This window comes from Urocitellus parryii, chromosome 11 (assembly GCF_045843805.1).
Source record: "Urocitellus parryii isolate mUroPar1 chromosome 11, mUroPar1.hap1, whole genome shotgun sequence".
NCBI lineage: Eukaryota > Metazoa > Chordata > Mammalia > Rodentia > Sciuridae > Urocitellus > Urocitellus parryii.
The window spans coordinates 80,753,687-80,825,506 of NC_135541.1; the positions used below are offsets into that span (position 1 = coordinate 80,753,687).

Consider the following 71,820-nt stretch of genomic DNA (forward strand, 5'->3'; position numbering starts at 1 on the left):
CCCTGTTACACACTGAACCACATCCCAAACTCCCCCTTTTGTGGAGGAACTGGGGATTGAACCCAGGGGTACTTTAACACTGAGCCACATCCCTAGTAAATTTTATTTATTTATTTTTTTTTATTTTGAGAGGGGTTATTACTAACTTGCTCAGGATGTCTGTGAACTTGCAATCTTCTTGCCTCAAATCCTGAGTTGGTGGAATTAGAGGTTGTGCCACTGTGTCCATTACAATCCACATTTTTAAAAACTCCTAACCCCCAAATTTTATTCAGCAATAAAACAAGGTACACAAGTCTGTTTTTCTATTTCTCTCTTTTTTTTCTTTTTCCTTTGTACCAGGAGTAGAACCCAAGGACACTAAACCACTGAGCCACAGTTCTAGCATTTTTTTTAATTCAATAAATACAAGTTATAGGAAATGAATAGTTTAATTATACAACATGTTGGGCAATTAGGCCTTTCCTATTAGTTCCATTACCTGATTACTGAAGCTTATTGATTTTGAGCTAAGATGAAACATTGAACTGTTTCATTGAAAAATTAATAGAGACACAGTTCCCTGCATTACTGAAGTCAAGGCACTGAGTGAAATTTACCAGTTGCATTTTGCTAATTTTATTTGTCTCTCAGAAATGCATTTAGTGACCCCACTGGTGTAGGTCTCTTTGTGCTGACACTAAGCAGATGTCAGAGCTGCAGTGTTTCTAATTCTCAAGGCTGCTCTTCCTGGTTCTTTGGTCATCTTCTGTAACTGATGTCTCTGTTTGCTTCTGCCTCTGCTCACACTTCTGTACTACTGCATCTTGTCTGGGCTCTGAGGCTGTAGGGTCTGCCTCCTTGGACTCAATCAACCTTGGATTGAACATGGTTGAAAATAAGTATATCTTGGCTGAATGTGTAGAGACTTTTTTCTTGTCATTATTCTCTAAACAGCACAGTGTAAACTGCTATGTAATGTTCCCATTGTATGCTGTGGTATAAGGAACCCCTAAATGGTTTAAAGCACACAGGAGGATGTGCATAGGTTATATGCAAACACTGCATCATTTATACCTGACCTTGAACATGTGCACAATTTGATATACAAAGGGAGGGTCCTGGAATCAATTCACTGTGGATACTGAGTGATGGCTGTACTTGGCCTTTGGCTAGGGAGTATAATTTTCACATATGTGTTTACTCTCTAGATCATTTGAACCCTACATATTTTCACACATTAAAAATCATTGGTTTTGTAGTGGGTACCAGGGATTGAACTCAGGAGCACTTAACCACGGTGGAACATCCCCAGGACTATTGTGGATATATTTTAGAGACAAGGTCTCCCTGATGAGCTTAGTGCCTTTCCATTGCTGAGGCTGGAATTGAACCTGTGATCCTCCTGTCTCAGCCTCCTGAGCCACTGGGATCACAGGCATGTGACACTGTGACTGGCAACCATCATTTTTAGTATCAAAAACTAACCCAGGTACATTTAAAGAGAGAGAACAACTGTAAGCATGTTGTAAAGCACACATGATTACTGGGAAAGTTGGAATAATGCTGTGGAAGTGGGCAGGGACCAAGGGAACCTGGCTAGTGTTGGGATGGGCAAAGGTATGACATTTGCAGTGGAGGGGAGAAATAAATCCTTTTAACACACTAATGTTTTTTAATGCTTTATTCACTCAAATCACTCAATACAATTTCACTGTATAGGTTGTTAACCAAGAAAATGATAATCCTTAATGCTGGGCACTGCAATACACATAATCAATTGAAAACTAAAAATTCTATGTTAACTCTGAGCCCAGCAAACACTTAATCATGCCAGACTCATTACAGATATTTCCTCTGCATGCTTGGCTCAAGAGCCAGGTTTAGAGTATCAAGTCTAATTGTTGAAGTCCAGCGGATGTTCACTCACTCAGACCACAGTGATCAGGTCAGGAACTGATGGAGGCTTCTCCTGGGCTGGATGTGCCTGCTTGTTGAGGACACAGTCATAAGAGGAAGGTGCCATTTTTTCCAGGTTCGAGATGTGGCTGTAGAGTTTGAGAGTGGTGAGGATGATGCAGAGGATCAGGCAGATGATGAGAAGAGGTGGGATTTCAGAGCAAGACCTCATCAGGCTCTCCAGCATCTGGCCATGAGTGCAGCTGTCTAAATGTCTGTTTTCTTGCTCCATAATTTCTACTAAATGTTGGGGCTCTGCTCACCCTTTCAGTCCCTATCAGCTCTTACCATGTTTCTTAGTGACATCTTACATTCTAGGGTCACAACATCTGGTTTGAAAATTTATACCCAAAACTCTCACCTCTGACTCCCATGAGGGTTAAAAACAAAACTGTGAGTGTTAAGCATGGCCAAAGTAAGAGGTTAAGGAATGCATGAAACCAAGAGAAGGAAAGCAAGGCAACCAAAGCGCAAATTACAAGGAAAAGGACAGAATCCAGAGTACTGGTAGCAGAGCAGAGGAAGGGTCTGTTCAGCTTAAAACGCTCTTTGGTAATTATAAAAATTTTCCAAAATCCCAGAGGAATTCCAAAGGAAAAAACAAAATGGCAGCATGTTCACAAAGACAAAGAAGGAAATCCAAACTTATCCCAGTAGAAAACACCAACCCACAGAAACAGACTAGAGAGGAAGGGAAGAAAACAGATAAAAAGAACTAAAGAGAAATCAGAAAAAGAAACTAAAAACAAATAAGACCAGTCAGAAATAATTCTGTATCTTTCAATAAAAAACCTTGAATTTAAATGGATTAAACTCCCCAATTATAAGATGTAAAGTGACTGAATGGATTTTCTTTTTTAATGGACTCAGTTCTCGCTGTCTACAAGAAAGTCACTTCACCTCAGGACACACACAGAGTGACAGTGAAAGGATGGAAAAGACATTCCACAAGAAGGAAACCAACCTAGAGCAGGAATGGCTAGACTCCAATCAGATAAAATAGACTACAGATTAAAACACAATAAAAAGAGACAAGGGGATCACACCATGATAAAGGGTCTATTCAACAAAACGAGACAGCAATTGTACACATACATGTACCCGACACCCGAGCACCCACATGTGAAAACAGATATTACAGGAATGTAAAAGAAGAAGTTGACTACAACACAGTAAAAACAGTGGGGGTTTCAACTCCCCTTTTCAGCACTGGACAGATCATCTCTGCACACAGTAGACATTTACAGACCATCCCAACCAACTGCTGCAGAGCAAACATCCTTCTCAATAGCACACGACACATTCTCCATTTATTCTCAAAATAAATCTCCATAAATTTAATAAGAATTGAATCCATAGCAGACCAATAGTGTTTCCTCTTTGGAAAGTTCCTTCAGGGAGGAATAAGGCCCTGACATCTATCTATGTTCCCTTAATTCTTTTCACCTTTGATGAGAAGGCCCAAGTCAGGAAGAAGGCCAGGAAGGTTTTTGAAAGTCTATATTTGTTAAATTTATAATTTTGATCTGATATGCCTAGATTAATATGTTTTGCTAATTACATTCTGCTTTGTGCTAAGACCAATTGACAAGGATTAATTCTCAGTCTAATAGTTTTTTTTTTTAAACAAATAACCTACAATGCTTTTGTTTGTCTGTTTTGGGTAGGGGGACCGGGGTACTGTCTGTCTACATGTATTGTCATGTCTACATATATTTGCTACTAAAAATTGACATATAAGCTCATAAATTAAAATTTAGAAAATGGATCCAAATAACTTTGCTTCATATGACTTAAAAGGTTCAATTGAAATTGGGTGAATGAATAAAAGTCAAAATGTCTTTAAAATTACTAATGCACAGTTTTGTTTCTAGGTGGTCAAACAGTTGTTAATAAAATGTTAATGTCTAAAAAGTGTCTAATATCCATTGTCTCTAGGATTTTTCTTCAATGGGAAAATATTACAAACATTATTCAATGCACTTGTCTTATACCTTTTTTAAATAAAATGTAAATTAGATCTGACATATATGAAATTAATCATGGATATGTTTGTTAGATACATCTGATTGGTTTACACATTTTAAATGTAAACTGTTAAATATAATGTCAAGTAACCTTAACTCCTTAAATTCCAAAAGGTAAAATATTTAAGCACTGTTGGTTTTTTCTTATATTGATAAATTTTAAAAATTTAATATTACTTTTTTATCACAAAAACAAAGTTATTAAAAGTTAAAAGTCCCAGTAGGTATAATTCCATATTAAAACTTCAAGAGGTTTTAACTGCATTTCAAGTAGAGCACTGTAAATATATTTTCTCTTATTAAAATGGATTAATTTTTCTAAATTCAGAAAATGATAAGGGTTATTTTAAGGTATAAACAAAAAGAGGGATCCATGGATTAAAAAATATTAAAAGGTTCTAAATATAAAAGTATGTTTAGTAAAAACATGTTTCCAGGTAAGAAAGTCTTTATGTGGTAAAATATAATTATAATATATCGAAGTAAACAATAGGGTCTATGTAAGTAATATAAATATCTTAAATAAAGGATAAATATTAAAATGTTTCTTTATAACTAAGTTGTTGATATATGTAACACAAATAGTTAAAAGTATTCAAGGTTATTCCCTAAGAGAAAATATTAATGTGCTGATATAAACCAAAGTTTGATTCACATATTAAAATGACAAACACTTCTTAAAATATTAAATACTTTGTGTCTGTTAAGGTTTATGCTCTAGAGCAACTAATTGGACAAATGAAGGTTTGTACATCTCTGGTGAAACAGCAACTGTTATTTTAGAGTATTATTCCACATTACAGAGTCTAAACCTTGGTTAATATAAAAATATAAATAGAATTGTACTACACTACACTTCTTTACATATCCAATTTGCTTGGTTACATTGACTACACCCCCAAATCTCCCTTTTGTGGTTTTTTGGCTTCAATATGAGGCATAACTGAAGGAGTTATCTTTGCTTTTAGAGAGGAGAGTGTCTGCTTCTGGCCAGCAATAAAGGGTTAATTGGAATGGCAATGTGTGGTCTGACAGTAATTTGAGGTCTCGGTATTGGTATAATGTTCATACAGAGGAATTTTGCAGTCTGAGGCTATTATTCTCTTTTAATTATGTCACTTGCTCGCCAGTGCAGTGTAAACTCTTGAGGGTTTTAAATGCTCTATGGCCAGGTACTGAGGTGCACACTTAGAATCCTAGTAACTTGGGAGGCTGAGGCACTAGGATCAGATATTCCAAGCCAGCCTGGGAAACAGAGTCAGACCCTGTCTCAAATTAAAATATAAAAAGTGTTGGGGGTGTAGCTCAATAGTAAACTGCCCCAGGCACATAATTCCCAGTACTACACACACATATGCAAACACACACACACACACACACACACACACACACACAAATACACACAAAAACACACAGTCCAGCAGCCTTTTGCATGCCAAGTAATTGCCATCAGATTCAGACAACTCAAGGTAGCCAATACTGACCATGTAATGGCTTAGAATATTCCATGGTCACAGTGTCCCAGCTGATGATGCTACTGTGAAAGAATGCAGAATCAAAATGAAATTTATGTACCAAATCCTCACAAAAGTGGAGGGTAGAGGACCATGCAGGAGAAAGTCCTTGAGCTTGAGAGTTTGATAATAGACTTTCAGGAGGACTCTGCCAAAACCACAACTTTACACCAAAAAAAATTGCTTCTAAACTCCTTACTCTCCAAACAAGATCATAGGATTTTTATCATTGGCTCTCAAGAGATTATCAAAACACAGAATGGGACCTGCGAATTCCAAGAAACTCCAGGAGAGCCTTTCTTCTGCACTGCAGAGGAGTCTATTATGGTTTCTTCTCAAGCACATTTTGAAACTGGTGGGCAAATGATTCCAAAGACATTTAAAAACAGTAATGGCTTCCACGTGGAATGTTCCAGTTGAACATCTCTCAAACAGCTGCTCTTTAAGAAGTACATTTTAAGTCAGGTGAGGTGGGCCATGCCTGTAATTCCAGATTCCCAGGAGCCTGAGGCAGGAGGATGGCAAGATTCAGGCCAGACTTGGCCATTTGGCAAGCCTGTTTCAAAATAAAACAAAGAGAACTGGGCAGGTAGCTTAGTGGTAGAGTGCCCCTGGTTCAATGCTCAGTACTGGAGGAGGGGAGAGTAAGTTTTTCAGCTTCAAGTTGTTTTTAATCAAGTTCTCTGATTACATGGGAAAAGGAAAACTGAATCATTTCTGTTAAAAGTTGAAGTATTATTTCATAGGACATAACTTTCCTATTCACTTTAAATATCTTTCATGACTCTGGTTAAATGACTTATCTTTTATAATGATCTAGGACCCCAAGTTTCATGAAGTGCTTTAAACCTTTTGAGATTATTTACTAACTTCTCTAGGATCAAAGTCTACATTGTCACTTGACCTTGAGCTAACATTGGGATGTTCTAGAGAATTCCATAGTTGCTCAAGGGATTTCTAGAAGAGATACATTAAGGCAATTAGCTTAATTTGGTGTGATGGGAACTCCTGTCAAATATGACATAACTTTTTCAAGTTATATTTACTTGGATATTTTATTAATATTTGCTTTAAAATGGCAAAAATTCATACAATATCTCATATGTTCTCAGATATAATTCTGGACTCTATATTAAAATGTATGCCAATCAAATCACCTTGTTAATAGCTGGTTATAGTAAATTCCCAACAGATTTTTAAACATGTTAAAAATCTAAATTTTTATCATCAAGAGCTATCATTTGGACTTTTTTCCCTGAATATAACTAAAATCAGATTAATTGATTAAGAAGAAAAAAAAACTCTAACAAGTTTACTTGAACACAGGTCTCTATCTATCTATGTATTTATTTATTCAATTCTTTATTTATTGTTGCTAGGGATCAAACCCAGGGCCTCATGCATGCTAGGAAAATTGTCTACCTTTTCAAATTATAATTTAAAAAAGGTGTGGTGGTGAATACTTGTAATCCCATCTGCTATGGTATGAACTGATAAATATAATCAATAAGTGTGTCAGTTATAGGTTCTAGATTAGAAAAAAAATATAGACGATGGATATAAAATTTTGAAAAGTGAGATCAGACAATTATAAGGCAAGAACTGTCATAGGCAGGCCTGAGACTCCATTTTGCTGCCTCCTATGAACAACTGTTACAAGAGCTGCTTCTGAGAAACTGAAATGACTGCTGTTTTCTTATTTAAAAAAAAAATGCCATTCTGTACTTTGTACCCAACAGATTGTACCCTACTCAGGAGGCAGTGGTGGTCGTGGAGAGCTACATCCTGGGCTTGAATGCTATTGTGGGTCTACATGACTTTGAAGTACATTCTCGCCCTGCTGACCCCCATGAAAACTTACGATGTGAGGGACTAGTAACTGCTTGAACCCAGGACCGTTCTCAACTGAACTGCAAAACTAATGTGTTGGCTTGCTGACTGGAAAATTCTGGTCCTGCCTAGAGCCCAGAGGCCCCACTTATTCATGTTTTAATTTCTATGATTGGTAGCTTACATGACGATAAGCAAGTCACTGAGTTGTGGATTTTGTGCTTATATTGTCTTTGGATGGATCAGGAGGCTGCTGTCCTCTCACAGAGCTTGAGTCTCTGTGGTGGGTGACAGTCCCTAGTCAGGTAAGTAAAGCTCTCTTTTGATTTGAAATTCAGACTGAGTGCTTTCTGGAGGGACTCCCCATAACACCATCTACTTAGCAGGCTAAGGCAGAAGGATCTCAAATTCAAGGCCTGTCTCAGTAATTTAGTGAGAACCTGTCTCAAAACAAAATTATTTTTATAAAAATGGGCTGGGAATGTAGGTTCAAACCTTAGTACCCAAACTGAATAAATGAATAATTTAATTAAGTAATGAATTAAAAAAATTTAAAAAGCTGAGGATGTAGCTCAGTGGTACAGCTCTCCTGGGTTCAATCCCCAATGCCAAAATATAAAAAAATAAAAATAAATAAATTCAGGGCCTAAATGTTTTTTAAAAATGAACACCGGTACTCATAAAATTTCTGCAAAAGTCTAACTCTTCCTAGAAATAATAAAGGCTGGAGCTTGCAGATGAGATAGCGAAGGCCTAATGAACAGGCAAAATTGAATTTAACAGTGACTTCCTGGTGGAGGGACACTGAGAGCCACTCCCTCCAAACCCACCTTGTTCAAATGTGGCTCAATGAGTTTCAACATTGATTCCTACTCATCTATTCATTCCCTCCAATGGGAGATGGACCAACCAGGACAAGTCCATCCTGGCACTGAGAGAGAATCAAACCCTAACCATTATGTGATGCATCTAGAGAAAAAATCTTCATCCCAAGGGGGAAATATAGTGGTGCTCAAATCAACAGGCAGGAACTGTGTCAAACCCCGATGAAGGGGAAGCAGGGTGCTGGGAAAGGAGGGTCCCTGGGCAGTCCTGCCTGATGGCAGGAACTATCACAAACCAGTCAGCCACAACCTCAGCTGTGCATAAAACCTACCCCAACCTATACCCCCATGTTTTCTAGGAAGACACCTGGCCAGTCACTGCCTGTTGTCCTTGAACTGAGGCCACCCTTGGTACTGAATCTGTGGAGCCAGTGATAATTGATTCAAAGCTGCCTTTGACACCCTGTCTCCCTTTGCCTCCTGGATGGGGCTCTGACTCATCTTTCTTTGGGTGTCCTGCATTCCTGCCCTATTATGTCTGACTACCCTTGTTCTTTGGAGAGCCACTGTCGGTTGTGACCCAGGTTGACAGTAACATCTACCTGCCTCCTGCACCAAGTCAAGGGTGGTAGGAGAAGGCAGGGCTGTGGCATGAAGTCACCCTTTCAGCTGGCTACACACAGACAAATGGCAGAGAAATTCAGAATTCAATTGAGAGACTAGATTTCAATATTGTGGAGCCTAAAAAGCAATGAGGTCTCTGAAATAGCCTTAGCCCTACTTCACTGCACACATAGGAGATTAAATGTGCATCATTTGTGGTAAGTCATTATGTGAAACAGAAACCAAAGATCATCTCAGCCAACTGTGATGTGAGCAGCGATATTTTCCAACAAGACACCCAAGAAGTCTATCACGGTTTAGATGCTGTGTCTCCCAACAGCTCACCTGTGAGACAATGGTTTTGGAGGAGACATGATTGGTTTATAGCTTTAACCTTGTCAGTAAGTTAATTCCTAATGGGATTAACTGAGTGATAACAGGGGGCAGGTGGAGTGTGGCTGGAGGAAGCTGATTGTTGCGGGTGTGAATATGATGTGTATATTTTGTATCTGGCAAGGGGCCATCTCTCTCCCTCTCTGTTCTCTAGTAATGTGAGCACCTTCCCTCTGCCACAATCTCCCACCATAATGGTCAGCCTCACCTTGAAGGTGAGGGCCCAAGAAATGGAATCTGTTTTGTGTGCATTGAGATCTCTGAAACCATGAGTCCCCAGATAAACTTTTCCTCCTGTGTATTTGTTGGGGTTGGGTGTTGTAGTGACAGCATGAAAAAGCTGACTAACACAAAGACAGAACAACAAAACAGAATTGCAATTCTGTATCTGCCGCCAATCAAACCATTCCTTCTACATCTTCCCTGAAAGTCCTCCCCTCACATGGCTCATCATCCAAGCACTCTCTCTCTTTCCGTCTCTCCTTCCTCAATTCCTGAATCACTTTTTACTCAGGCTCTTCAAGTTTTCCTTTGCCTGTGAACTTCTCACAGCCTAAAGAGCCCTGGAAAATGCCTGGAGCAAAGGCTGCCTGGGAGATGTGCCCTTGGGTCCCTGATTCTGCAGGAAGACTCTCCAGTGGGTGGCCTCCCTGATTTCAGAAACACCTGCTGTCCAACCCTGTGTCTTTCTCTCCCATTCCCAAGTTGCCCACAGTTTCCACCCTTGGTGGATTTCAGACTTTTCCAAGTCCCCATCAGGGGCATGTTGGCCCATGCCTATAATCACAGAAACTCAGGAGACTGAGGCAGGAGGATGGCAAACTTGAGGCCAGCCTCAGCAACTTAGGGAGGACCTAAGCAATCTAGTGAGAAAATATCTCCAAATAAAAGCAAAAAATAAAAAGGGCAGGGGATGTGATTCAGTGGTTGAGAACCAATGGGTTCAATCCACAGTACAGACAGACAAACAAGAGAAGTCTTGCCCTAAGTCTAGAAGACTGATTCCACCCTCCTTGTCTGCTCTTCCTCTCTGAGTGTGCCCAGATTTGCTGCAAGGTAACTTGAAACTTGTGTGATTGTTGCCAAGATGGTTTCCATTCTGTGGTCTTCGTGGATGACACTACTGTCCTCAAAAAGCTGTTTTTACTATGGAATTTTTGGAAAAAATTTCAAATAATTTTGATATGGCCAAAGACCCCTTTGAAAGCTATTTTCAGGTATTGTTTTTTCTTAGGGACTCACTGCTTTTCTGTCTCACGGGAGAAACAGGAGGGTCACATATGGACAAAATTGAGTCCATGGTGTGGAGTGCATGGAAGGACGCATCCCGGACTGTCACACTCTCCCGGATTCTGCACACTTTCATGAGATCGAATTCAAACAATCAATCTGGAGGAAGACAATCCAATCAGGATTAAATGGGTGGAGACTGGAGAACCTGATCAGATATTGCTTTCTGATTGGATGCCAGCCAATCAGATGGAAGTGGGGGCGTGGTCAGAGAGGTCCATAAAAGCTTCTGTGGAGCCAGAAGAGAAACACAAGAGTCCTGGAGCCCAAGGAGAACCAGCCTGGCCTGCTGAGGCTCTGAGAACCCTGCACACCTGGACCGATCCCTCACTGCCCTGAGCACCACCCCGTTCCCGCCTCACCTGTGTGGATTCAGGAACAATTTTTTTCCCTGTCTTTTGTCATGAACCAATTTAGAACTTCGATTTTGCCTCTCAGTGTAGTTTTACCTTGATCCTGAACTTTAGGATTTACACTTTGGTTTATGTCACTTTCAATTTTCTTTCTTTCTTTCTTTGGTATGGGCTATTGAACCAAGGGGCACTCAAACACTGAGCCACATCCGCATCCATGTTTTGTGCTGTATTTTGAGACAGGGTCTCACTGAGTTGCTTAGCGCCTACTCTTGCTGAGGCTGACTTTGATCGCATCAGCCCCCGGAATGAGTTCTCTGGAGACCCTGGGATTACAGGCTTGTGCACCCAGGCCCCGCACTTTTTCTTTTTCTAAATTGTTGTTTTCTAAAGTTTATATGGAAAATATAATTTATTTATCCATTTATTTATTTGGTGGTATGGTGTTTGAACAAGGGCCTTGTGCATGTGAGGCAAGCACTCTATCAACAGAGGTACGTCCCCAGCCCAACTTTAAGAATTTTTAGCTGCTGCTGAGGATCAAGCCCAGTGCCTCACATGTCCTAGGAAAGTGCTCTTCCACTGAGCTCCAGGCAAAGCCAATTTAAAATTACTTAACCAAGGAAGTGAATTGCAATCCTATTTCATCTAATTGATTGGAATTCTATTTCCTGATAATAAAAATGTTTACTTTGTGTGCCCTTAAAATTATACTGTTTTGTTGGGTGTGGTGGCATACACCTGTAATCCCAACACCTCCAGAGTTTGAGGAGGCCAGAGAATTAGAGTTCAAAGCCAGCCACAGCAGCACGAGGTGCTGAGCAAATTAGTGAGACCCTGTCTCAAACTAAAATACAAAATATGGCTTGGGGCAGTGACTTACTGTTTGAGTGTCCTGAATTCAATCGCCAATATTGCCTCATCCCCCAAATTATACTTTAAGGCTTATGTAGTTTTGTAATTTTATAATTTGCTTAAACAAATAAACCAAAAGCTTCAAACTATCTCATGCAACACTTCACAGACTCTGTTCTTCTGATCTGTTTGTTCTCTTGACCTCCCAACTAAGGTGGCAGAATCTCACATGTGTAACAGATATCCATGAGACTCTGTTGTAATTTCCAAGTGTTTTATAATATGGGCACATGCTTTATAATTGCCCATTAAATTTTTTGAATTTAAAAATAACATCACCCATGTGAGGGCAAATCCTTTCTGAGCCTCTGTAGATGTTGAAACTGAGGAGTCTACTGCATTAAGTCACATGACACTCCAATTCCCATTTTATAAGGTCAAAATAATAAGCAAAGCTTTCCCCCATTAAGGTTGGGGTGAGTTTTAGACTCCCCAGTACCCCGTTCCCAGTGGCAAGCAATGGATGGGATAGTGGCCTTTTCCCTGAACTATTTTTCAGGATCCTTCTTCTTTCAGACTCCCCAGGATGAGCATCCAGTCCCCACCCACGCTGCTGGAGCTGGTAGGGCACAGCCTGCTGAGCAACAAGTCCAGGGCCTTCCTGCATCTGGAGGACCTGCCCATAGAGCTCTTCCCACCACTCTTTGGGGAGGCCTTCAGCAGGGGACATACTGAGGTCCTGAAGAAAATGGTGCAGGCCTGGCCTTTCACCTGCCTGCCCCTGGGGGCCCTGATGAGGCAGCCACAGCCTGAGATGCTCCAAGTGGCACTGGATGGGCTGGACATGCTGCTTGCCCAGCAGGATCGCCCCAGGTGAGGGGGACCCAGGTGGCCTGGAAGGGAGCACCCTCGGTGCCAGGGAAGGGATGGGTATAGGCAGGGAGAGTTGGTGCTGAAGTGTGCTCCACAGGCTTCCTGTGCTGCCAGCAAGGAGGGGTGGAGAGGCCTTGGCCATGCTGAGCCCCATCTGGAAAAGGCTTCCAGATGTGGAGGTGCATGTGGCAGCTGTACTGACCCCTGAATGAGGCTGTACCTGTGCCTGCCTCGGTCTCTACAAGTGGGGGCACCAGGCTAGATTGGAGGGAAGTGGGTGGAGAAAAGTGAGACAGAAGGAAGAGGTGGAGCAGGGAGCAGCAGCTGAGAGGGGAAGGAAGGGGCCTCAGGGCTGAGACTCTGCTGTGGTCCCCGCAGGAGGTGGAAACTGCAGGTGCTGGATTTGCGGATGCTTCCACTTAACTTCTGGAGGACGTGGTCTGGAGCCATGATCAATGCCTGCTCACCAGTGGACGTGAAGAAGAATCGAACATTGAAACTTGGTCCAGCAATGGCAGCTAAGCAGCCCTTGAAGATATTCATAGACTTGTGCCTCACAGAAGGGCCCCTGGATGAATTCCTGACTCTCTTGTTCCTATGGGTCACACAGAGAAGGGACAGGCTGCACCTGTGTTGCAGTTGGCTGAAGATCTTATGGAAACCCACCCGCCACACCAGGAAGATCCTGAGACTGCTGCAGCTGGACTTGTCCAGAAGGTGGAAGTGCACTGCACCTGGGCGCCCTCCACCTTGGCTGCTTGTGCTTGTTTCTTGGGCCAGATGAGGAACCTGAGGAAGCTGCTTGTCTCCCAGGTCCGAGTGCCTGCCCACACCTCCCCAGAGGAGCAGGAGAGGCTGCTCTTGAAGCTCACCTCGCAGTTCCGCAGGATGGACTGCCTGAGGAAGTTCTATGTGGATGCTGTCCTCCTCCTCGTGGGCCACCTGGAGCAGGTGCTGAGGTGAGTAAGGGGGATGAGCTTCCTCTGCAGACCAGTATCAGTAAATCTGAAAGGGCACCTACTATGTGCCAGCCACGGACACTCTCATGGTGAACAAGGCACTGGAAGGTAAATAACCCATCATCTCTTCCTGTTGTATCCTGAAGCTCGATCTCCTAACCTGTGTTAGAGCAAAGGGCTAAACCAGGGTTCATGGTCTGGGAAGTGACATCATGCTGGGAAGCCAGCTGATGAGGACAGGAGCTAGTGAGGTGGGTGTGAGGTACCCTCCCTGGGAGCCCTGTCCAGCAACAGGGGAACAACGCAGGGTAGAGGTGAGGACTTTGAAGGAGGGACGACCCCACACCTGTACCCGTTCAACAAGGAAGCCCTGTTGTCCTCCCTCTGGGAGCAGAGGAGCCCACTTCAAATGCCCTCCTGGGGAAGGCAGGTCTGATCTCCAGGTGATGACTCAGGGGTTGTGAGTGAAGAGCAGGAAGTGAGACCTTGCTGAGGGGACAGGGAGTGAGCCCAGCAGGGGTTAACCCCAGTGTGTTTTGACACATCTTTCCTGGATTTGCCTTTGGTACATGACTCTTCCTGACTTCCTGGGGCTAGATTTGTGCTTTTCTGATTGTCATTGAGGGTGACATTCATAGAGATGGAGGACCCACCTGGTCACACAGGTAGTGGTAAAAGTTTCAGGTTGAATTGGAGTGACCTGAATGAGCAGATTCTACAAAATGTCAACCATGTTCAGATGGTCACAGTGACCTTGGGTTTGGGCCAATTTGTCTTCTCCCTCAGAACTAACTGCCTGGTTTCTCCTTAGGCACCTGAAGACCCCCCTGGAGACCCTCTCGATAATCAACTGCCCGCTCTCGGATTCAGACTGGAATTATCTCTCCTGCTGCCCAAACATCAGCCAGCTCAGACACCTGGATCTCAGATACATCAAACTGACCAAATTCAGTCCAGAGCCCCTCAAAATTCTGCTGGAGATTGTTGCCTCCACCCTGAACAGGTTGGACTTGGAAGCCTGTGAGATTTTGGAATCCCAGCTCCAAGCCATCCTGCCTGCCCTGAGCCACTGCTCTCAGCTCAGGATCTTGTGCTTTTTCCGGAATCGCATCTCCATGTCGGTCCTCAGGGACCTGCTCTGTCACACTGCCAGGCTGAGCCAGTTGAGCCTAGAGCTATACCCTGCCCCTCTGGAAAGCTATGATGCCCAGGGTGCCATCCACCAAGAAAGATGTTCCCAACTCTGTGCTGAGCTCACAGCACTATTGAAGGACTTTAGGCAGCCCAAGGTCCTTGTGTTCTGTACTGTCCCATGTCCTCAATGTGGCAGCATGTTCCTCTACAACCAGGGCCTCAATCACTGTTTCTGTCCAACAGCTGTCTAGTTGGGTGTGTATAAAAAGCTGCCCTCTACGCAATTGGATGTATAACCAGGATGTAGAGGGATCATGAAGGAAACTCAGAGCCCAGCATTTTAGACACTGCCTGAAGTGCGGATGGGGAAAGGAATCAGATGCTGGGGGCTACATTGGAAGGAAGCCCCTGAAGATTGGACCTTCTGTATAGAGCCATATGTGTCTGTATAGAGTCATCACAAGGGGCCTGGATTTTTAGAATGGGATTTATGCTTCATGCACATATAAAGAGACTATTTTGTTTCATGGGTGGTCCATAAATAAATTGTCTGAAATGAACGGCATCTCGAGATTAGTCCTCTGACATCTTCCCTTCTTAGGTGACCTCAGTGCCACCAAGACACTCAAGGTTTGCCCATCCTTGTGGGTCTCCTCATAGACCTAGAAACTTGGTGTCTTGGTCTTCGGATGCAATGCGAATAAAATAGGGTCTTTGGGCCTCTCAAAACCTTGCCTATCATCCTGCTACAAAGTCTTTCCTGAAATAATATAGTCATGGCCAATGAAACCATCCAAATTAGCTTTCATCAAAATAGTAGAATTATATAGGTAGATCACACTTGCAAATGTGTCTAAACTAAACTTTATAAATTACCACCTTCTGGTGGGGGAGAAGGCTGCTCATAACTGACATATCTTCTCCTAACACTTCCCATCTCTCCCTACCCAGGGACACAAGGCTTTCAATCAACAGATGATCAGAGGATGAGTAAGGATGAGGTGGCTGTGGGCACAAGGGTGGCCCAGCCTGTGCTGCCTGGTCTTAGACCAAGATCCCCTAAATGACAACTCCTGCTGAGGATTCAGCCTGGTGGTATTATGCAGTGACCTTAGCCTTAGCTTCCCATCCAAGAAGGAGAAGGAGGTCCAGCCAATCTTCTTTTGAGTTATCCTAAAGCTGCTTGTTCTAATTTTGGCCTGAAGGCTTCTCCACACACAGTGAACTAGAACCCAGTTGGATGTGTAAGCAGACTGCAGCTCACTCTTGGAACAGGTAGCAGAGTCCAGGTCCTACACAGCCAGCCCATCTGTCCCCCACACAGGGATCTGTGTGCCTCACACCTCTTTATGACACTTCCTTTCCTCTGGCTCTATGTCTAACTTGCATGTGTGGTGGGTGGGGTGGGGAGTTCTGAAGAGCATTCATTCTGCTCTGCTGCTGGATTCTAGGATCAAATAAAGGCAAGGAAGATCTGCAATATGAGATGTGTCATCACTGGTTGTTTTAAGGGTTTTCATGACCAAAAAGGGACTTGAAGATATTCTGGTGTGTCCAGACTCCTTGAATTGTATAAGGACTGAGAGCTGCATGTGTCCCCACACAGCCCTAGGGATAAAGCACCCAGTCTGCTCTTTGAATTCCTCATCTTTTGACTCTAGGTTCATTTGTGCTGTGAGACAGCCCACAACTGTAGGATGTCATAACAAACAGGACCGGGTGTGTAAGGGTGGCCGGGTCAGAAGGGGACTGGGTTCCACTCTCTGGAGTGCTACTGAAAGGTGCACATTCCTTGGTGCATCTGCATCAAAAGAGTCTAGATCCCCTTCTGGAACACTGGCCAATTTCACCTGTACCATCTAGGGACCCAGAACCCATGCTTTTCTACAGAAATGAATGAACTTCATAAAAAATAACGGAGTGCCTGGGGACATAGCTCAGTGGTAGAGCACTTGCCTAGCATGTGGAAGGGCCTGGGTTCCATCACCACAATCACAAATGTATGTGAACAAACAAATGAATAAGTAAATCCAATATTGATGTGACTCCACGGGGAAGTTTTAATTTGAAGAAAATTATCTAACTGTGAGGAGAACAGAGCCCATATGAACACAATGAAATGTTTTTTTTTTTTTGTTTTTTTTTTTTTGTTTTTTTTTTTTTTTTTAATTTGAATGCTGGTGAGCCTTTCTCAGAAACACCCTTGGTCAGGAAAGTGAAATGTTTTCCTTAAAATGGCAGCTGTCATTTAAGATGTCCATCCAGGTGCTAACCAAGAACTTTATAAGTCCTAAAAAGAAAAGAGAAAGTTGGACACAGCAGAGACTCCTAAAACTTACCCGTGAGAACAGGGAGGGAAAAGCACTCTTTGGTTCCCCTACAAGATAAAGGGTGTTTGGGGGGGATTGGCTCAGCAAGGAGGCTTGAGAAGAATAAGCATGCAGAGGGAATGTCTGTCATTAGCCTGTCATGATTAAGCATGTTTGCAATGCTTAAAATTAATCTAGAATTGTTTGCTGTGAATTGATTATGTCTATTGCAGTGCCTAGCATTAAGGATTGTCATTTTTCTTGATTAAGAACCTATTGAGGGCTGGGATTGTGGCTCAGTGGTAGAGCTCTCACCTAGCATGGGCAGGACACGGGTTCAATCCTCAGCACCACATAAAATAAAGACATGGTGTTGTTTCCATCTACACCTAAAAAATAAATATTAAAAAAAGAACCGATAGAGTGAAATTGCATTGAGTAATTTGAGTGAATAAAGCACCAAAAGGGGCAGAAGCACGTGGACAGTCTTTATTTCTCCCCTGGACTGCATACATTGCAATTTTGTCTCCTTGTGACAGATGCTTTGAGAGGGGGCTTCTAAATCCCAAAGCTGAAGTTCAGGAAGTGACCTTTAAGGTATATAATGAGAGAGGTGAGAAGGCCTGAAAGCAGAGATAGCAGATTCTCACTCAAGCCATCTGTCCCTGGTGTCATGAGTGGTCCCTCAGGACCACTCAGACCCTGTTTTAAATGTGGTCAGATGGGTCACTGGGCTCGTACATGTCCCAAGCCTCATTATTTCTGGATTTTTGTCCTAAACGTCATCAAGAGGAACACTGGACTGTTCACATTCCCTTAGTACATGGGGGCCCCCCAGCCACCTGGCCCTAAGGGTTCCCCTTTCCAACTCTTAGGACTGGCTGCAGAGGACTGAAAAGATCCAGGTCCCCATCACCCAACCACTACCATCACTCCATGGAAACTCAGGGTAACACTGTGTATGTCAGGTAGGCCCCTCTCCGTCCTCCTAGACACCAGGGCTACATATTCAGTCCTCGGGGTGTTCTGGGGGCTGACTATCAACCCTTACAGACACCTAGCCTTGTTTGTGCTTGCGGTTCTCTAATTTTTACGCATTCCTTTTTGGTCATTCCACAGTGTCCTGTTCCCCTTATGGGAAGGGACATCCTCACAAAGTTGGGGACTATGCTCTGCTTCTCCCCTCATAGATACTTCCATTCAGACTCACCTGCTGCTCCTCTGACCCTCACCCTTACCTTAGGACCATCCCATACTCTGTTGGCCAGTACCTTCTCATGACCCACTTCTGAGGTGGATGTTTTCAGTCCTTCTATCACCTCACACCACGATCCCATTCACATCTGTCAAAACCTCCTCCATTTTCTGCCCAATCACAACACTTGCTCTCCCTCCTTGCTGATGCTGTCCCTCTCTTTGCAGAGCAGACTTGATCCTAACAGACTTTCTCTCCCCTCTGAGGATTTGAGCTGGTTAGGACTCTGGTCTGAGAGCCCAGGACAATGACCACACACCTTTTCCCATTCACCTAGGGCTCTTCTTCTTTATCCTCTCACCGGCTCCCATGGGGAAGTGACTCTACCCTTCTCCTCCCCTCCTCCTCACAAGTCTACCCCCTGGAGATGGCAGTGAGAAGTCTCCTCTTGAGACACAAAAGTTAACTTAGATCTTGGCCCAGCACCAAGATTCTCGACCTTCCCATCCCTTCTCCTTCGCCAGTTCACTCTGAGTCTTGGTTCCCAGATGGCTCCTTCTTTCTTCAGGAGGAAATTCATCAGGCAGGATAGGCAATAGTCTCTCTAGCCTCGGTTGTGTAAGAGCCTCCACTCCCAATATCAGCAGGCTGAACTTGTTGCCCTCATCAGAGCCTTCACTTTGGCAAAGAGAGCTTCCCTCAATGTCTACTGCCCCTTGAATTACATTTAGACTGAACAAAACTCCTTCCTTGGCTCTTCCTCTGTTTCAGGCCCTCCCAAAGAAGCCACTCGACACCTCCTCTTTGAGCTTCCATATGAACAGCCCACCTCCCTGCTCAGCTCACCACCCTCTGATTCTCCACTACCCCTTGCTCCTCATCTTTTCTGGCCCCTTCTTGCATACACTAGGATCCCTCTTTGGCAACACAGGGATGTTGTTCTGGCAAAGCCAATTCTACCTCTTCTCTTTCTCCCACTCTGTCTCCTGGTGACCTGGTACTTTTCCCACTCCCAAAAGCCCGCCACCTCCTCTCAATTCTCTGCAAAATGGACTGGACTCTATTGGGTCATTCTTACCACTTGTTTGGTGGTCCACTTTGCGGGCATCCCATATCGTGTTGCTAACCCACATTTAAAACACTCCTCTCTGCCCTCATATCCTGTGAGAGCACAGGGTTTTTTTTTTTTTTAATAGATTGTAGTGGACACAGTGGCACACACCTGTAATTCCACCAACTCAGGAGCTGAGGCAGGAGAATTGTAAATTCAAGAACAACCTAGGCAAGTTAGTGAGACCCTGTCTCAAGATAAAAAAACAAGAGACCTGGGACATGGCTCAGTGGTCAAACAACCTTGTGTTCAAACCCCAGCTTCTCCAAAAAAGAGCAGGTTAGGAATTGGTTCAGTGTGTAATAGGGGCTCACTTGATGCTCTTTTACATATCTCTTGTAGCTTTGAAACTTACATTTTTCTCCCCCAAATCTTCTTCATTACCTCTCCTCCATGATCTTCTCCTTCCTGGTTTCTCCTTTCTAATGTCATTTTCTCTGAAACTTCTCTTTTAAAAAACCTGTTCCTGCTGATGGGCAGAACACAGCCTTTGGAACAGGAGTTCCCTCATTTCCTCTTTTTGCTAGCAATTTAACAAATATCCTTTTTCTTTTTTTCTGAAATCTGTGTACTCCTTATAGGGTTGGCATCAGGGAGTCTGAGCTTTTAGCAACCAGTGGTATAGCTCCCTTGGGCTCAATCTCCAATACTAAAAATAAATAATCAACAAGCAAGCAGGATCAGCATACCTTTCCCTAGGCCATTGGCAATTATTTTTGTTATAGTCACCATGCTTGCCTTCCTGGCTTTAAAGGGTTTTAAACATGTTAGGTTCAGGACAGGCTGAGTAAGCTCTCTGCAGGGCATGCCTAACAAAGTTAGATGCAGGGTGACCTGGCCACTCCAACCCTTCTGTCTTGTTCTTTATCAACTGTTTGCTTCAAGCCCAAATGCCCAAGCCCCTGCTCAAGGCTGAGCACTTTACACCCCTGCTCGAGGCTGAACACACAACCCCCCCTTGTGCCAACAAGGCAGCTTGCAGACCCAGAGAACCCATTAGATTTGGGCTCTAAAATTCCTTCCTGCCAGGCCCCTCTCTCTTGCTCTTGCTCCATTGCTCTTGCTGTCTCTTTCTTCTCTTGCTTTTGCTCTCCATTGCTCTCTTTTTCTTTTCTTTCTCTCTTTTCTCCTCTGTTGCACTGCTGCGATAAACATCTCTTGGTCGCTCCAAGTGTTGTGGTCACTTTCCTTTCAAAACACATTCCTACAACCACACACTCCAAACTACTGCCATCAGTTTCAGACAATTCAAGGAATCCAACACTGGTTGTGTCCTTGCTGAGGATGTTGATCAGCTGTGAACAACTGCATACTTACAGGTGAAGCTAATGGTGAAAGTTTTCCATCAAAATGACACCATTCCAACACAGCAGGGCTGGCAGGGTGCTAGGAAGTGGGCATCCTGGACCACAACTGCCTGCTAACCAGAGCCATACCAAAAGACTCACAGAACCACAGCCCTATGCAAAATCCACCACAAATTGTACATAAAAAAAATATTTTTCTTTCTTTAATTTTTTTTAGGTACCAGGGATTGAACCCTGGGTTCCTATACCACTGAACCACATCCCCAACCCTTTCTTATTTTTTATTTTGCATCAGGGTCTCAGTAAGATTCTTAGGCCCTCAATAAGTTGCTCAGGCTGGCTTTGAACTTGCAATCCTCCTGCCTCCACCTCCTGAGTCTCTGGAATTACACACATGCACCACTGCATCCTGCACAAAGTTATATTTTTATGAAAAGACACCCTTTCAGCAGCTGTTTGTCATCCTGGACCAAGGCCACCCTTGTTACTGTATTGTTGCAGCCAATGATAATAGTTTCAAAGCACCTTATGTGGCCTTTGAAGTCCTGTCTTCCTTTGCCTCCTGGATGGGCCCCCTGACTCTCTTTGCTTGAGTATCATTCATTCCCTATGCCTTCTAAAGTCAGTGTTTGGAGAGCCACTCTCTGTTGTTACCTGTGTGGCAGAAACATCTACCTGTCTCTAGGTCCAAGCACCAAGTCAAGGGTGGCACCTGAGAGTGACACCTTGCCATCTCAACCCTCTTGCTCAGCTGCCTCAAGAGATGCCCAAGAGCAAGAAAGAGGTAAGACAAGTCAAATTTGAAGGCTGGATTTCAAATATTCCTCAACTTAAACCACCATCTAGGTCTTAAAAATAATCCTAAGCCTGTTTCAACTGCAAATGTAAGTGAAACAAATATGGGTGATTTCTTAAAAAAAAGAAAAAGGCACAGCCCAAACCAACAAAAACAAACCAAAAGGACTCTCTGGGGGTAATCACAGCCACTCATGAGGCTGAGGCAGGAGGATGACAAGCTCCAGGCCAGCCTGTGTAAGATAGCAAGTCCTATCTCAAATTTTAAAAAGGGATGCACCATGTGTGACTGCACATATGGTGCGATGCTACATGGTGTACAACAAGAGAAAGGAAAAGTTGTGCTGCAATTGTGTACAGGGAATCAAAATGCCTTCTGCTGTGATATTTGCCTAATTAGAATGATAGATAGATAGATAATGAAAGAAAAAAAGTTCTAGTTACTTGAGATTCATTGTCGAGACTGTCATTTACTGAGATGACTCAAGAGAGTGGAGATATGGGGAACGGGAAAGAATGTTTTGGTGATTTGAGTTTTACAATATGATATGGTTTATCAATTTTCAATGAATTAGAATAAAACTGCACTGAAGCTAAAAGTAATAATAAATAAAAAGGGCTAGGGGTGGTGCTTGGTGGACCGCACCCTGGATTCAATCCCTGGAGCTGCAACACCAACACACACCAACAAAGATCCCTTTTGCATTTTCCCATAGGCACTTGCGTCTGACAGGTTGCATGAAGGTGCACAACTTTTTAACTCTGATGCTCCCCAATTGCTGATTGGCTGTTACTCAAACTCTCTCCTTTCATTATGCTACAGAGAATTCCCTTATGGGCTCAAGAGACATAGAAACTGATTCGGGTTGAAGCAGTCTGGGAAATATCCCACTTTGGGAAGAACTCAAAAGGCTCCAGATGACAGCCACCATGGAGACTGGGACAGGTGCCTTTGGCCCTGTTTCTATCTCTCGTGTCCCTGAGAGCCCACCATTCACACCTGGTGTTCACTCAGGTCTATCTTTCTTTCCTTCCTTCCTGCCTGTCTCAGTACAGGGGATGGAACCCAGGATCCCTAGGTGAGTGCTCTACCATTGAGCTCCATGCCCAGTATTTTTCATTTTTTATGTTGAGACACAGTCTTGCTAAGCTGCCCAGGCTGGCCTCGAGAGCACAATCATTTTGCTTCAGCCTCCTGAGTTGCTGTAGTTACAGGAGTGGGAAACCTGGATCTCTGGTTTTTATCTAGTTAACATATATATGTTGTTTGTTTTTCTTTTGTTTGCATGGACAATGAACCCCCAAGAATGATAAATTCCATTTTTCTTCCCTAATACCAGAAACAGCTTAAGACCCTTATTGGAGACTAAAGGCAGAGGTGTCTCAAGCAGCAGCAAGACAGTGGACTTCCACCGGGGCAGTACCAGGACATTCTCAAATCTATACTGTGTCTGACATGTAAGTGGATATTAAGAAACAGGCCAGGCCAGGACTGGTGGGGGAACGCCTGTAATCCCAGCAGCTGGGTAGGATGAGGCACCAGAATGGCAAGTTCAAGGCCAGCCTGGGAACTTATAAAGACCCTCAGCAACCCAGGGAGATCCTGGCTTAAAATAAAAATTAAAAAGTGATGGGAGGTAAATCCCCAATAAAAGATAGATGTCGAAAGAGAAGTACAAGTCTGGGTATCAGTGACTGAAACAACATGTTTCTTGATTGTTAATAACTTTGTTGGCCTCTAGGGCTTGGGATCAACTGGTGGGCAAACTGGCCACAATGACTGAGGTGGCTGTGATCACGTCTAGCTCTATCCCTATGCTATGGTTTGGTGCAATTTATCCCTAAAAGCTTCAGGTAATGGAAGCTTTGTGTGTTCTTAGAAAGGGATGGTTCTCCTGGGATGCTGAGTCTGTCCTTCTGAGAGTTGTTTACAAGCCTGACCTTGAGCCCCGGGTTGTTCTTTGGCTTCCTCCCACAGGCCAAACCAAGGGGGCTTCCTGATTTTGGCCTTGTATTTTTCAGAACTTTGAGCTAAATAAATCTCTTAAAAAAAAAAAAGTCTGTCTCAGGTATTTCATGACAGTAACAGAAAATGGAGTAGCGTACCAATCATCTGAAGGGATTCTTTTGTAGGAGAAATTTTACCTCAGGTAGGAATCTCTAAATTGGAAAATTCACTTAATAATATTTTAGCAACTGTTACAAACAGTTTGAACCTTTGAATTGCCTACTAGCACTGCAGTCTGAGAGGGATTTGGCCAAAGGCACACTCCAGAGGGGAAGTGATTTCTTTGTCCTGCTGTTCATCAGGAAGGAGTTTGTGCCCTAATTCGTGAAAAGTGATGTTTCTGATAAAAATCTAAAAGTTTTTAAAGAAGAAATGGGTGCTTTTCATGAGATGAGAACAAGCTCCACCATTGACTTATTCAGTTGGATAAATCTTGGTTCCTGGGAATCTTCATCCAGAGGAATTTTGCAGTCCGAGGCTATTATTCTCCTCATAGGTATGGTGCTTCTCCCTGGTGTGATGCAATCTCTCAAGGGTATTAAATGATCTATGGCCAGGCACCATGGTGCACACCTATAATCCCAGCAACATGGAGGCTGAGACAGGAGATTTGAAGGTTTCAAGCCAGTCTGGACAACCTAGAGAGACCCTGCCTCAAAATTAAAAAAAAAAAAAAGGCTGGGGGTATTGCTCAGTAGTAAATTGTCCCAGGTTCAATCCTCAGTACTATACACACACACACACACACACACACAAACACACACACACACACACACACACACACACACACACACACACATACACAGGATCCAGCAGCCACATGCATGCCAAATGATTGCCATCAGATTAAGACAACTCAAGGGAGCCAATGGTGACCGTGTAATTGCTGAGGATATTCCATGACCACAGTGTCCCTGCTGATGATGGTACTGTGAAACTCTGGAGAAACAAAATGAATTTATTTGTACCAAACTTGACAAAAGTGGATGCAGGAGACCATGCAAGAGAAGATCCTTAAGCTTGATATTTTGATCAAAGAAACTTTCAGGAGGACTCTGCCAATACCACATAAACACACACACACACACACACACACACACACACACACACACACTGCTTCTTAATCCCTGACTTTCCAAACAAGATGATAAGATTTTCTCTTGGCTCCCAAGAGATTAGTAAAACACAGAATGGGACCTGCAAACTCCATGGAATGCCAGGAGAGCCTTTCTTCTGCACTCCAACTGAGATTATTTTGGTTCATTCTTAAGCACATTTGGAAATTGGTGGACAAATGATACCAAAGATAATTCAAAATGGTGATAGCTTTCATGTGGAATGTTCCAGATGAACAACCAGCAAATAGCTGCACTCTAACAAGTACATTTCAAGCCAGGTGAGATGAGCCATGCATGTAATTCCACCTTCTCAGAAGGCTGAAGCAGGAGGATGGCAAGATTCATGCCAGACTTGGCAATTTGGCAAGCCTGCTTTAAAATAAAACAAAATGGACTGGGTGGGTTGCTTAGTGGGAGAGTGCCCCTGGTTCAATGCTCAGTCCTAGAGCTGTGGGGAATAACCTTTTATTATATATTGATTGATTGATCCTAGGAAATGAACTCCGGGGCACTTGACCACTGAGCCATGTCCCCAGCCCTACTTTGTTTTTTATTTAGAGACAGGGTCTCCCTGAGTTGCTTAGAGCCTCCACTTTGCTGAGGCTGGCTTTGAACTCTCAGTCTTCCTGTCTCAGCCTTCCTAGCTTCAGGTTGGTTTTTACAAGGTCTCTGATTACTTGGAAAAACAAAAACTGAGTCATCTCTGTTAAAATTTGAATTGTTGTTTCCTATGACACAACTTTCTATATTACCTTTCAAAATCTTTCATTACCCTTGCTAAATGACTTATCTTTCATAGTGATCTAGGCCCTTACTTTCATTAAGTGCTTTAAACCTTTTGAGGTTGTTGACTAACTTCTCTAGGATCAAATTCTACATTGTCACTTGACCTTGAGCTAACATTGGTATGTTCCACAGGGCTCCAGAATTTCTCAAGGTAATTCTAGAAGAAAGACATTAAGGCAATTAGCCTAATTTGTCAGATGGGAAGCCCTGTCAAATAAGACATGATATAACCTTGTTCAAGTTACATTTATTTGGCTCTTTTATTAATATTTGCTTCAAAATTCCACTAAATTCATAAAAATTCTAATATGTTTTAAGACATACTTCAGGACAATATATTAAAATGTATGCCAATCAAATCACCTTGTTAATAGCTGGTTAAAGCAAATTATCAACACATTTTTAAGCATGGGTATTCTAAGTGTTTATCAGAAAGTGTAACCATTGAATTTTTTTCCATAAAAGTAACTATAATCAGCTTCATGCAAAAAAAAGTTTTTCTTAAAAAAGAAAGAAATGAAAAAGAAGTAAAATAACTCTAAATGATGTATTTGAACACAGGTTTCTGATTTTTTGTTTGCTTATTTATTTATCCGTATATTTATTTATATTTTTCATGCAAGGGTGCAAATCCAGGTTCTTCTGAATGCTAGGCAAATGCTCTACCTTTTTAAATTTTAATTCAAAATAGGGTGTGGTGGTGCACACTTGTAATTCCATCTACTTAAGATGCTAAAGCATGAGGATCTCAAATTTGACCCCAATCTGAGAAATTTAGTGAGAAACTGTCTCAATAAATAAATAAATAAATAAATGGGCTGTGGCTGTAGCTGAGTGTTAAACCCTCCCTAGGTTTAATCCCCACTGCTAGAGAAAATTAAAACTAAATAAAATCACCACCTAAATATATATATATATTAAATGAATACCTAAACTATAAACGTTCTGCAAAAGTCCAGCTCCCAACAGAAAATCAGAGGCCTCGACCTGGAGATAGATGAGAGAGCCAATGCCTATTGAACAGACAAAATTGATTTTAACAGTGACTTCCAGGTAGAGGGAGCCTGAGAGCCACTACCTCAAAACCCACCTGTTGCTCAAATGTGGCTCAATGGGTCTCTATGTTGATTCCTAGTCATCCAATAATTCACTCAGTGGGGACTGAACCAACCAGGACAAGTTCATCCTGGCACTGAGATAGAATCAAACCCTAACCAAAGAATGGATGATTCAAGATGCTTCAGGAGAAAAGATCTTCATCACAAGAGGGAAACATAAATGGTGTCCAAATCAACAGGGAGTAACATGTGTCATAACCTGATGAGGGGGAGCGAGGGTGCTGGGAGGAGAAGGTCAGTGGGCAGCACTGCCTCATGCAACAACTATCACAAACCAGTCAGCCACAACCTCAGCTGTGCATAAAACTACCCCAACCTGTACCCCCCATGTGATGTAGGAGGACACCTGGCCAGTCACTGCCTGTTGTCCTTGAACTGAGGCCACCCTTTGTACTGAATTTGTGGAGCCAGTGATAATTGATTCAAAGCTGCCTTTGACACCCTGTCTCCCTTTGCCTCCTGGATGGGCCTCTGACTCATCTTTCTTTGGGTGTCCTGCATTCCTACCCTATTATGTCTGACTACCCTTGTTCTTTGGAGAGCCACTGTCTGTTGTGACTTAGGTTGACACTAACATCTACCTGCCTCCTGCACTAAGTTAAGGGTGGTAAGAAAAGGCAGCGCTGTGGCATGAAGTCACCCTTTCAGCTGGCTACACACAGACAAATGGCAGAGAAATTTAGAATTCAGTTGAGAGACTAGATTTCAATTGTTCTGGAGCCTAAAAAGCAATGAGGTCTCTGAAATAGCCTTAGTCCTACTTCACCGCACACATAGGAGATTAAATGTGGGTCATTTGTGGTAAGTCATTATGTGAAACAGAAACCAAATATAACCTCAGCCAATTGTAATTATCTAACTAACATATGATTATGTGATGTGAGCAGGGATATTTTCCAACAAGAGACCCAAAACGATTTTAATGGTTTAGATGATGTGTCTCTGAACAGCTCACATGTGACAATGTTTTTGAGGAGAAATGATTGGTTTAGAGCCTTCACCTACTCAGTGAATCAATCCCTGATGGGAATAGTGATAAGTGGGGGTGGGTAGAGTGTGGCTGGAGGAAGCTGAACATTGGGGGTGTGAATATGGGTGTATATTTTATATCTGGCAAGTGGCCATCTCTCTCTCTCTCTCTCTCTCTCTCTCTCTCTCTCTCTCTGTTTTCTAATGATGTGAGCCACTTCCCTCTGCACACTCTTCCACCATGATGTTCATCCTCACCTTGGAGGTGAGGCCACAAGCAATGGACTGCAGTCTCTGGATTGAGACTTCTGAAATTATGAGTCCCCAAATAAACTTTTCCTCCTCTGTAGTTGTTGGGGTTGGGTGTTGTGGTGACAGCATGAAAAAGCTGACTAACACAAAGACAGAACAACAAAGCAGAAATGCAATTCTGTATCTGCCGCCAATCAAACCATTCCTTCTACATCTTCCCTGTAAGTCCTCCCCTCACATGGCTCATCATCCAAGCATTCTCTCTCTTTCCGTCTCTCCTTCCTCAATTCCTGAATCACTTTTTACTCAGGATCTTCAATTTTTCCTTTGCCTGTGAACTTCTCACAGCCCAAAGGGCCCTGGAAGCTTCCTGGGGCCAAGTTTGCCTGGGAGATGTGCCCTGGGGGATCCCTGATTCTGAAGGAAGGCTCTCAGGTGGTGGCTGTCCTGAAGTCAGGGACACCTGGTATCCAAACCCGTGTCTTTCTGTCCAACATTCCAAGTTGCCCACAGTTTCCACCCTCTGTGGATTTCAATTTTTCCATCTGGTGGGGAATGGCGGCCCATGCCTGTGAATCCAGTGACTCTGGAGACTGAGGCAGGAGGATGGGAAGTTTGAGGCCAGCCTCAGAAACTTAGTGAGGACCTAAGCAATTTTGTGAGACCCTGTCTTAAAATCGGAAAAAAAAAAAAAAAAGGAGAAGCGCTAGGATGTGGCTCAGTGGTAGAGCACCAATGGGTTCAATCCCCAGTTCAAACAGACAAACAGGACAAGTCTTCCCCCAAGTCTAGAAGACTGATTTCACCCTTGGTGTCCATTCTTCCTCCTGAGTGGCCCTGATCTACTGCAAGGTAATGTCACACCTATGTGACTGTTAGACACCTGGTCTCCATCTGTTTTCTTCGTGAATGATGCTAGTATCTTCAAAAAGCTGTTTTTTACTATGGAATCTTTAGAAAATATTTTTTTAAAAAATATTTTGGATATGGCAAAGATATCACAATGATATTTGGGGGGTTTTGTTTTTTCCTACTGTAGGGATTCAGTGCTTTTCTGTCTTCCAGGCATGAACAGGAGAGTCACATATGGGCAAAATTCAGTCCACCGTGTGGAGTGCATGGACGGAGGCAACCCTGGCCCTCACTCTCCCTGATTCTGCCCTCTTGCAAAAACATGGGATTCAATCAATTAATCTGGAGAAAGAAAATTCGATCCAGATTAAGTGGGTGGAGATTGGGGAATATGATTAGATACTGCTTTCTGATTGGATACTAGTCAAAAGGTGGAGGTGGGGGCGTGGTCTGGGAGGTCCATAAATGCTTCTGCAGAACCAGAGGAGAAACACAAGAGTCCTGGAGCCCAAGGAGAATCATCACCACATGCTGAGGCTTCCAGCACTCCGCACACCTGGAAAGATCCTGTAAGTCCCACACCGCCCTGAGCATCACCGAGTCACCTCCTCACCTGTGCGGATTCAGGAAAAATTTTCTGTTTTTTCTCATGAACCAATTTAGGACTTAGGGTTTGCCTGTCAGTGAAGTTTTTCGTTTATCCTGAACATTAAGATTTCCACTTTAGTTTATGTCTCTTTCAATTTTCATTATTTCTTTCTTTCTTTTTTTTTTTTTTTTTTTTTTTTTTTTGGATCCAGGGATTGAACTCAGGGACACGCAACCACTGAGCCACACCCCAGCCCTATTTCTTATTTTATTTAGAGACAGGATCTCACTAAATTGCTTAGCGCCACTCTTGCTGAGGCTGGCTTTGCATGCATGATCCTCCTGTCTCAATCTCCGGAGCCCCTGGGATTATAGGCTTGTGCACGCATGTCTCACATTTAAAAATATAAATAAATAAGTATACATGGACTGCATTATTTTATCTATCTATTTATTTGGAAGTGCTGGTGATTGAAATGAGTGCCTTGTGTATATGAGGCAAGCATATACCAACTGACCTAATGCCCAGCCCACCATTTATTAATTTTTATGTGCTGCTGAGGATCAAACCCAGTGCTTCACACGTCCTAGGCAACTGCTCATCCACTGAGCTCCAGCCCCACCCCCTTTAAAATTACTTAAGTAGATTGCAATCCTGTTACAATCTAATTGATTAGAATTCTATTTTGTTTTATTTAAGGAAGATTTATTTATTTATTTGTATATAATATTTATTTTTTTACGTTTAAGTAGACACAATATCTTTATTTTTTTATTTTTATGTTGTGTTGAGGATCGAAGCCAGTGCCTCACGCATTCCAGGTGAGTGAACTACTACTTCAGCCATATCCCCAGCCCTGGAATTCTATTTTCTGATAATAAAAATATTTATATTGTGCATCCTTAAAATTATACTTTTTGCTGTGCTTGGTGGAACATGCCTATAATCCCAGCAATTTAGGAGGTTGAGGAAGCAGGAGGATTAGTGTTCAAAGCCAGCCACAGCAAATTAGCAAGGCCCTAAGCAGCCTTAATATAAAAAATAAAAAGAGCTGAGGATGTGGTTCAGTGGTTAAGTACCCAGAGTTCAATCTTTGGTATCAAAAACAAACAGGGCTGGGGATGTAGCTCAGAGGTAAAGCACCCTGAGTTTAATCCTGTGCCACAAAGTTAATAAATACAAACCCAAAGGGGTAAGGGTGTAGCTAAGTGGTAAGCTACCCCTTTCTTCAATCCCTAGTATCACCAAAAAAAAAAAAAGAAAGAAAAGTATAAGTAAGTAAATTAATTTAAAAATTCTCTTTTTAAAAATGAAAACCAATGACACCCACTTTAGTTATTTATTTACTGAAGCTATAGATTGAACTCAGGGGCACTCTACTACTGAGCTACATCCCCAACCCTATTTTATTTTTCATTTTGATACATGGTCTCACTAAGTTCTAGGCTGGCCTGGAATTTGTGATCCTCCTGCATCAGTTTCCCAAGCCATGGGGTTATAGGCCTGAACCACCAGGCCTGGTTTGGCACCCAAAGAGTGAAATTGGATCAATCAATTGCCAAAGCATCCACTTGGCTGAGTGGTTTCCTTGGGGTGGGTATAAGGTAGAGCTCTGGAGCTTGGTGTGAATGATGTGTTTGGGCAGGGCATCCCCCAGGATCCCTCCATGCAGACCCCAAAGGATGAGCAGCAGACCCCACCTACACTTCAGGAGCTGGCAGGGCGCAGCCTCCTAAAGGACAAGTCCAGGGCCATCCTAGCTCTGGAGGACCTGCCCATACAGCTCTTCCCACCACTCTTCATGGAGGCCTTCAGCAGGGGACACACTGAGGTCCTGAAGAAAATGGTGCAGGCCTGGCCCTTCACCCGTCTGCCCCTGGGGACCCTGATGAAGAAGCCACAGCTGGGGATGATCCGAGCGGCACTGGATGGGCTGGACATGCTGGCTGCCCAGCAGGATCGCCCCAGGTGAGGGGGACCCTGGAAAGGAGCTCCCTGGGTGTCCAGGGAAGTGATGGCTGTGGGCAGGGAGAGTGGGTGCTGAAGTGTGCCCAACAGGCTTCCTGTGCTGCCAGCAAGGAGGGTTGGAGAGGCCTTGGCCATGCTGAGCCCCATCTGGGAAAGGCTTCCAGATGTGGAGGTGCTTGTGGCAGCTGCCATGACCCCTGAAGGAGGTTGCACCTGCCCCTCCCTCAGCTGGTACAGGTGGGGGCATCAGGCTGGATTGGAGGGGCAAGGGGTAGAGTAAAATGAGACAGAAGGAAGAGGTGGAGCAGGGAGCAGCAGCTGAGAGGTGAAGGCAGGGGCCTCAGGGCTGAGACTCTGCTGTGGTCCCCGCAGGAGGTGGAAACTGCAGGTGCTGGATTTGCGGAAGGTTCATGGGAACTTCTGGAGGACGTGGTCTGGAGCCGTGGTCAATGCCTGCTCACCAGGAGTCATGAAGGAGAGGCAAACAGCGAAGGCCTCTCCAGACACAGGGCCCACTCTGCCTTTGAAGGTGTTATTAAACCTGCGCTTTCAGCAAAGAACCCTGAATGCATTCCACTCCTTCCTCTTTCGCTGGGTGGATGAGAGGAAGGGTCTGATTCAGCTGTGCTGCAAGAAGCTGCAGATGTGCCCTTTGCCTGTCCATACCATTGAGAAGATCTTGGAGAGGTTGGATCTGGACTTTATCCAGCAGTTGGATGTGCAGTGCTTTTGGAGACTGTCCACCTTGGCTACTTTTGCTACCTATTGGGGCCAGATGAGCAACCTGAGGAAGCTCTTCTTCTCCCACGTCTATGTGTCTGTCTATGCTTCCCAGGAGGAGAGAGATCAGTTGATGGATGACATTGCCTCACAGTTTGTCAAGATGCACAGCCTCCGGAGGCTGTACCTGGATGGTATCTTCCTCCTAGAAGGCCGTCTGTGCCAGGTGCTCAGGTGAGGAAGCAGAGGGATCTGTCCTAGGACATCAGAGCAAACTCTTCATCACATGAAACTTCAGCGGGCACCTGCTGTGTGCCAGCCATGGTGACTTAACATTGATGGAGATGTTAGAAAGTCAATGAAGTGTTTGTTTCCCTCTTTCCTGAAGCCAGGTCTCACATAAACCCCCACACAGAAGCAGAGTCCTAAACAAGGGTCTGTGGTCTGGGGAGCAGAACTCTGCTGGGGAGCCCATGGTGGGGAGAGGAGCTAGTGAGTGGGTGTGAGGTTCCTTCCCTGGGAGGCCTGTCCATCAAAGGCGGGGAGAAGCAGGGTAGAGGGGAGGGCGCTGGAGGAGGGAAGCCCCCACACCTGCACCTTTCAACAGAGAAGCTCTGTGCTCTCCAGCGGGGAGCAGAGTAGCTGCCTCCAATGCCCCCCTGGGGAAGGCTGCTCTGAGCTCTGGGTGGTGACTCTGGACTGGAGGGTGAGGAGCAGGGGTGGAGGGTACAGGTGTGAGCCCTGCAGGAGGGTAACCTTAGTTTGTGCGGCTCCATCTTGCCTGGGTTTGTTATTTGTGCATGTCTCACCCTGACCTCCTCTGCTACAGCTGTGGCTTTCTGCTTGGCAGAGAGGAGGGGCGCCTTAGACATGTTGGACCCACCTGGTCACTCAAGTGGGGGTGAATGGCTCAGCATGAAACAGGGTGACGCAAACGAGCAGATTCTGCAACAGGCAGAGTCCTGGGTGGAGAGCCATCATCAGAAGGTCTGGGTGACTTTTGGCTTGGGCCAATTTGTCTTCTCCTACCTTGACATCACTCCTCAGAACTAACTGCTTGATCTTTGCTTAGGCTCCTGAAGACCCCCCTGGAGACCCTCTCAATAACCGACTGCCTGCTCTCAGATCCAGACTGGAATGATCTGTCGGGGTCTCCAAACCTCGACCAGCTAATACACCTGACACTGTGGGGCAGCAAATTGATGAGTTTCAGTCCGGAGCCTCTCGTAATTCTGCTAGAGAATGCTGCAGCCACCCTTGAGACCCTAAACTTGCAGGACTGTGGGATCACCAACTCCCAGCTCCAGGCCATCCTACCTGTCCTGAGCTGCTGCTCCCAGCTCAGGGTCTTGAGCTTTAATGGGAATGACATCTCCATGTCGGTCCTGAGCAACCTGCTGCTTCACACTTCTAGGCTGACCCGGTTGAGCCTAGAGAAGTACCCTGCCCCTCTGGAGAGCTATGATGCCCAGGGTGCCATCCACCCAGGGAGACTTTTCCAACTCATCGATGAGCTGATGGAGATACTGAGGGATGTGAGCGGGCCAAAGAACGTCTTTTTCTATACTAAACCCTGCCATAGATGTGGCAACTGGTTTATCTATAACCTGCCCTCCAGTCTGTGTTGCTGTTGGCTGCCTGCCTTGTGGGATGCATATATTTGAAATGTTCTCCTGTGCACTTGAAAATAAAGGTAAGACACCAGTGTCTCTCCAAGGGGAACTAGAAACAGGATACCAGGGCACTGCTTAACATGAGTGGGAACAGAAAAGCTGATGCAGGAGGCCTGGGTCACAGAGGTTTGGTTCCTGTCGGGAGACTTGGAATCGATGGGGACATGTGTCTTAGGAGTCAGAAACAGGAATCTGAATTTCTGGAAGTACATTTGTGCTGAGAGGTACACAGGGCATGACTCCTGCATGGATGGTTGCAAATGAGCGACTTGCAAATGAGCCACTTGGGGAACTTGCAGCAGAGCCTCTGCTGTCCTCCATGGTTTTCAGCTTAAAGGTCAGGAAGCTAACCCAGTGGCTGATCAGTGACACTGGAGCCAAGGACCTCATGGCATCACAATAATGCAGGGCCATTCTGAGTATACCCTCCATTCTTTACTTCTCTCTGAGTGCCATTCCTTCTGATGCATGTGGCTGTTCGATGGGGTAATGCACCTGTGGTTGCCCATGGAACTGAGAACACTAACCTCCTCTCCAAAGTAGTTTATCTGAGGATAGTAGGAGACTTCCATCTGAGTTATTCAGGTCATACTAGACCACAGCTTTATCCACAAGGGCTGATGTTTAGGGAAAATTAGTCTGAGTCTTCGTGTGTGTGTGTGTGTCTGTGTGTTTGTTGGGGATTGAACCCAAGTGTGCTCTACTACTATAGAGAACTTCATAGAATATGGCTTATAAATCCTTGTAAAATTTTAAAACCCAACAGTCAAGAAACCTAAAGGAAGGTTGGACGTGTACCCAAGAGTTTGATGCAATAGATAAAATTATAAATGTAAGATTTTCTGCAATTCCAAACCCCAACACCTGTCATCTAGTGGGCCTGCAGACTCCAAATGGTTCATAGCAGACACCTTCACTCTGCTGTCTCTGGTACCCAGGTGATAAGCAGAGCCAACACTGTTGCCTTCTGAAAAATCAGCAATAAACCCAGACTGGGAATCTACAAGTGTGCCCTGAAACCCCACATCACCCCTCTCAGGCATCACGCCAAGACCTCTCAACCATACAATGTCCTAGAAATGCCTCTCACTCCATTTGCAAATGATTTGTTTTATGGTCTCCTACAGCACAGGATTCTAAAATAGTTTTTCTTCCCCTTTAACAGTAGGTGGCAAATGAGATCCATAAGACCTCCTTGGATAAACTTGAGTTCTCTAAAGAAGAAATCCATTATGCCTGGAGCAGTGCCACATGCCTGTAATCCCAGCAGCTCAGGAGGCTGAGACAGAAGGATTAAAGGTTCAAAGCCAGTCTCAGCAAAAAGTGAGGCACTAAGCAACTGAGTGAGACCCTGTCTCTATATAAAATATAAAATAAGGCTGGGGATGTGGCTCAGTGGTCGAGTACCCCTGAGTGAAATCCCAGTACACCCCCTCCCCCCAAAAAAAAAAGAAATAAAGAAAAAGTCTATTACTTAGGTTATGCTCTCTTTATGCAGGAAATTTTCCTCTTACCTGAAGAAAAAAAGACATCCCAGGTCTCCCTAAACCCAGAACTGAGATAATTAAGAGGTTTCTCTTCCATCTCTAAGATTCAAATCCTCTATGATATTGTAACCCAGCTTTTATAATTTCTCTCTAAAAGTTTTTTTTTTTCAGTATTTGGGTTGGAACCCTGAGGCTCTCTAGCACTTAAATACAACCTCAGTATTTTTAATAATTTTATTTTAAGTTAGGTTCAGTTGCCTGAGCTGCTCAACACAATGGCACAAAACTAAAAGCCCAGCAATTCAGGAGGCTGATGCAAGAGGATCATAAGTTAAAGGCCAGCTGCAACAATTTAGGGAGACCCTGCCTCAAAAAACAGGGCTGGGAATGTGACTCAGTGGTAGTGCACCCCTGGGTTCCATCTCCAGCACCATAAATGAACAAATAAATTGCACTTGCTATACTCTGGCCACTGGTGATGTCACAGAAGGAGATGCTGGAGAGTGACCGAGGTACCTCAGGGTCTGGTCCCCTGTTTAGTCCTGAAGGATGGACTCATCACCACCCACACAGAAGCAGAGAGCTAAACAGGGGTCTGTGGTCTGTGAAGCAGAACTCTTCTGGTAAGCAAGGTGGTGGGGAGAGGAGCTAGTGAGGTGGGTGTGAGGTTCCTTCCCTGGGAGGCCTGTCCACTGAAGGTGGGGAGAAGCAGGGTAGAGGGGAGGGTGCTAAAGGAGGGAAGCCCCCAAACCTGCACCTTGTAACAGGGAAGCTCTGTGCTCTCCAGCAGGGAGCAGAGAGCCACCTCCAATGCCCCCCTGGGGAAGGCTGCTCTGAGCCTCAGGTGGTGATTTGGAGTTGAGGGTGAGGAGCAGGGATGGAGGCCTTGCAGATGGTGGACCTACCTGGTGTAAGGCTTACCCTGAAATGGGTGATGTGAATGAGCAGATTCTGCAACAGGCAGAATCCTGGGTGTTGACCATCATCAGGGGTCAGGGTGACCTTGGGCTTGGGCCAGTTTGTCTTCTCCCACCTTGACGTTGCTCCTCAGAATTAACTGCCTGGTGTCTCCTTAGGCAACCCTTCCCACCAGATGCTCTCAGTTACTAATTTGCTGTACTTGGAATCAGAGTTGAAGCATCTGACCCTGGGCCTGGGTATCAGACAGCTGAATCTTGATGGCATCAAAATTTAAACCCAGATGTGGTAGTGAATACCTCTTATACTACTGGCTCCGGAGATGAGGCAGGAGGATCAGAAGTTCCAAAACAGCTTCAGCAACTTGGCAAGACCCTGTCTTGAAATACAAAAGGAAGTGGACTGGGGATGTAGGTCTGTGTTAGAGCACCCCTGGGTTCAATTCCCAGTCCCCCTTCCTCCAAAAGATGTCCAGTTTAAGTCTTGTGATCCTCCAAGTTCTGCTACAGAAAGTCATAGCTACTCTGCAGACCCTGGAATTGCAGACTGTGAGGTCATGGACTCACAGTTCCATGCCACACGCCTTCCCTGAGCCGCTGCTCCCAGCTCACCATGTTCAGGTTCTATGGTGCCTCCCCAGGTCAGTCCTGGAAAACCACCTGCTGCACTGTGCCAGGTGGAGCCAGTTAGGCCTAGAGTGTGTGCCCCGCCCCTCTGGAGACAAATCAGTGTCCTACTCTCCATGTTGGTGGTTTGTCCAGCTTCGTGCTAAGCTGATGGGGATACTGAGGGACATTAGGACTCCCCTGAACATCTGGATCTGTGCCCCCTCCTGTGCTTACTGGGTAGACAGGTGCCCTTTAACCTGGTGCAACTGGATGTTTCATGGCCCAGGTCCCTGTCAGGAAGCAGCTGTGCCACTACTGTGTGCCTTCCCAGTCAGGTGCATAGGAAAAGCTTTCCTCTGGGCACTTAGAGATGAAACTCAGCATGTAGCTGCAAATGCAGAGGGCCCTGGCTTCAGGGTAGCTGGGAAAAGACTGAGGTGAAGGATTCCCTGCTTCCTGGGGTGGGAATAGAACTTAGCCTTCCTGCCCGCTAGGTAAACACACTACCCCTGAGCTGCATTCTCAGCCTCAGAAAGTTAGCCAGGCCCTCAGCAACTTAGTGAGAACCTGTCTGAAAATGAAAAAAAAAAATTGAGGGCTAGGGATGTGGCTCAGTGGTACAGCACCCCTGGGTTTCATCCCTAGTACCAAAATTTGTTTAAAAGTAAAAATTAAAGGGCTGGGGATATAGATCAGTAGTAGAGAGCCTCTGGGTTCATTCTCCTGGACCACAAAAATGAATGAAAGATGAATAAATGGATTGGCATTGTGACACATGACTGTAATCCCGGCAGCTCAGGAAGCTGAGGCAGGAGGACTCAAAGTTCAGGTCCAGCCTCAGCAAATCAGTGAGGCCCTAAGCAATTTAGCAAGACCTTGTCTCAAAATACAAAATACAGAGGGCTATGGATGTGGCTCAGTGATTAACCATCCTTAGGTTCAGTCCCCAGTACCAAAAAGGAATTAAAAAATAAAGTTTTAAGGAAAATTAGCGTTCAGCATCCAGAAGAGTGTGGATTTTGGGAGCACTGTTTACCTGCAGTGATCTCAAGATAAACTTTTCCAAGTAGTAGATTTCACACGCCACCTGCTGGTAGCTCAGAACTCGTGGCATGAGTTTTTATAAGCATAACTACCATTGACTATTTTTGAGTGGTATATTTCAAAACCCAGTACTGTAAAATGATGTTTGAGTATAAATATTTGTGCTGTGATTTTTTATATAGTGTGCATATTAATTGATTTCAAAACTGTAAGGAAAGTTTAGTACTGGGTTAGATTTTTGTTATTGTAACTAAAATGCTTGACATAAACAACTTAAAACAGAGAGCTGAGGCGGATCCAACATGGCGGCCGGCGAGGAAGCAGCAATTCCAACGTCTCCACTTTAACGGGATAAGAAAGACCCATCGGAACAGCTGCAGCCTACCTACGGAGGAACTTCTAGCATAATTCCCTTAAGAGGAGAGCTGCCATGAACTGGTAGGTTTATTGGAAGTGACAGTTTGTCCCAGAGAAGTGGATCTTGGTCGGCCAAGCGGGCACAGAGGTCTAATCCCGCAGCCATTAGCCTCTCCAGCAAGCGGCTCCCCCTGGAGGCCTAGCTCTCGCTCTGCGAGCAGCCGCCTCACATGCCCGGTTCCTAACCACGCGGCCACAGCTACCCGGCTCTACAAGTGCCCCCGCGGCGGGTGAAGAAGTCAAGTCCTGCAGCCAGCAGACGCTTTTGCAAGTGGCCGGGACCCGGAGCGGCTTGGCCCGCCCCGCCCGAACCGGCAGTCGGCTTCCGCCATCCGGGCTCCCCTGGGAGGTCTAGCTCTCGCTCTGGGAGCAGCCGCCTCACCTGCCCGGTTCCTAACCACGCGGCTGCAGCTACCCGGCTCTATAGGTGCCCCCGCGGCGGGTGCAGAAGTCAAGTCCTGCAGCCACCAGCAGCTTCTGAAAGCTGCGGCGGCCCGGAGTGGCGTGGTAGCCCAAACCGGCAGACGCCCCCGCGATCCCGGCTCTCCCGGGAGGCCCTGCTCTCGCTCTGCGAACAGCCAAACCACCCGCCCGGATCTTAGCCACGCAGACACAGCTGCCCCGCTCTTCAGGTGGCTCCCAGTGGCCCCACTCAGCTAGAAGGGTCCCCGCATGGCCCAGCACATGGCCATGCCCTCCGGGCTATGCTAACAGCCCCGCCCATCTGGCGAACAACCGGGAAACTTCAAAATCTCTTCATGGACGTGACCGCAAGGACCAAAGGACCCTCGACTCCCAACTCCCCCTACTGCCAGAGTCAGGCAGACCTGAGACCCACCAGCGGAACAGGCCTAGAGGCCTGCCAGCATGGTAGACACGTCACTCCAATTGGAGTAGGGGCAGAGCAGAGCAGCCACCCACATAACAAGACATAACAATCATAAATATATATGCTCCAAATAATGGTGCAGCTATGTTCATCAAGCAAACTCTTCTCAAGTTCAAGAGTCTAATACACCACCATACAATAATCATGGGAGACTTCAACACACCTCTCTCACCACTGGACAAATCTTCCAAACAAAAGTTAAATAAGGAAACTATAGAACACAATAACACAATTAATAACCTAGACTTAATTGACATATATAGAGTATACCACCCAACATCAAGCAGCTACACTTTTTTCTCAGCAGCACGTAGAACCTTCTCAAAAATAGACCATATACTATGTCACAGGGCAACTCTTAGACAATATAAAGGAGTAGAGATAATACCATGCATCTTATCTGATCATAATGGAATGAAACTGAAAATCAATGATAAAAGAAGGAAGGAAAAATCAAGTATCACTTGGAGAATGAACAATAGGTTACTAAATGATCAATGGGTTTTAGAAGACATCAAGGAGGAAATTAAAAACTTCTTAGAGTTAAATGAAAACACAGACACAACATATCGGAATCTATGGGACACATTGAAAGCAGTTCTAAGAGGAAAATTCATTGCCTGGAGTTCATTCCTTAAAAAAAGAAAAAAACAACAAATAAATGATCTCATTCTTCATCTCAAAATCCTAGAAAAAGAAGAGCAAAACAACAGCAAAAGAAGTAGAAGGCAAGAAATAATTAAAATCAGAGCTGAAATTAATGAAATCGAAACAAAAGAAACAATTGAAAAAATTGACAAAACTAAAAGTTGGTTCTTTGAAAAAAATAAATAAAATCGACAGACCCTTAGCCATGCTAACGAAGAGAAGAAGAGAGAGAACCCAAATTACTAGCATACGGGATGAAAAAGGTAATATCACAACAGACACTTCAGAAATACAGAACATAATCAGAAATTATTTTGAATCCTTATACTCCAATAAAATAGAAGACAGTGAAGGCATAGATGAATTTCTTAAGTCTTATGATCTGCCCAGATTGAGTCAGGAGGATATAGACAACCTAAACAGACCAATGACAATAGAGGAAATAGAAGAAACCATCAAAAGACTACCAACTAAGAAAAGCCCAGGACCGGATGGGTATACAGCAGAGTTTTACAAAACCTTTAAAGAGGAACTAACACCAATACTTTTCAAACTATTTCAGGAAATAGAAAAAGAGGGAGAACTTCCAAATTCATTCTACAAGGCCAATATCACTCTGATCCCTAAACCAGACAAAGACACTTCAAAGAAAGAAAACTACAGACCAATATCTCTAATGAACCTAGATGCAAAAATCCTCAATAAAATTCTGGCGAATCGGATTCAAAAACATATCAAAAAAATTGTGCACCATGATCAAGTAGGATTCATCCCTGGGATGCAAGGCTGGTTCAATATACGGAAATCAATAAATGGTATTCACCACATCAATAGACTTAAAAATAAGAACCATATGATCATCTTAATAGATGCAGAAAAAGCATTCGACAAAGTACAGCATCCCTTTATGTTCAAAACTCTAGAAAAATTAGGGATAACAGGATCATACCTCAACATTGTAAAAGCAATCTATGATAAGCCACAGGCCAGCATCATTCTGAATGGAGAAAAATTGAAGGCATTCCCTCTAAGATCTGGTACAAGACAGGGATGCCCTCTCTCACCACTTCTGTTCAACATAGTCCTCGAAACACTGGCCAGAGCAATTAGACAGACAAAAGAAATTAAAGGCATAAAAATAGGAAAAAAAGAACTTAAATTATCACTATTTGCAGATGACATGATCCTTTACCTAGCGGACCCAAAAGGGTCTACAAAGAAACTATTAGAGCTAATAAATGAATTCAGCAAAGTGGCAGGATATAAGATCAACAGGCATAAATCAAATGCATTCCTGTATATCAGGGACAAATCCTCTGAAATGGAAATGAGGACAACTACTCCATTCACAATATCCTCCAAAAAAATAAAATACTTGGGAATCAACCTAACAAAAGAGGTGCAAGACTTATACAATGAAAATTACAGAACCCTAAAGAAAGATATAGAAGAAGATCTTAGAAGATGGAATAATATACCCTGTTCATGGATAGGCCGAACTAACATCATCAAAATGGCGATACTACCAAAAGTTCTCTATAAGTTCAATGCAATGCCAATCAAAATCCCAACAGCATTTCTTGTAGAAATAGATAAAACACTCATGAAGTTCATGTGGAATAACAAAAGACCCAGAATAGCAAAAACAATGCTAAGTAGGAAGTGTGAATCAGGTGGAATAGCGATACCAGACTTCAAACTATACTACAGAGCAATAGTAACAAAAACAGCATGGTACTAGTACCAAAACAAGCTGGTGGACCAATGGTACAGAATAGAGGACACAGTAACCAATCCACAAAACTACAACTATCTTATATTTGATAAAGGGGCTAAAAGTATACAATGGAGGAAAGATAGCATCTTCAACAAATGGTGCTGGGAAAATTGGAAATCCATTTGCATCAAAATGAAACTGAATCTCTTTCTCTCGCCATGCACAAAAGTTAACTCAAAATGGATCAAGGAGCTTGATATCAAAACAGAGACACGGCGTCTGATAGAAGAAAAAGGTGGCTACAATCTACATACCGTGGGGTCGGGCTCCAAATTCCTCAATAGGACACCCATAGTGCAAGAGTTAACAACTAGAATTAACAAATGGGACTTACTCAAACTAAAAAGTTTTTTCTCAGCAAAAGAAACAATAAGAGTGGTAAATAGGGAGCCTACATCCTTTGAACAAATCTTTACTCCTCACACTTCAGATAGAGCCCTAATATCCAGAGTTTACAAGGAACTCAAAAATTAGACAAAAAGACAACAAATAACCCAATCAACAAATGGGCCAAGGACCTGAACAGACACTTCTCAGAGGAGGACATACAATTAATCAATAAGTACATGAAAAAATGCTCAACATCGCTAGCAATCAGAGAAATGCAAATCAAAACCACCCTAAGATACCATCTCACTCCAGTAAGTTTGGCAGCCATTATGAAGTCAAACAACAACAAGTGCTGGAGAGGATGTAGGGAAAAGGGTACACTGGTTCATTGTTGGTGGGACTGAAAATTGGTGCAGCCAATTTGGAAAGCAGTATGGAGATTTCTTGGAAAGCTGGGAATGGAACCACCATTTGACCCAGCTATTCCCCTTCTAGGTCAATTCCCCAAAGACCTAATAAGAGCATGCTACAGGGACACTGCTACATCGATGTTCATAGCAGCACACTTCATGATAGCAAGATTGTGGAACCAACCTAGATGCGCTTCAATAGATGAATGGATAAAAAAAAAATGTGGCATTTATACACAATGGAGTATTACTCTGCATTAATAAACGACAAGATCATAGAATTCGGAGGGAAATGGATGGCATTAGAGCAGATTATGCTAAGTGAAGCTAGCCAATCCTTAAAAAACAAATGCCAAATGACTTCTTTGATATAAGGGAAGTAACTAAGGACAGAGTAGGGACGAAGAACAGGAGAAGAAGATCAACATTAATAGAGATGAGAGGGGGGAGGAAAGGGAGAGAGAAGGGAAATTGCATGGAAAGGGATGGTGATCCTTAGGGTTATACAAAATTACATACACGAGGAAGTGAGGGGTAAGGAAAGAATAATACAAGTGGAAGAAGTGTTTTACAGTAAAGGGGGTTGAGAGAGAAGAGGGGAGGGGAGGGTAGGGGAGGGGGAATAATAGAGAATAGGATAGAGAGCAGAATTCATCAGACACTAGAATGGCAATATGTAAATCAATGGAAATGTAATTGATGTAACTGATGTGATTCAGCAATCTGTATACGGGGTAAAAATGGGAGTTCATAACCCTTTTGAATCAAACTGTGAAATATATCAAAATAGATGTAATGTTTTGAACTACCAACAATAAAAAAAGAAACAAAAAACAGAGAGCTGGGCAGGGTAGCTCATGCCTGTAATCCCAGCGGTTCAGGAGGCTAAGACAGGAGGATCGCTACTTCAAAGCCAGCCTCAGTATAAGTAAGGCACTAAGCAACTCAGTGAGACCCTGTCTCTAAAATACAAAATAGGGCTGTGGATGTGACTCAGTGGCTGAGTGCCCCTGAGTTGAATACCTGGATCTCCACCACAAAAAAAAAAAAAAAAAAAAAAAAAATTGCAATGGGCATGAAAGTGCCCAACTGTAAACCCAGAAGGTTGAGGCAGGAGGATCACAAGTTCCAAGCCAGCTTGAAACCTTAGTGAAATCCTGTCTCAAGATTTAAAAAATAAAATTAAAATGGACTGTGGAGTATCTCAATGGTAGAGGAACCCCTGGGTTCAATCTTCAGTATCAGGAAAAAAAAAAAAAAAGCAGAAGATTTCTTTTGGCTCACAGCTGGAGAGCCTCAGCCAGGGTTAGCCAGCTCCACTGTTCTGGCCCCTGAGTGAGGCAGAACAAGGTGGCCCAAGGCCCTGGTGGAGCAGAGCTGCTCAGCTCCTGGAAACCAGAAAGCAGAGGAAGCAAGAAAGAGGTCAGCAACAAGACACAATCCCCAGGGGCCAGCCACCTAGTGACCTACCTGCTCCAGGCGCACCCTCTCCCCCTTACAGTTGCAGCTCAGTAACCCACTCAAATTGTTAGCTCCTCCAGTAGATTAAACACTGAGGGGTTACAGCCTCACTGCCTAAGCCCCACCACTGACCTTGCTGCACTGGGGATCACATTTTTTTTTTTTCAAAACGTGAGCTTTTAGGGGAAGATTTCTAGATCAAAACCATAAGAAGTACTTTCAAAAACTTTCAAATACTACAATAGGATTTTTTTTTTTCATTTTTTTTAACAGAGAGAGGGAGAGAGAGAGAGAACTTTTTAATATTTACTTTTCAGTTTTCGGGGGACACAACATCTTTGTTTGTTCCTGTGCTGAAGATTGAACCTGGGCCGCACGCATGCCAGGCGAGCGCGCTACCGCTTGAACCACATCCCCAGCCCCTACAATAGGGTATTTAAAATAAATGCCTATCTTGATTTGCTCTCTCAAAGCAAACAAGACTTAAAAAAATTAATTTTAGACTTAAATGAGTGAGATTTGTTTCTTTAAATAAGCATTCAGTATAGTTAAATGTTAGCTGGGCATGGTGGCTCATGCCTGTCATCCCAGCAACTCCGGAGGCTGAGGCAGGAGGATTTCAAGTTCAAAGTCAACCTCCCCAATATGGCAAGGCCCTGAACAACTTAGTGAGAATCTGTCTTAAGTTTAAAACAAACAACAATAAAAACAGTGCAGAAACGGTGGGCTGTGGATGTGGTTCAAAGGTAAAATGGCCCTGTTTTCAATTCTCAAAAGGAGGGGACTGGGGATGTGGCTCAGATTAAAGTGCCCCAGGGTTCAATTCCTATTACCAGAAGAAAAGATAGAAGAGGAACAGGAAGGAGGAAGGGGAAGTAGAGGAAGGAGGAGGAGGTGAAGCAAAGCCAGATTTTAAGGACAGGTAATTAATGTAGTTAGGTAAATCGGGTCAAATATCAAGTTCCATAAGGAAAATGGAGACTATAGTGGGAATGGAAGAAGAGGGTGTCCGATCTGAGTTTGGGAAACCTGAACAAGACTTGGGTTATTGAATGTTAATGTCTCCATGGCCTGGGACGCATCCCAGAGAACTGTTCAGGAAGTAGCTCCCAGTAAACTGGGAGGCGCTAATCAAACCACTCCTGGCCCTTCCTGCCCAGATCACTCCTCCCCTTGCTCCTCCCTGGCCCATTCCTCCAGCTATTTCCCACCTTTTGGCCTTCCCTTCTGCATCCCCCACCACTGCAGGATGGAGGGAAACAAAGGACAGGGGTGTGAGAGAACTAAAAGAAGATCTTAGCTATAAAAAAGGGGAGACCCCTCTTCCACGGATTCCACCTTTTGGGTCCCAGAGAGGGGGAGATGTTGAGAGCCACAGCCGAAGGGGCCCCAGCAAACTTCCAGCTGCCAGCAAACTTCCAGCTTCCGGCTGATGATTGGCTCACAGTGGCCCCAGCAACATCTAGCTGATTGGCTCTTCTGTGGTGATGCTCATTGATATGCTCTTTGAGCTGTTTCCCCACCCTTTCAGACTGCCAGCTGGTGATTGGATCACAGCGGCCCCAGCAACATCTAGCTGATTGGCTCCTCTGTGATGATGCTCATTGGGCTGTTTCCCTGCCCTTTCAGACCACAGAGCTGCTCATTGGGGGACTTTTTTTGCTCTGCCCATGGGACCCAGCCAATTGGTCTCAAGAGCAGGAGGATTTGGGGAGGTGGTGAGGCTGGTGGTTGAGGGAGAGGCTTGTGGGAAGCCGGTGGTGGCAGTTGGGCTATGAGGGTTTTTCCTGAGGAGCTGTTTTGTTTGGCATGTGTGGTTCTAAAAATAAAGTTCGTTTCTTTTGACAAGTGGCTCCTGAATTGTGCCCAGCCAGACTGCGGCACCCCTTCTTTCTCTGGGGGGAAGTTATTTCTGTTGTCCTTTAATAAAGCCTTCTGTTAAACCACGATGCAAAGAAGACCCCAACTCCAATTTTAAATCAAATTAAAACAAGCTTGTATTCTGGCTGGCCTGGACTCTCTCCTGAAATCTATAGGTTAGAGGACAGTCCCCCAACTCTCTAGGAACAAGGTTTTATAGCACAAAAGTTGCAAAATGGGGGGGTCTTAAAACTTACAGATTTCAAGATTTTGACAAGCATAATACAAAGGTAGGTAGTAGGTTAATGATCTACATGACTTAACATTTCAAGTTAGGGAGTAAATTCAGATCCCAACGCCAGAATTTATGAGGCCCCGCTAAGGTTTCAGAGAGGGTTGTTATCTGGTCAGGAAAACCCAGGCATGGGTGAGTTCCAGGCATGGGCAGGCATTCCAAGTAAGTTTAGAACTCTCAGTAATTTATAGTAAAACAGAAATGAACTTTTCATGTCTTTGTGATGAGGTGGCTCCCAATCTTAAGATGGAATTAGGCTGGGCTCATCACCTTCCTCTGTCCCCCCTCCCCTTGGCTCAAATTGCCTCTCTGGAGTTATACTTCGGCATTCGGGGAAGCAAGGACTCCCTGGTAAACAGAAGGAGAAACCAACATTAGACCTGGAAGCCTACCCTTATGTTTTTTTTTAACATAGACTGGATTTTGCTTGTTTGTTTGTTTTGTTTTAGAGTAGTTTTAGAACCACAGCAAAACTGAGCAGAAGCTCCACGCTTCCCAAGTCCCTCTGCCTACCCAGCCTCCCCCAGGACCAGCATCTCACACCAGAGTGGTACGAATACTACAATTCATGCCTCTGAGAAACTGATGTGACTCCATTTTTGAAAACAGCTTCTACCTCAAGTCCTGTCCAGAGGGAGGGGGCATGACCCTTGTCCTTGGAAAAACCCACTGAGCACTCCTAGGCACATACCCACCCTGCTGAGTTGTTTGTCTGCAAATAACAGGAGAGATCTGCAGCACCAGGTGTCCCTGACTCAGTTAGGCTAGGTGAGGACCCATAGCAACCCCCTAGCAACCACCAATCAGAATGAGAAAGGGAAAATACCTGGAATGACAGATGACGTGCCAGTAGTCTTGGTGGTTGATAACATGTTGGGAAACCATGTAGTTTAGCACATACACCCCTCATGGATAAAACCAATCGGTTCAAAGGAATCCCCCTCTTGAACTAACCAATCACCACTACCCAACTTGTTCCCACCAGTGAATGTGCTAATCAATGTTAAGAGTTCTTTGATTCTCCTGTGGTGTGTGATGATTTGCTGTGTGACATTGTGACACATAGAGTATCCCTCAAAACCTATAAAATCTCACTGAACAAAGGACCAGGACTCACTCCTATGGACAGCTTCATGGAAATGGTTGTGAGTCCAGGCTCGAGCTTGCAATAAAGACTCTTGTGTGGTTGTATCAGATTCAGATCCTGGAGGTCTATTGGGGTCCCACGAATCTGGCATTATACCTCTACTGTGACACATCAGTGTTATGCAAAGTCCATAGTTGACTCCGGTTCTAGAGTCTACACCTCTGGGGTTAGAAATGCTCAACAACATGGTATCCACCATAATAGTGTTACGCAGAATAATTCACAGCTTACAGCCCCTGAGTGCTCCAGCTGTTCAGCCCTCTCTCCCACCCAAACCTGGCAACCACTGGGCTTTATCCTGTGCCCCTGGTTTTGTGTCTTCAGGAATGTCTACAGTACACCGCCCTTGGTTGGCTTCCCTCCCTGGTGACTGCACTTCAGGTCCCCTGCAACTTTTCACAGCTGTGTGGACCACTGTGTGTGTCTCCATTCCCCAACTGCAGGACATCTTGTGCCACTGAACAGAGCAGCTGGGGTCCCCACCCGACCCCTGGGGCAGCTTCACTCATGTGGTTAATACCTGGAGCTCCAGGGCTAGACCATGGGCTAAGGATGTTTTCCAGCTGTTTACTGGACAATCTCACCTGATAGATGGAGCTGCTCCTTGAAGGGCAGGGGCTGTGTCTCCATCTCCCTTGGAGCTGAGCATGGAACCTGAGGCTATGGTCACAACGTGAGTGCATGTGTGAGTGTGTGTGTGTGTGTGTGTGTGTGTGCATGTGTGTGTGTGTGTGTGTATGTGTGCATGTGTGTGTGTGTGTTTGTGTGAAAGTCCAGCAATCCTAAGAGGTCCATGTGGGCAACCTTCACTCTGTTTTCGTATGTTCTTTCCCAACGTAATGCACAACCACATTCTACCTGTAAAAGGTCCAGTAATGCAGAGACCTTCCCTGGCCTTGCCCTTCATCCTGTACCAAGCATAGGTACCTCTTGGCTTCTCAATGTCTTCTCCCTGTTCTTTGCTCCATCTCTCTTGAATCTTGTTTCATCTTCTCTCATAGATCATTTTTGCCAATTTAGAAACAATTTTCCATTGAAAACAATGAAGAAAATGAAAAGAAAGAAAAACCTTTCTTGCTCTCCACCCCCACCCTAGCCACCGATTCATTCCTGCCTAGGGGACCTTCTTAGCCTTCCCTTCTCTCTCTCTGAATCTCCCATATATGTTTTGAGTGGTGGGTGGGTACTTGGGATTTAATCCAGGGGCACATAACCACTGAGCCATGTCCCCAGCCCTTTTTATGTTTTATTTTGAGACAGGGTGTCACTAAGTGGCTGAGGCTGATTTTGAACCTGTGGTCCTCCTGCCTCAGTCTCCTGTAGCTGGGGTTAACAGGAATGCACCATCTTACCTGGCAGACAAATATTTCTCCCTGTGTCAATTGAGATGATTCTTATTTCTTTTTTTTTTTGCTTTATTCCATTGATATGGTTAATCAATGAAATTACTATTCAAATATGAAAGGAGATTTGCATTCCAGGTTTATTCCAAAGGTTAAACCAATCTTGCATCCTGATGAATTTTCACCCCTAACCAATCTTGCCTGGTCTTGGTCCGTATCCTGCCAGAGGCAATTTCTTTCTTCCCCTTCCTTCCTTCCTTTCTCCTCCCCTAACCTCTATTCCTTTCTTTATTCCTCCTTTTTCTCCTTCCTTTTCCTCCCCCCTGCCTTTTTTCTTCCTTCCCTCCCTCTCTCCCTCCTTCTCTCCCTCCTTTCCTCCCTTCCTTCCTTTCCCCCTCTACAAAGGATTGAACTCAGGAGTTCTCTGTCACCATCTCTGCCCTTTTTATCTTTTCTTTTTTATTCTGAGACAGGGACTCACTAAGCTGCTGAGGCTAGCCTGGATCTTGCCACCTCTTGCCAGCTTCTCTGAGTTGCTGGGGTTATAGGGGGGAGCCACCTTGCCTACTGTCGGAGGCAAATTTACCCAGACCTCAAAGCCAGAAAAACAAAACAAAACATGAACTTGACTTAAGAAGTTCTGCTAATACCAGAAACCTGCACTGTGACCCTCAGGCTTGTTTCAGGGCTGGCAGGCTCCCAACAAGAAATCCAAATGTGAATCTGAAGATTCTTCTGGAATCTGTAAGCCTCCTAACTCACCACTTTCCCCAGAACTAACAGGAGTTAAAGATTCAATGCTTGAACCTCAGCTTTCTTCTTTAGTGATGAATACAACTAGTGCCAGAGATTCTCCCTCCCTCTGGAGATAGCCTGTACTCTGCCTTGAGTGAGTATTCCTTGCTTTACCCCAAAGGCATCTTCCTTGAAATTGCACCATTCTCCCTAGAATTTGTATCTACTTTACCAGATAAACCTCTCTCTGTGGCTAAGGGAAAAAAAAAAAAAAAAAAAAAAAACAGTGTCAGAGCCAAGTGTGGTGGTAGATACCTGTAACACTGGCCACATCAGAGGCTGAGGAAGGAGGACTGCAAATTCAAGGCTGACCTCACCAATTTATCATGACCCTAGCAATTTGGCCAGAACTTGTCTCAAAATAAATGAAAGGACTGGGTAGGAAGTTAAGTGGTAAAGCATCACTGGGTTCCATCACCAGCATTTTAAAAGGGTGGGGAGAATGAAGATGGTGGGCCAGAGGGAGGCAGCATTCTGTGTTGGTCTGTGATCCAGATCTCACCTAGTTGGAATACTGCATCTCAGAGAGTGTTTGTGAAAAACCAGCCTCTACCTCAGAGCAAAGCCTGTCCAAGGAAGGGACATCACCTTTGTCCTTGGAAAAACCCACAGAGCACTCCTAGGCACATTCCCAGCCTGCTAAGTTGTTTATCTACAAATAACAGGAGAGATCTGCTGCGCCAGGTGTCCCTGACTCAGTCAGGCTAGGTGGGGATCCATAGCAACCCCTTAGCAGCCACCAATCAGCATGAGACAGGGAAAATACCTGGGATGCCAGATGACCCTCCCAGTAGTTTATGGTGGTTGATAACATGTTGGGAAACCATGTAGTTCAGCAGGAACACCCCTTTTGGCTTAAACCAATCAGTTCAAATGAATACCCCTTTTGTACTGACCAATCACCCTTACCCAAATTGTTCCCACCAGTGAATATGCTAATCATGTTTAAGAGTTGTTATTTGATTTTCCTGCGGTGTGTGATGATTTGCTAAGAGATGTTATGATGTATGTGAAGTCCCTGCCTTCTCCAAAGAATGTATAAAACTGCTGCATACCCTGGGCTCAGGGCCTCTCAGCATCACCCGTTGCTGTGTCTGTGCTTGGAGGACCCAGCTAGCTCGCAGTAAACACCTCTTTGCTGTTTACATTGATCTTGGGTCTCTGGTGGTCTTTTGGGGGTCCCAAATTCGAGCATAAAATTTGAGGACTCCTAAACAGCTGCTTTCCACAGAAATCACCAGCGCTGTGACCCCACACAAGGCTTCAGGCCTCAGCATTCGAGCAGGAGTGAGTTAAAAAAAAGTGGCCTATATACACAATGAAATTTTACTCAGCGATAAAAGAGAATAAACTCATGGTATTTGCAGGTAAATGGATAGCATTGGAGAAGATAATACTAAGTGAAGTTAGAAAATACCCCCAAAACAAATGGCATTCTAGTGTTTTCTATGATATAAGGTGAGGGACACATAGTAGCATAGGGAGGGGGAGCTTGGGAGGAATAGATGAACTCTACATAGGGCAGAGGTTTGGGAGGGGAAGGGAGGGGGCAGGGGATTAGCAAGGATGGTGGAATGTGATGGACATCATTATCCAAAGTACATGGTACATGTATGAAGACACGAATTGGCATGAACATAATTTATATACAAACAGAGATATGAAAAAATGTGTTCTATATGTGGAATAAGAGTGGTAATGCATTCTACTGTCATTTATTTTTAAAAAGCCAATTAAAATAAAAGAAGTAAAAAAGGGTGGGGGCTGGAGAGGCAGAGCCAAAATAAAAAAGCTTGGTTTCAAATGCCAGTACCATAAGTAAGTAAATAAATGAATCTAGTTACCATAGAGTTTTAAAAAGTAGTTACTATTATATGTTAAAAACAGTTTTTTGCCAGGTGCTCTGTCTTATGCCTATAATTCCAACAATTTGGGAGGGTGAGGCAGGAGGATCACAAAAAAGATCATCATTACCTCAGTAATTTATCAAAGCTCTCAGCAACTTAGTGAGACCCTGCCTCAAAATAAAAAATAAAAAGGGCTAGGGATGTAGCTCAGTGGTAATGTGGCCCTGGGTTCAAACTCCAGTACCCAAAATAAATAAATAAATAAACAATGGTTTGTGTGGGTCTTGATGGTGAATGCGTATAATCCCAGCTACAGAGGCTAGGGCAGGAGAATCCAGAGTTAAAAGTCAGCCTCAATACAAGTGAGACACTAAGCAACTCAGTGAGACCCTGTCTCTAAATAAAATACAAATTAGGGCTGGGGATGGGGCTCAGTGGCTGAGTGCCCCTGAGTTTAATCATCAGTAGTCCAACCCCCCTGAAAAAAAAAAACAAAAAAAAAAAAAAACAAAAAAAAAACAGCCCAATTTGGGCAACTCAGTGAGATCTTGTCTCAAAATAAAAACTGAGAAGAGCTGGGGATGTGACTTGGTGTTAGAACACCATGGGGTTCAGTCCCCGGTAGTGCAAACAATCAATCAGAACCAAACAAAGATGAAACCAATTTTTTCTTATACTGTATTTTATGAAGTTGTTTTTTAAAACCTCAAACAGAAGTGAATATGTGAGAGAAGGCTGGAGACTGTCGGGAGCAATTATCATAGACCTTTCTCACTGATTTAGTACTTAGAGCCAGTACTCCTGGTTGGGGAGGGTTTTTTCCTTTCTTTCTTTCTTTTTGCTAAAATGTTTGATATTCAATGTACTTGAGCATGCCTCCTAGTTGCCCTGCTTCCAGAATGTTCTCAACTGAAGTCTTCCATCTCCCCTAACGACGGCGAAACCTGCCAGGGAGATCTAGATGAGCTGCACAGGGGAAGCCACCGTGATCTCAGCATCTGGGAACATGGCACCCTGTGTGTGAAGACAGACCGAGTCCACTGTGGAAAGACAATGGTCTTCAAAAGAAGGCGGAAAGGGGAGGGCAGGGGGAGGGGGCCAGGTGATAGGAATGATGGTGGAATGAGTCAGACACCATTAGCCCAAGTATATGTATAAGACACGAATGGTGAGAAAATACTCTGTGTACAATCAGTGTCTTGAAAAATTGCGCTCTATATGTGTAATAGGGAATGACTGCATTCTGCCATTGTGTATAACAAAATAGAATTAAAAATAATAAAATAAATGAACTAGACATTCCCTCAATATTTTCAAAAATTGTTCATAATATTAGCTTATTTAGAGTCTGCTGGGATTACGAGAGTCTGTACCTCAAGGTACAATTGACTGATATTTCTTTATAACTCAGGTTAAATATGCACAACTGACTGAAATGCTACAAAATCAATTTTAAAAAGGCAGATCCAGGGGGAAACAGAAGGAGCAGCAGAGGCTGCAGCTCTGCAGAGAAAATAAATGCTTCCAAGGAACGTGCAGCAGGAGCTCTGTGCCACCTGGCAGGACACCGCTGTGGCTATGCCTCTGGTGGACAACGTGGGCTGGCATTGGGAAGGTCCCACATGGGTTGCCCTGGGACTGGGGTGCACCAGAGATTCCCAGAGCTGGCAGTAAAGTGGAAGCCAGCCCCAGAGGCCAACGGGAGCACCCAGGTATTTTCTGTAGTTCATTCAGAACATAAATTGTGATAAGGACCCATAGTTCCTGAGTTCCACCCAGGTCCCCTGAGCATTTTAATAATACTTTGGATGCTCTTCCAGCAGTGTGACCTGAGGTGAATAATTTGGGCTCATAGTAGTCCTTGCTTTTTTTAAATTAATTCTATTCAACAGAAATAAACTTGTACCCTAATTGATGAAAAGTGATGTTTTCCTGTTAACAAAGCAAGCACTACTACCCTCAATTTTATTTCATATTTTATTTATTTATTTCTTTTGTACCAGGAATTGAACTCAGGGGCATTCAACAACTGAGCCACATCCCCAGCCCTATTTTGTATTTTATTTAGAGACAGGGTCTCTCTGAGCTCCTTAGCGCAACAGCATCCTTGCTGTTGCTAAAGATGGCTTTGAACCCACAATCCTCCTGCCTCAGCCCTCTGAGCCACTGGGATTACAGGTGTGTGCCACCATGCTCAGCTTTTATTTTTTATTTTAAGACAGGGTCTTGCTAAGTTGCTGAGGGCCTCATTAAGTTACTGAGGCTGCCCATGAACTTGTGATCCTCTTGCCTCAGCCACTCCTGTCTCTGTGAAAACAGGCATGTGCCACTATGCCTGGCATCATCCCAATTTAAACACCTTGAAGAACAAACAAGAGGTTTTGATCAGATAAGCAGGCCTCCACCATTGATTTATTAGTTGGTTAAATCATGTCATTTTTTTTTTAATTATAAAGTTGTACTTATTTTGGATATTTTTTTTTTCTTTTCTGATATTATGGATTGAACCTAGGGGCTTGAAAACTCTGCTACCTTCCCAGCCCTTTTTGTTTTATTTTGAGACAGGCTCTCACTAAGTTGCTTAGGGCCTTGCTAAATTGCTCAGGCTGTGATCCTCCTGCTCAACTTCCCCAGTTGCTGGGATTACTAGTGTGTGCCATCGCACCTGGCCAGGGAATGTCTTTCAATGTGGAGTTCCCCAGTTCATGGATTGCTTTTTACTCAAATAAACTTTTTTATCTTGTAAATGCATTAGATTTTAATATTGAACATTATGGCTTTAGGAATGTTCTTTCCTGAAACAAGAAAAGAGTGTTCATTAGATTAAAAGAAAATACCCATATTGGGTGGGGATGTAGCTCTATGGTAGAGGAGTTGCTCACTGCAAAATAAAACAGGAAACTGGGCCTGATGGTACATACCTCCCTGTGGTCCCGGCCTCTTTTGGAGGCTGAGGCAGGAGGATTACACACTCAAAGCCAGCCTGGGCAACTTAGTGACAGCGTTTCTCAAATAGAATTAAAAAGGATTGGGCATATAGCTCAGAGGTAGAGCACCCCTAAGTTCCACAAAGAAAACCAGTACCACAAAAACCTCCAAAGGCAGCAAGAGCAGAACTTGAAGTAGATTGACAATTTCAAACTTATTTTCCCTGTAAAGAGGGGCAAGAGGTGGATCAAGAGAAAAATCACTGATTGGTTAACCCCAGACTACTTGAAGACACTTTTTTTAGGGATTAAAAGATGAAGTCTCATACTCCCATACCCTAGACACCTCTTTTTCCTGTAGTTAAAGGGAATTAAAGGTGTAAGGGTTTTCACACTTCTGCTTTTCTTAAAGCAATGGAGGTTCTCTAGGGTTTTTTTTTTCTACTTATTTGGTTTACAGTGCTGGGGATCCAATCCAGGATTGCTCCATTATTGAGCTCTCTATGCCCAGGCTTTAAAAAGAAAATTTTTGTTGTGAGGCAAGGTCTCCCTAAATTGCCCAGGCTGTCCTCAAACTTGATATCCCCCAGTCACAGTCCTCTCCCTGGAAACCAATCTAATAACAAAGATAAGGTCTTGAGAAAAATGAAAAAGAAGTTTTATTGCTGTCATTTTACCTATTCACAGAAAAGGGGTAGGGGATAGAGATGATTTAGAGAAAAGGAGATTAAGCAGGAGAAATCAGGAAGAATAAGGTCAGGGAGAAGTTTAGGGAAAAAAAAACCAAACAAACATGTAGGTTTCAAAGTCCCAAGGGCTATATAGTCAAAGCATCAAGTGAACCCCTGTTACGCTCCTATATAATTTAATGTGGCTACTTTGTGTCCTTCCCATATTTTCAAATACAGACTGATGCAGTGGTGCACATCTCTAATCCCAGCAAATTGGGAGACCAAGGCAGGAGAATTGCAAATTCAAAGTCAGCGATTTCGGAAAACTCTGTTCTAAAGAAAACAAAAAACAAACAAGAAAAGGGCTGGGGATGTATCTCAGTGGTACAGCACCTGTGGATTCAATGCCCAGTATTAAAAATAAAAACAAACAACAAAAAAGAATGAAAGTAAGGAAGGAAGGAGGAAGGACGAAAGAAAGGAAGGAAGGAAAGAAGGAAGGAAGGGAGGGAGGGAGGGAGGAAGGAAGGAAGGGAGGGAGGCAGGGAGAGAGGGAGGGAAGAAGGGAGAAAAGGAGGGAGGGAGAGAGAAAGGGAGGAAGGGGTATAACATTAAACTGAAGTGAGGCATGGTAGCCCAGTACTATAATTTGCTCCCCCAAGGCTCAGCAGAAGGATTCCAAGAACACTGCCAGCCTGAGCAACATTGGGAGGCCCCTATCATGAAACAAATTAAACTTAATAATAATTGAATTATTTAAATGTGTCCATACACATGTGCACTATTTTTAGTGATTCTAGACAGAGGATTTTTCAGAAATTCTTTTTAATTTTAAATTATCTTTACATCTAGAATCAAGTGAAACATAATTTAATACTGGACTTAGTTTTATTCCATCTGATAGGGCTTCATGAAACAAGTTAATCTAGTTAAATAAACATTAAATATTTCTGAGTGGGGAAGACATGGTAAAAAGAGTAGTTTGTTGGTCGGGCACAGTGGCACATACCTATAATCCTAGTGACTTGGGAGACTGAGGCAGGAGGATGGCAGGTTTGAGGCCAGCCTGGACAAGTTTGACTATCTCAAAATTAAAAATAAAAAGTCTATGAATGTAGCTTAGTGGTAGAGCACCCATAGATTAAACTCTAATAAAACATACAAACACACACACACACACACACACACACACACACACACACACACACGCAGAATGATTTCTTTATCCATGTTCTTCAGTTATTCCCCTGCAATAGGTAATCTGTACATAAATGGGGTAGGAGACTAAATGTTCCCAGGAAACTGTGTTCCAAAATGAGTGTGGAGGACAAGAGGGCTGCTGCTCTCCGAGTCTAGGCAACACAAAAGTGGTCATCAGTTTTTCAGTGTAGCCCTCACAGTCCACAGAATTCTATCACAGAATATATCATAAAGTTATGTGGCTTTGGGGGAGGTACGGGAGATCAAAACCAAGACAGCACACATGCTAAGCATGTGCTCTACCACTGAGCTATACCCACAGCTCAAAATACTCATGATGTTGGTCAAAACTTATGAGACAAAGCCAGGCATGATATCACACACCTATAATCCCAGCTTCTTAGAAGACTAAGGCAGGAGGATCATAGTTTCAAGGCCAGCCCCAGCAATTTAGCAAGACCCTAAGCAATGTTCTGAGACCCTGTCTCAAAATAAAAAAATAAAAAGAACTGGGAACATGGCTCAATTGTAAATACCCCTGGGTTCAATCCCCAGGATACATTTTTTTAAAAAAAGTAATTTTGCTAGCAGGTTTTTTTTTTTTTTTTTTTTTTTTTTGGTACCAGGGATTGAACCTAAGGTTTTACATATGCTGGGAAAGCACTTTTCCACTGAGCTTCTTCCCTATCCCTGTTATTTATTTTTTTAATTTATTTTTTGGTACTGCGGATTGAACTCATGGGCACTCGACCACTGAGCCACATCCCCAGCACTATTTTGGTATATTATTTAGAGATATGGTGCCAATGATTGCTAAGAGTGCCTCACTATTGCTGAGGATGGCTTTGAACTCAAGATCCTCCTGTCTCAGCCTCCTGATCCACTGAGATCATAGGCGTGCGCCACTGTGCCTGGCTTCCCCAGTCCTTTTTATTTTTAAACATGAACTTGATATGCTGCCAATGGTCTTACTAAATTCAAGTGCTGAGGCAGGCTCAAACTTTCAATCCTCCTGCCTCAGCTTCCCCAGATTCTCAGACTACAGACCTGTACCACCACGCCTTGCTATTATCGAACACTCTTTAAAATGTCATTGTTCCTTAGACTTTGCTTTTATAGGATAAAGGACCCTGACACTGTGTGGGGCTCAGCATTGCCTGGGAAATGCCCTTGTAGGAATAACCCTGACACTGAAAGGCTCCAGGTAGTGGTTGTCATGATGAGAGGGACCCACACTTTGACCTCCATTTCTTGCTCCCCAACATCCTGAGAGGTACCCACAGCTTCCACCCTCAGTGGCTTCAGACATGGAAAAGTGGCCTTCCCAGGGCTGATAGTAGAAGCTGCTCTCTGGTCTCAGGTCCCAGCTCATATTTGGTGACAATATTCTCAAGCCAGTTTGCTGAGCTGATCCCCCTGAAACACCCTTTACCTTGTAAGGGAACAAAAGATTGCTTCTCCCTCCCTGTCCTCAAGGGTTCTGAGAGGTTTTAGGAGTCTCTGTTGTGTCTCTAGCAACTCCTTTCCAATTTCTTTTCTACTGAGCCACTTTTTGTATTTTATTTTGAGACAGGGTCTTGTTGAGTTGCTCAGGGCCTCTCTAAATTGCTGAGGCCAGCCTTGAAATCTCAATCCTCCTGCCTCAGCCTCTGGAGCTACTGGGATTAGAGGTGTGTGCAGCCATGCCCATTTTCATAAAGCCTTTTTGTTTTTGTTTTTGACATGGGTTCTCACCCTGCTGACCAGGCTAGCCTGGAGCTCCTTGCTTTAAGGATTGCCCTCCTTCAGCCTCTGGGGCTGCTGGCATAGATGGGATTAAAGAAGTGAGCCATCACACCTAAGAGGTTTTAACTCTAGAACACGTTCACAATATCAGTGTGGCCACGGACCCCTGAACAATGAGCTTTAAGGTGTTTCTCTGTGTCCAATATCAGATGAAGTCCTTTGGTGTCTCATGCTCAGAACTGAGAGTGACCCTGTGAATGAAACTCTGTGAAAGAAATCCAAGAGAAGATCTCCAGCCCACCCAGAATCCCTCTCTCTTCCTGCCTGGAGATCTGCTAAAACCAATCAATAAGCTGAAAACCCAGCCAGGATTAATTGGATGAGATTCAATAATCTAGTCAGATATGAGCTTCTCATTGGAAGGGAGGGGTTTGGAGAGGAGGAATAATAGCTTCAGACAAGCCAGAGAAAGTTCTAGAGAATCCTGCACCAAGAGTCACTGCCTGGATCTGTTTACACTTGGAGAGCCAGACCATTCCATCCAGATGTGCAGAGAGGGTAAGTGACAGCCCCCCCTAAGAATGCACCACCCTGTCTACCACAGCCAGTCTGCCCTGGTGACTGCAGCCCAGTTTGCCACCACTGCTGCTTCTTCAGGGATTGAACTCAAGGATGCTTTACCACTGAGCCTCATCTTCACAGACCTGTGTTTTATTTTGAATCAGGGTCTACCTAAGTTGGTCAACATCTTGCTAAGGTGCAGTGGCTGACCCGCAACTTGACTTTTTGTGGACTGGGGATTGAACTCAGGGCTGCTTAACAACTGATCCACATCTCCAGCACCTTTTATATATTTTTTTGACACAGGGTCCCAATAAGTTGCCTAGAATCTTCCTAACTGCTAAGGCTGGCCTTAAACTTTTGTTGCTCCTGCCTCAACCTCCTAAATTGCTGGGGTTAGCAGCATGCACCACTACACCCATTGATTTTTTTTTTTTGGCATCAAAGTTTGAACTCAGGGGCACTTGACCATTTGAGCCACATCCCCAGCCCAATTTTTGTATTTTATTTAGAGACAGGGTCTTACTGAGTTGCTTAGACATGGTCTCACTGAGTTGCTTAGTGCCTCACCTTTGCTGAGGCTGGCTTTCAAGATCCTCCTGTCTTTGCATCCCTAGCTGCTGGGATTATAGGCGTGTGCCACTGCACCTGGTCCAGTGCAACATTTTTAGGCGAGAGCTATGTATTTGATTTTGAATTGTCTTGACAATTTTCATATGTAGTCTATATTCCTTTAAATGACAGTTAATGAAATTTGTGTATTGTGGTTTTACAAGTCATTTTGTATTTAGAGCTTAAAACAGGGTGAGGGTGTTGCTCAGTGTTAGAGGACTTGCCTAGTATGAGGACCTGTGTTCAAACCCCATCACCGCAAAACAAAGGAATATGTGCGCATATATGTGATGTATACATTTTATATCAATGTTTTATTACTGGATTTTGGTGTCACAGTTTGGATAGGATGTATTCTCCCAATGGTTCAAGTGTTAATGCAAGGGGTGAGACGATTGGGTTATAAGATCCATAATCAGTACATTCATCTATTTAATGGATTTGAAAAAACTACATACTGGGTGATAAACTCTAGGCAGGTGAGGTGTGGCTGGAGGAAATAGGTCCCTGGGGTGTGTCTTTGGGTTTATATTTTTGTTACCAAAGGCTTGGTCCCCATCCTCCATGCTGATCCATTAGCAATGGGAAAAGGAAAAAGGTTTATTGTTTTGCTAGCAAAGAAGAAACACAGGGACTAGTGTCCCATAGCCTGTGTTTCTGCCTATCCTCAGGAACAGGGGGCTTTTATACAGGTGATTCAAGAAAATGGGATTAGGAAGGAGATCATGAAAGAAAAGGTTAGAGAAAAGAAGATGAGGGGGGTTGGGGGAGAAACGTATAAGTTTCAAAGCCACAAGGGATATAGTAAAAGCATCCAGTGAAGCCCTGTTAAAGTTTCTTGGCACCATGCCCACCACCTCCAAGCTGCCCTGTACTGATCAGCTTTTCTTTCTTTTTTTTTTTTTTCCTAAGTGTAAGGATGGACTTTATTAAAAAAAAAAAAAAAAGTATTTTGCGGACTACAAATTACAAAGTAAAAGCAGATCACTATGTAGAAATCTAGTGAATACATTTTGCCTGCACATGAAAACTTTATCCAAGTTATTCATTTAACAAAATCACCCCATTCCCACAATGTTATCTGTTATAATGCTCTTCTTAAGGTCACTATAACTTTATTTCAAATTATATATTACATGTTATTCCCTCAAGATGAATGTTTAAATACCAACTTCTTGGCTAATAATAATGGCACCTTCAAAAGGGGTAATTTCCACTCAATCTCTGGTGGCATTATTCCAGGCTAGTTTCTTTCAATTAAAAAATCCTTCAAAACATTCACTTATAACACAATGCCTTTCCACCCAAAAGTGTTGTAATATTTTCTCCTTAATGACTACATACATGGATGGGCAGCAGCAAGAAAATAAAAGGATGAAAAATTAAAAGGCAGCCATTAAAATAAATGAATTAATCACATAGAAGAAATATTTGGCTCATGGCAATTAAGAGTTGGCAACTAGGGTACATTAATAGCCAGATGCTTGAGTCATTACTGAATGTACTAAGAGAATGAAGCCAGTCCAGTACGACCAAGTGAGAATATACAATTATTGTACTTCATTCTTTGGAACAAATGCTCTAAGCCAAAAGGAAATACAAGTTAAATTCAGATCCCCAATTAGAACATGCTGACTCTTAACATTCTCAATAATTTTATGGGGTCTATAACAGTCATTTCCTCTATTCACACTTTTTTAGAAGTCCTTTCATATCAAACTAAGGGTATTCTGAGCCCAAAATAAGACTTATATGGTACATTTGAAAATGTTCATATGAAAAAAGTACCCATTTGTTTTGCCTAGAAAGATATAACTAAATGCAGAAGTTTCTCAATGGGAAAAAGCTCAATTTTCTTCTTCCCACCATCTCTGACATATGAGATTCCTCAAACTTCAAGTTTGTTCTCCATAGCTTCACTAATGATGAGAGACAGAAAGCAAACAATTGAACTTAAGGACATCTGGGATTAAAAATACAAGTAAATGTTAACATGCAAGCAATGGTCCAAATACTCAGGATCATGTTAATGAGTTCAATTACTGTGTAAGAGACTTTCATTAATGAATAGGGCTCTAGGCATACCAAATTATCACACAAACCATTGCCTTTTGAGACTTTGGATACTTTTACAGTTTAATTTGCAAACAGAATTTTTATAACAAATTATTTTTAACCACATCATATCTTGAAAACTGTTTATATATAGAAAACCCAGGGAATAAAGTGAACTGTTCATTGTGGAAGGCCTTAAATTACATTATTACAGTAGAAAATACAGGAGGTAGAAGATAACTGAAAAGACTAATGCAACATTAGATTCAAATCTATAGCTCCTGTAGCTACTTAAAACATGGTTTTAGAAACAACCCAAAATTTCCAGTAACCATAGAAACAGTTAAAATAAAATTTGCCATGAAAGCCCTTATATCATGCTTGATATAGGGAGGTAGGAAGATGTAAGAACCAGGACACATGAGACATGACATTTTATCTACAACTCCTGTTTGCTTTACTGAGGATGTAGTTTCAAAATTCAGTCACCTTCTTCAGCTTCAGACTCTGATTCTTCTTCAGCATTTTTGAGCCATTCAACAAACTTTTTCATTTGTTCAAGGAAGACACTTTTCCCCTTTGCAACATGTGCATCTTTATACCACTTCAGAATCGGCTCTTCACTCAGGACTTCAGCTTTATAAAAAAGCCCCACTATTTTCTGGAAGGCTTTCATGAAATGAATGTTGTCATAACAATACTCCTGAATCAGTAACAGAGTCAGCTCAGACTGACCATGAGTAGTAAAGGCAGCAAGTAGAGGGCTGTATTGCTTCAAGTACTTGATGGCTTGCTCTGCTACAAGCTCCTCTTTTTTGTTCCACTCCACAGTGCTCATTACACTTGACCAGACTATCCCAATGACAACTGGTTCTGGAATGTTGTTTCTTTTCATCTCTTCCTTGACATATAAAATTATATCCTTAAATGGATTGCCACGGGACATTTGTTCTTGAAGTTCTTTCTGGAGCTCCTTGCGAGCTCCTATGGTCTGTTGATTCCGAACATACTCTGAAAGCTTTTTCAATCCTGCCTCAGTAAAATACTTTGTGAAGTGTTCAAAGCTTTGCTTGTTGGCAGGAAAAAGTTCCATCAGTCTGTTATCCATGCTGACTTTCCAAAGACTTGCAGCTACTGCATTGATGTCTTTTTCATTTATCCATGATTTAAAGAGTTTTACAGCAAAAGCTGCTGAAACTCCTTCTTTAACCAAATTCTCATTATAAAGGCTATTAAGAATGGATGCATTAAGTGTTCCATTAGCCAGAAGAACACCAGTCAACATAGCCAGCTTGTTCCTCTCCAACCCTGAAAAACCTTTTAAGAACAGCAGCAGCTTTTTTACTTCATCTTCAAAACCTTTCTCCAGGTATTTGTAGCGCCTGATTAACTTGTTAAAAACCTGAGCAAATGCTTGCATGGTCTCTAGGTCTTCTTGTGCTGCAAACACGCAGACATGTGTACGCATCATGTCATCTGGCAGTGTACTACCTGGGTCCAGCATTCCACCAGTCACCAGAATGTCAAAGAGTGTTTCTGCATATCAGCGATAGTCAAGTTTTGCTCCAGAAGCATCAAGAAACTTAGCTACTGCTTCCAAATCAGTACCAGTTTCAGTTAAGCCTTGAATAATACAGTCTTGAAACTGAGTAGCGTCAAACCTCTCTTTTTTATCTCTTTTTCTGGTTTTAAAACTCTGGCCTGATAGCATTGGCTTTTGCTGCTTTTGATTATTCATAAAAGACACCCGAATTTAAGGCAAAGAGAAAAAAGCCAGAAATCCCTGATGTGGCGGCAACTGCAGCGGTGTCTCCTCTGCGACCTGAACTAATGCGAGGAGGAGGAGGGAAGAAGTGCCACCCCCCTGATCAGCTTTTCTGAGGCTCTGTTTGGTCATGTTCTTCTGCCTCTTGAGCAATGGAGCTGGCTGTCCGTGCAATGAACCTCTGAAACCAGGAATCCCAAAGAAACTTCCTCTAAGTTCAGCAACCAAAAGTTCTGATTTTCATTTTTGGGGTCCAATGGGTATCTAACCCAAGGCTATATGTGGGCTCGGTAACCTCCTATATCACTGAGCTACCACCCTCAGCAAGCTCCTAAGCTATAGCTATATGTAGATTTACATCTGTACATGTCCACATATGTTTATGGTTTTGTGTGTGTATGTGTGGTACAGGGAATTGAACCCAGGGCCTCACATGCTCGGCAAGCTGGATACCACTGAACCACATCTTGAGCCTCGGACAAGATCTTGCTCAGTTTCCCAGTCTGCCCTTGAACTTGAGGTTCTCATTATTTAAAAAATTATTTTTTGGTAATGGGGATTGAACTCAGGGTGCTTTACCACTTAGCCACATTCCAGCCCTTTGAATTATTTATTCTTTTTGGGTCTCTCACGAGTGCCTTGGGTCTTGTTAAGTTGCTGAGGCTGGACTTGAACTTGTAGTCCTACTGCCTCAGTGTCCCAAGTTGCTAGAATTACAGGCTTGTGCCACCAGGCTGGGCATTGGCCCTGTGACATTTCTATTCTCTTTAAGGGGGTCCTAAGTGAGGTTTAGGTTTGGGATGTGGATCAGTGGTAAGGCACTTCCCTGGCATGCATTTAGCCCTTGGTTCACTCCCCAGGATCTCAAAAGTGAGGATGAGTCACCTGTCCATAGGGGGACTGGTGAGCCTTCAGACTCCTTGATAACTAGTGGGATTAGTGTCGGGAGGACCAGAGGTGGATCTGGGTACTGAGGATTTGATCCCCACCACCACAGAGCTATGGCTTACCAGGATTTGGACCTCAGCTGGATGAGAAGGGGATTTTCAGGCTTGGCCTGAAAGGGTGCCTCTGTTCCCTGCAGATTCAACAGGATGAGCATCAGGACCATACTCACACTCCAGGACGTGGTGATACAGAATATACTGCGCAATGAGGCCTTGCCCATTCACAATCTGAAATACCTGCCAAGGGTGCTTACCCTGCGGTTGTACAAGGAGGCTATAATGGGGGGTCACATGGAGATGCAAAAGAAGATGGTGCTGTCCTGCCCCTTGGCCTGTCTGCCTGTGGACTACCTGCTGAAGACAAGAGATGTGAAGGCCTTAAAAACCCTACTGAATGGGCTAGACTTGCTGATTTCCCAGAAGATTTACCCCAGGTGAGGGGGGGCCAGGAAGAGACATCTGGGGGAGGCAGGACAGGGTGAAGGGTGTACTAGGTGGTGCCAGAGACTAGGATGCCCTGCCCCCTCCACAGGAAGGGTCCCTGGCTGGATTCAAGGAGAAAGGACTCAGGGAAAAATAGGAGAGCAGAGGAGTAGCCACCCAGAACAAGGGGTTCACTGGGGTCTAATGCACAGTTTGGAAGTCGGAGGGTCTTTGTCTATTTTTCAAGCCTCCTTCCCATTTTCTCCATAGGAAATGGAAACTGAAAGCAATTGATTTTTGGGAAGTGAATCAGGACTGCCCCAATGAGTGGTCCAGAGCCCCACTGGGTGCCTGCTCACAAGAGGCCATGTCTCCAAAGGAAAGAGAGAAATGTAGCCAAAGAGCATTGAAGCCACACTTGAAGATCTTCATAGATTTCTATCTGGACAAAGTCTTCCAAAGATTCCTTGGCAGCCTCAGGGAGTGGGTGGAGGAGAGAAAGGGGTGGTCTGTATATACTGCCAGAAGCTACAGATCGGGGATTTATACTTGAAACTCTCTAAATTCCTGAGGACTCTGCCATTGTACTAAGTGCAGGAACTGGAAGTGAATGCTCAGCACTGGACTCCAGAAATAATGGAACATTTTTGTTTTGTCTTGATAGAGATGAGGAACCTTCGCATCCTCCATCTCTCCAACTTGAGCCCGCAGGTCTTCACAGGCCGCTCCATAAACAGGTGGTATTCTCATAGATTCAGCCTTCAACTGTGGAAAGTGAACAAACTCCGTGAGCTCTACATGAACAACATCTTCTTCCTCTACAGAGCGCTGCACAAAATCCTCCTGTAAGCAGGAGCTGTGCGCATTGCCACAAAAGCCATTTTTGCTTACTGAGCATTAAAAGGGCTTGTTCCCTGGCCACTAGCCATGTCATGGAAAAGATGCTGGAGAGTGACCGAGTGACCTCATGTTCTGGTCCCCTGCTCAGTCCTGAAGGAGGGTCTCATCACCACCCACACAGAAGCAGAGGGCTAAACCGGGATGCATGGTCTGCGAAGTGCCACCATGTTGGAAAGCCAGCTGGGAGGGACAAGAGCTAGTGAGGGTGGATGAGGTTCCTTTTCTGGGAGGACTGTCCAGCAAAGGAGGTGGGAGATGGGGCAGAGGAGAGGGCATTGGAGGAGGGAAGCCCCCACACCTGACCTTGCAACAGAGAAACTCTGTGCTCTCCAGCGGGGAGCAGAGGAGCCACCCCCAATGCCTCCCTGGGGAAGGCTGCTCTGAGCCTCAGGTGGTGATTTGGAGTTGAGGGTGAGGAGGAGGGATGGAGGGAAAAGGGTGTGAGCCTCCCCAGTGGATAACCTGGGTTGGTTTCCTTCATCTTGCCCGGAATTTTCCTTCCTACATGACTCCCCCTGACCTCCTGTGGCCAGAGCTGTGGCCTTCGGCTTGGCAGTGAGTGGAGGAGCCTTAGAGATGATGGACCCACCTGGTCACTCAAGTGGTGGTGAAAGGCTCACCCTGAAATGGGTGAGTGTAGGAGCAGATTCTGCAACCCGAAGTGTCCTGGGGGTCCACCATCATCAGAAGGTCAGGGCGACCTTGGGTTCGGGATTAGACAGTTCTCTCCTACCATTTCCCACTATATCCACTTGGTGCCCTCATTCACCAGAAGTAACTCTTTGCTTTCTCTCCAGGAGTCGGACCCCCTTGAAAACACTCTCGCTGAGAGGTTGTCCGCTCAAGGAGAAGGATTTAAAGCATCTGTCCATGTGTCCGAGCACTGATCAACTGAAGTGTCTGGATCTCTGCTCTTTTTCCATGAAAGATATGAGTCCTGAGCCCCTCTGGGTCCTGCTGGAGAACGTGGCACACACCCTTGAGACCCTGGTCTTAGAGTTTTGTGCGATAACAGAGTCCCAGCTAAATGTCATCTCACCAGCCCTGGGTCACTGTTCCCAGCTCAAAACCTTCAGTTTCTGTGGGAACCAAATCCCCCTGACTGCTCTTAAGAACCTGCTGAGCTACTCTGCTAGCCTGCTGCTGGAACAAGCAAAGTACCCTGCCCCTCTGGAGAGCTTTGATGAAATCCTCTGGGGTTTTTGGACTGAGATCAACCAAATGAAATTTGACTAGGTTCGGAAGGAATTGAGGCAGCTGGTGAAGGACATCAGGCCTGTCCACGACATCCAGATTTATTCTTATGATTGTGTTCTTCACCTCAAACATACAGATTTTATTGCCGGAAACCCAGTGGCAATTAGGTAGGCAGGGGATTATTGACATGCACAACACATTAGCTTTCTTGGGCTGGAGGTGAGGCTCAGGTAGAATGCGCCCTGCATGCATGAGGCCATGAGTTTCATCTCCAGAACCTAAAGAAATGTTTCTTATGAATGTCTAATGGGGTTCATGTGTGCATATGGCCTCAAATTTGAGTCTTGACAACTCAGGAAGATTGTCTCAAAACAAGGACTAGGGATGTAGCTCTAGGCAAATGCCCTGGCTTCAATCCCCAGTACCCCTGAAAAATGGGCCTTCAGGAAGATAGGTATAAGGGCCTTCATTTTACTATGCTACTTGGCTTTTGGCTCTATTATTCCATAATAAAAATGTACTAAATTTTCACTGCTATGATGATTTTTTTTGTGTGTGTGTGGGTATTGAATCAAAGGGTGCTCAACAATTAGGCCACATCCCCAACCCTTTTTAAGACAGGTTCCAAGTTGCCCAGGACATATTTAAGTTGCTGAGGCTAGCCTTGAACTTGATCCTCCTGCCTCAGTCTCCCAAGCTGCTGGGACTACAGGTGTGTGCTACCACACCCGGCTGCTAATTTGTAATCCTTTGGAAGCGAGTAACATAACTGCCATACCTACTTTGCTGGATTTGAAGCCCTGCTTTTTTTTTTTTTTTTTTTTTTTTTTTTTGTATGTGTGTGTATGTGTTTGTGCCTCTGCTCAGGGCAAAGAAGCTAGTCTGAGCTACCAAGACAGACCCGCAGTCCCGTAAGCCTGGTGCTGCCAGGAGACTTGTTCAGGGAAATGAAGGGGGAGGTTAACTCTGAAAGATCAGACAACCATAGCCAAGGTCATAGGACAGAAACCATAGGTACTTTAAAATTTTAGTCTGCACTATGTGACCAGGCTATTTTAAAAAATTCCAGTTGCCTAATTCAGACACCACTGGAGGTTCAAGGCTATCTTCTGGCATAACTGAGGAACAGGATTCAAGACTAGGATTGTTTTCTGTTTGGTGGGAGCTCAAAATGGATTTTTTTATTTGGTCATTTGCTGTCAATCTGCCCAGTGTGATCAATAAAGCAGGACACTCCTGGACCCCATTCTTGTGGATTTTACCAAACCATTTCTCCACTATTCTTTTTGCGATCAAATAACTCTCTCTTTGCTCCAAGCATCTGCAGCTTCCAGAACAAGTGCACCAGTGTTCCAACAGGGCTCAGATATGAATTGTGGCCAGGCTGCAGTTTGGGAGGAGTGTCAAGAAAGATCAAAGTGCTGTCACCTTCTGCAGCTACAGCATGTTGCCAAAGTCACTCTCCTTCATGCAGACTGGCTCTCTCTCTCCCTCTTGGGGTGAAAATCTGCTACTTGCCAGGCAGGGGCAGCAGTTGGATAGGGGTTCAACGGCTGTGGTGACTGGCTCTGGCTGTGGAAGGGGCAGGCAGGGGGGCTCTCTGCTGTCCCCATATGCCCCCTATTCCCCAATACTAGACTGGCTCCTTCTCCAGGTCATCACCTCAGAGGCCCTCCCTGAACACCCCGTCGTCCACTCATGGTTGTTCCATAGAAGGAATGAATCACAGTTGGCCACATTGTGCATTCTTGCTTCTTATAGGTGGCCAGTCCCAGAGACTGACTCACCTGCCATCGTCATCCAAGTGGACCCTACCTGACCCCCCTGACTAGCCACACAGGTGCTTAATACATAGTGTTATGACTAAGCTACATTCCAGTCCTTATTATTTATTTTGACACAGTGTCTCAAGGTACTAAGATTGGCCTCCAACCTGTGATCCTCCCTCCTCAGCCTCCTGAGTTGCTGGGAATACAGCTATGTACCACAGTGCCCTCTGGTCTTCTCTGTATGTGACTTGTTGCCCACCAGGGCCTCCCCCTGTTGGGTGCACTTCTCAGCCTGGAGGTCTCAGGTGGGCTGAGCTTCCTACATAATAGTGGCTTCCAAGGGGCAGGAAGCACAGCCTGCCAGATGTGTTAGGTTCCCCTCCAGGGCCCAGTTCAGCAGCACTCCAGCATATTCATATTCTATTCCTCAGAGCAGGGCTGAGGATGTAGCTCATTGGCAAATTCCCCAGTCTCAATCCTTTATACCAAGCTCAATCCCATATAAATAAATTAATAATAATAATAATAATAATAATAATAAAAATAATAAAGAGTGCTGGGTATGGTTGCACATGCCTGTAACCCCAGTGACTTTGGAGGCCAAGACAGCAGGATCTCAAGATCAAGGCCAGCCCCAGCAATTAGCAAGGCCTTAAGCAACTTAGGGAGACCCTATCTCAATAAAAAATTAAAAGGCCTGGAGATGTGGCTCAGTGGTAGACAACTGCTGGGTTCAATCCCCATTACAAAAAAAGAAAAAAAAAACTCAATGTCCTGCAGATGCCAGGGAACCACTGTGAAGCTTCCTGCCCCTCCCATCCAGAGCCCTTGGACTGGCTGTGTCTCACTGGGCACATGGCTTCCCTTGTGAGCACCAGTGTCCATGAGGGAAAAGCAGCTAGCAGGACCAGCCTGACGTGGAGATTTGAAAACTATGGAAAGTACTAGGCCTGTGCTAGGAGTGCACCGGGTCACCGGATCATCATTAGCTTAACTCTCTTCATCCTCCATCCTCTACAAGGATGGAAAGACCCCAGGGCACATCTGTAGTCACTTTCCTTGAAGAAGCCTAGGGTAATGAATGACACAAGTGCAGAATCTAGGACCCTACCCCCACTCTATGTGGACTTCTAATAATGAGCCCAGGGACACTGCTGCCTTGCAACCCAAGGCTAGGGTGCTCTTGCAGGAACCAGAGCTCATGGCTGATCACTAGTGGCTACACCCCTTGCCCGGGGAAACTCAGTCCACTTATTTCCAATGGTTACAAATACATAGAATCAATCTGCACCACCTTGTGGGTAGGGAGGGGGAAGGGCTGAAGATGGAGCCCAGGCCTCATGCAGGCTAGGCAGGTGCAGCACCCCTGTGATTTGCCTGCACCTGGAGCCATCATCTGCTACTTTTGGTTGTATTCTAATTCCCCTGCTGTGTCAATATGTCTTTATATTTTCTTTTAAAGTGCAAGGCATGCATGTCTCTGCTGGACTGTGTGTGTGTGTGTGTGTGTGTGTGTGTGTGTGTGTGTGTGTCTGTGTGTGTCTGTGTTTGTGTGTGTGTGAGTGTAGCACTAGGAATTATGTACCTAGGGCACTTTACTACTTAGCTACACCCCCAACACCTTTTATATTTTTATTTGAGACAGGGTCTGACTACATCACCCAGGCTGGCTTGGAACCTCCAATCCTCCTTCCTCAGCCTCCCAAGTTACTGGGATTGTAAGTGTGCACCCAGGTACCTGGCCATAGAGCATTTAAAACCCTCAAGAGATTACATTGCACCTGGGAGCAAGTGCCATAACTAAAAGGAGAATAATAGCCTCAGACTGCAAAATTCCTCTGGATGAATGTTATACTGATACCGAGAACTCTTAGACCACACATTGCCATTCCAATTAAGCCTTTATTGCAGGCCAGCAGCAGACACTCTACTCTCTAAAAGCGAGATGGTCAGAGTAGCATACCACCTTCAGTTATGCCTCATATTTAAGCCAAAAAATCACAGAAGGGAGATTTGGGGGTATAGCCAAAGTAAGCAAGTACATTGAATACGTAAAGAAGAGTAGTGTACTACAATTTTATTGATGTTTTTATATTAACTAAGTTTAAGACTCTGTAATGTGGGACAATACTCTAAAATAACAGTTACTCTTTCACCAGAGGTGTACAAACCTTCATTTGTCCAGTTAGTTGCTCTAGAGAATAAAACTTAACAGACACAATGTAATTAATATTTTAAGAAGTGTTTGTCATTTTAATATGTGAATCAAACTTTGGTTTATATCAATACATTATTATTTGCTCTTAGAGAATAACCTTGAATACTTTTAACTATTTGTGTTACATATATAAACAACTTACTTATAAAGAAACATGTTAATATTTATCCTTTATTTAAGATGTTTATATTACTTACTTAGACTCTATTGTTTAATTAGATGTATAAAAATTATGTTTTACCACACAAAGACTTTCTTACCTGGAAATATGTTTTTTACTAAATATACATTTATATTGAGAAGCTTTTAATAATTTTTAATCCATGGATCCCTCTTTTGGTTTATACCTTCAAATAATCGGTATCAATTTCTGAATTTAGATAAATTAATCCATGTTAATAAGAGGAAATATATTTATAGTATTCTAATTGAAATGCAGTTGAAACCTCTTGACTACTTGTATATAGAATAATACCCACTGGGACTTTTAACTTTTAGTAACCTTGTTTTTTTGATAACGTAAAATAATTTTAAATTTTTTAAATTTACCAATATATGAAAACACCAACAGTGCTTAAATGTTTTACCTTATGGAATTTAAGAAGTTTGATTACTTGATATTACATTTAACAGTTAACATTTAAATTTTGTAAACAAATCAGATGTCTCTAACAAACACAACCATGATTAATTTCATATAGGTAAAATCTAATTTACATTTTTTTAAAAAAAGATATAAGACAAGTGCATTGAAGAGCATTTGTTATTTTTCCCATTGAAGAAAAATCCTAGAGACAATGGATATTAGACACTTAAGAGATATTAACATTTTATTTACTATTTGACCACCTAGAAATAAAACTGTGCATTAGTAACTTTAAAGACATTTTGACTTTTATTTATTCACCCAATTTCAATTGAACCTTTTATATTATATGAAGCAAAGGTATTTGGATCCATTTTTTAAATTTTAATTTATGAGCTCATATGTCAATTTTTAGTACTAAAATATATGTAGACACGGCAATATATGTAGACACACAGTACCCCGGGGCCCCTACTCAAAACAGACAAACAAAAGCCTTGTAGGTATTTGTTAAAAACCTATTAGACTGAGAATTAACCCTTGTAAATTGGCCTTAAAACAAAGCAGAATGTAATCAGAAAAACATATTAACCTAGGTGTATCAGATCAAAATTATGAATTTAACAAATATAGACTTTCAAAAACCTTCCTGGCCTTCTTCCTGAGGTGGTCCTGCTCATCTAAGATGAAAAGAATTAATGGAACATAGACAAATGACAGGGCCTTATTCCTCCCTGAGGAACTTCTGAAAGAGGAACTCCATTGGTCTCCTCAGGACCTCAACACCCAGGTTGGGGTCCCATTGTATGTTAAATATGAGAGTCCAGTCTCCATAATCCCCTGAGGTTGGAACTGTGAGTTTTTTGGGAAGTTTCGGAGCAGAAGATATGAGTCAAAGGCAACTGTCTCTGATATGGTTTGGATATAAATTGTCCTCCAAAGCCTGTGTGTTAATGCAAGAGGTGAAATGATCAGATTTTGAGAGCTATAATCCAATCAGTGGATTAATCCATCAAATCGATATATTTCTCTGTGTGAGTGTGTGTGTGTGTGTGTGTGTGTGTGTGTATTCTGATAATTAGCATGTTTTCAATCCTAAATAACCATTGACAAAATGCAGATTCAGAAGCCCTCTCTGGCTGGTAAGGTTCTCTGACAATGATTTGTTATATCAGGGTTTCCGTAACCCAGGGAGGTGCCATCCCAATCAGAAGACAATTCAACTTTCCTCCTCAGGGGTCTTCCTGTGTCTTCTCCAAAGTTTTTGTTTGTCCAAGGCATTTTCCAAATCCAAAGAGTCCTTCCTGTCCTTTCTGTCCTACAGTCTTTCAGTCTGATACCTTGTCAGGACTCTGGAGATAATCTTATGACCCAAGCCACTGGAGTGAAAGAAGGTGTGGGGGGATGACCAGAATGTTTGGCTGAGAGGTGCCCACAGAAGGCACATAGGAGTCCACTCATCACCTGGAAATAGGGGAGAGCAGGGAGCTGGGGCTGGAGAGGTGGCCCCAGGCAGGGCTTTCTAAGTGGAAATTGGCAGGCTTGGGCAGGGTTGGAACATGGCCTGAGGTCTGTTTCCATTTCCAGACGGTTATTAAGAGGACCATGCTCCCTAGATAGAATTA

General features: G+C 43.8%; 2 protein-coding genes and 1 pseudogene across 2 annotated transcripts; 2 read left to right on the plus strand and 1 right to left on the minus strand.

Annotated features, from left to right (window-relative positions):
* The first annotated feature begins 30,845 nt into the window (after positions 1–30,845).
* On the plus strand, positions 30,846–33,766 carry LOC144249287 (PRAME family member 12-like). The gene is made up of 4 exons (XM_077791563.1): positions 30,846–30,970; positions 31,343–31,924; positions 32,763–33,128; positions 33,694–33,766. Exons 1-4 carry the CDS (start codon positions 30,846–30,848, stop codon positions 33,764–33,766), a joined length of 1,146 nt encoding a protein of 381 aa, XP_077647689.1.
* Positions 33,767–60,716: 26,950 nt separating this feature from the next.
* Positions 60,717–62,128, minus strand: LOC144249151 (eIF5-mimic protein 2-like; annotated as a pseudogene).
* A 1,121-nt stretch (positions 62,129–63,249) lies between these two features.
* On the plus strand, positions 63,250–65,661 carry LOC144249288 (PRAME family member 12-like). Its single transcript, XM_077791564.1, has 4 exons — positions 63,250–63,536; positions 63,796–63,872; positions 64,190–64,370; positions 65,223–65,661. The coding sequence occupies exons 1-4, from the start codon at positions 63,250–63,252 to the stop codon at positions 65,659–65,661; spliced, it is 984 nt and encodes a 327-aa protein (XP_077647690.1).
* The last annotated feature ends 6,159 nt before the right edge of the window (positions 65,662–71,820 follow it).

Excerpts from the sequence above, each read along its gene's own strand:
- LOC144249287 (XM_077791563.1), top strand. The coding sequence starts at position 30,846 with ATGGTGCAGGCCTGGCCCTTCACCCGTCTGCCCCTGGGGACCCTGATG. Across the intron at positions 31,925-32,762 it reads CGTCTGTGCCAGGTGCTCAG|GCTCCTGAAGACCCCCCTGG; the intron begins GTGAGGAAGCAG and ends ATCTTTGCTTAG. Across the intron at positions 33,129-33,693 it reads ACCCGGTTGAGCCTAGAGAA|CTTAAAGGTCAGGAAGCTAA; the intron begins GTACCCTGCCCC and ends CATGGTTTTCAG.
- LOC144249288 (XM_077791564.1), top strand. The coding sequence starts at position 63,250 with ATGAGCATCAGGACCATACTCACACTCCAGGACGTGGTGATACAGAAT. Across the intron at positions 63,537-63,795 it reads TCCCAGAAGATTTACCCCAG|GAAATGGAAACTGAAAGCAA; the intron begins GTGAGGGGGGGC and ends TTTTCTCCATAG. Across the intron at positions 64,371-65,222 it reads GCGCTGCACAAAATCCTCCT|GAGTCGGACCCCCTTGAAAA; the intron begins GTAAGCAGGAGC and ends CTTTCTCTCCAG.